This window comes from Macaca nemestrina, chromosome 2, assembly GCF_043159975.1.
Source record: "Macaca nemestrina isolate mMacNem1 chromosome 2, mMacNem.hap1, whole genome shotgun sequence".
Classification (NCBI taxonomy): domain Eukaryota; kingdom Metazoa; phylum Chordata; class Mammalia; order Primates; family Cercopithecidae; genus Macaca; species Macaca nemestrina.
The window spans coordinates 135,109,626-135,181,714 of NC_092126.1; the positions used below are offsets into that span (position 1 = coordinate 135,109,626).

At 43.2% G+C, this 72,089-nt stretch overlaps 1 long non-coding RNA gene across 1 annotated transcript; it reads left to right on the top strand.

Moving 5' to 3' along the window:
* The first annotated feature begins 29,812 nt into the window (after positions 1-29,812).
* LOC139360862 (uncharacterized) lies at positions 29,813-48,137 on the top strand. The gene is made up of 3 exons (XR_011618413.1): positions 29,813-29,878; positions 47,182-47,319; positions 47,580-48,137. It is a non-coding gene; the product is annotated as an uncharacterized lncRNA (long non-coding RNA).
* Positions 48,138-72,089: the final 23,952 nt, after the last annotated feature.

Genomic DNA, 72,089 nt, shown 5'->3' on the forward strand with positions numbered 1-72,089 from the left:
CATACAAAAAATATTTGTAACTTAATGCCACTGAACTTTACAGTTAAAAATGGTTAACTTTTATGTTATATAAATTTTACTTGAATAAAATAGAAAAAAAAAACCACACCTCTGCTTTCTGAGAGAAAAAAAAAAAATGTTTATATCACACTATTTATAATTGCCCAAAACTGAAAACAACCCAAATGTCCTTGAACAGTGAACGGATAAACCACCTATGGTACATCCATACCACAGGATGCTACTTAGTGATGAAAAACAACTATTAATGCACCTAACAACTGGGATGAATTTTAAAGGCACCATTTGAGTGAAGACAGGCAACTGGAAAACGTTACATAATATGTGATTTTATTTATGTGACATTTTGCAGAAGACAAAATTATGGGGATTGAAAACAGCTCATTAATTGCTAGAAGTGGGGCCAGTTTTTACCACAAAGGGGTAGCACAAGAAAGTTTCTGGGGGTGATGACACTGTTCTGTATCCTGATTGTAGTGTTGCCTACATGAAGCTATGCATGTGATAAAACTCATAAAACTTTACACCAGAAAAGGTCAAATTTATGGTACGTTAATCTAAAATTAATAATTAATAAAATGGAAATAATTATCAAACCCATCATCTTTTTACCAATAGCCACTCCTACCACCAAATACACAAACAAAAACCAGAGACACACCATTCCCCTGTCCCTGCATTCTGTAATGATTAATGGAGGCCACGTTGATAGCCACCTCTTAGTCCTCATTCTTCCCTACCATTTTGGCTTAAGTGCATCAGGTTCTGTTGATAGTAGCATCTGAAATGTCTCTTGAGTGCGTTCTCTCCTTGCTAATCCTAACATGACTTCTCCAGTTCTATACTCTAAGAGTTCTGGTTTGGATTATTTTTGTAGCCTCCAAAATGGTTTCCCCAATCTGTTTCAATTCGTCCTTTGAATTTTCACCAGATCTCTACATGACCATCTTTTGCTTAAAACAAAAAGAAATCCTCCAACGATCTGCCATCATCTCCAAGATAAAGTGTAAACTTTACCTCCATTTTTCTCCACATCGATCTTTTTATACCTCCTGAAGTAGGCTGCCCTTTCTCACGTCCCTGCCTTTAATTAAGTTGTTCCCTCCTCTTAGCTTTCCTTTTTCATTTGAAAACATCCTTTGAAGCCTCATCCAAATATTCCTAGGCAGCATTTTTCACACCCCTCAACTCCTCTCCCTTTAGTCCGCTAGCGCTTTTTCCATTCTTCTGGTGGAGAACTCAGCAGGTTTGGGGGCTGCAATGTTCCAGTCCATTTCCCCACAAAATGGTCAGCTGCTCGAGGACAGGGACTGTGTCTCATCTATTTCCAATGCCAAACACAGTGCCTGGCACTGAGTGGGGGTGCTCAGATCACATTTGTTGAAATAAGATTAGAATAACTGCTATCAACTTAATAAAACATCACCTGGACTTTCAATTTTTCACTCCACAGTCCTGGTGTCCTGGAGAAACAGCTTCAGTCATTAGTGCATTTTTACTCATTTGTTAAGAAGTTCTTACTGGTAGTTTACTCTGTGCAGGGCACCAAAGGTTGGGAATGGGAGTGGGGGCGGGTATAGAAGAGTGGGAAAGGACAGATGCATATACACTGAAGGAACCTAATGATGTTCAGACAAGATTAATGCCCCAGATCTGGACTCCTTTTAATATTTATTCTAATACCATTTTTCCTCTTTAATAGAATATGAGAGTCATTCCGATTTCAATAATTCAGAATATATCCCTGACTTGAATATGGGTTAGTCCTCTAACTACATTTACTGTCCTTCTGGAATAATTTCTTGCTTTCTGATTTGGGCCTTCATTAGTTGCCTTTTTTTTCTTTTTAATCAGTTCTTCTCCTCACCCACAATTTTTCTTTCACTACATTATTATATCTGTCTTCTTTAAAAATATTTTTGGATTTCAAGTATGAGATATAAGGTTTAATCTTGAAAGATTTTGTTTTTAATGCTGTCATTCAACTTTTTAGAAAAATCAAAAAAGAAAGAGTATTATCCCTGAAAGCCTAAATGATAGAATCTACCTATGCTCTCTACACCCGCTGTCAGGGGTTCAAGCAACGTATTACTGCAGGGCTTGGCAACTTTATAAGTATTTGGAGATAAAACTGCCTGATCACTTTTGTAAAAGGAGCTTTTAATTTGTAAAAGCAGTAATAAACTCTCATTTTAAGAAAGAGACTATGATCTTAGGCTTTGTTTTAAAAATGTATTATATTGAACGGTGGCCTAAGCTTTTATGATCCTGTACACCTAACAGTAAAATGTTTTGAGCCTGCACAAATAAATGTATTTTTACTCATTTATAAATTATATATGTATATGTAAACAACTATACTAATGTACTGATATGTATATGTATAACTGTGCTGATGTAAGCATTACAATGCATGCATTTAACATTAAATTTTAAAGAATGAGATTAAAGGTCAGGTATAGTGGCTTATGCCTGTAATCCCAACAATTTGGAAGGCCAAGGCGTGAGGATCACTTGAGGCTAGGAGTTCAAGACCAGCCCAGGCAACATAGTGAGACCCCCCATCTCTATTAAAAAATAAAAACTTAGCCAGACTATTTAGAGGACTATGGTGAGAGGATCACTTGAACCCAGGAGTTGTTTTTTGGAGGGTTTGGTTTTTTTTTCTTTTGAGACGGAGTCTCATTCCGTCACAGAGGCTGGAGTGCAATGGTGCCAGCTCGGCTCACCATAACCTCTGCCTCCTGGGTTCAAGTGATTCTCCTGCCTCAGTCTCCTGAGTAGATGGGATTGCAGGCTTGTGCCACCATGCCCAGCTAATTTTTGTATTTTTAGTAGAGAAAAGGCTTCACTATGTTGGCCAGGCTGGTCTTGAACTCTTGACCTCAGGTGATCCACCCGCCTCGGCCTCCCAAAGTGCTGGGATTACAGGCGTGAGCCACCGCGTCCAGCCAAGCCCAGGAGTTTGAGGTGACAGTGAGTATGACAGCACCACTGCACTCCAGCCTAGGCAACAGAGTGAGACTCTGTCTCAATCAATCAATCAGTATTTTTTAAAAAGAATGAAATTAAATATATATGTTAAAGAAGTTCTAATATTCTCTTTCTATATGCCAATAGATTATACCAGATACCCTGTGGGTGTACTCACCATGTTTTGGAGACCATACATACAGAGAATGTATCCTTCAGCCTGTTGCTGGAAGGCTTTGTGGGGTTGTTTTAGGAGGAACATGGACAAATTAGAACAAGTATGAAGAGAGTGACTGTGATCACAGGAGAAGTAACCAGCTTACAATTCCCCAGTGACCACATCTAGGCCACCTTTTCTTCTATTCTTCTGTTATCCAGGTCTAGCCTCCACACTTCTGTCTAGAGCTGGTCCTGGTCATAACACTTCAAGGTCAAATCGCCTAGTTGTCTACATCTTCCAATAGAAGTTATGCCAGATGCAAATTATCCTTCACTGTCTGATAATGGGCAAGTTGTTGTACTTAAAAATCAAGCATAATTTCTGGCCCAATTTTACCATTGTACCTTTACTTTCCAAGGACTATTTATGAAAAGATCTTTTTACTATCAATCAAATGTCTTTTCTTATCTTTTTCCATTGTGGCAGTGGTTGAAAATGCAAGTGTCCACAGCAACCAGGCCAAGGAGAGCAATGAGAAAATAGGATCATGTTAAAGATGATCAAAGGAACCAATAGAGAAGGGTAAGGACTGTGGTAGGCTGGACAAACCATGACCACATCAAGGAAGAGCTGCCCAGCTCCTTCCCATCATGAGATCCAAGGGCTTAAATACCAGACCTTCCAACTTTCCAGTGGAACTGGAAACACCTTGCTCCTTGTATAAACTATCTTGATTTTTAAATGTTAATATTTAACTTTTTAAATAGCTGAATGTTGTACAAGGTGATCACATACATCTTCAGCCAAGTTTTGCCTATTGGCTGCCACATTGTTTTCTCTGCTTTAGGGCAGGGGCTGGCAAACTACAGTTTCCAGGTCAAATCCAGCCCACTGTCTGTTTTTGTAAATAAAGTTTTACTGGAACACAGCCACCCTCATTCATTTATGTACTGTCTTCTGTTGCTTTCGTGCAACAATAGCACAGTTGAATAACTGTGATAGAGACCATACGGCCCACAAAATCTAAAATATTTGCTGTCTGGTCCTTTACAGAAAAGGTTTGCTGATCCCTTGCTCTGGGGTCTTGAAATGATAAACTCTCCTGGGTTCTCTGTTTTTTCCAGCAGAAACTTTGGCTATAGTTTCCAAATGAGTGAAAAATGAAGAACCTGAAACAACCTTTATTGATCTGCTAGTGGTCATTTGGTACCATATACACACTGCTGAAAAATTTTAAATTGGTTGTTTTGTCATCACAAAATGGAATAATCGATTTGAATACTAAACAAGCCCTGGAATAACAGAATCATGGTTTTGTAAAAAGACTGGGCACCAGAAGCAGACACGCCTTTGTTAGAATCCCACTTCTGCCACCATTAGCTGTGAGGCCTTAGACTAAGTACTTGACAGTTCTGAGTTGCAGTTGTATCATCTGTAAAATGGTAACATTATTAAATGAATAATAATACCTACCTTACAGGCTTGGAGGTGAGGCTCAGAGGTAATATGTCAAGCATCTGGTACTTAGAAGCTCAGTAGGCCGGGCGCGGTGGCTCAAGCCTGTAATCCCAGCACTTTGGGAGGCCGAGACGGGCGGATCACTAGGTCAGGAGATCGAGACCATCCTGGCGAACACGGTGAAACCCCGTCTCTACTAAAAAATACAAAAAACTAGCCGGGCGAGGTGGCGGGCGCCTGTAGTCCCAGCTACTCGGGAGGCTGAGGCAGGAGAATGGCGTAAACCCGGGGGGCGGAGCTTGCAGTGAGCTGAGATCCGGCCACTGCACTCCAGCCCGGGCGACAGAGCCAGACTCCGTCTCAAAAAAAAAAAAAAAAAAAAAAAAAAGAAGCTCAGTAAAGATGAAGCCCATCTTAAGGGTGGCAGTAGTAACAGTATCAAACATGTAGATTCAAACTTTTCTGCCCAATACACTTTCTTATACCTTCTTTGATAAGAAAAATGAGTCTAGGGCTCTTGATATTTCAAAGGAAGTTTCAGGAGAAACAATGAAAAGTCCTTCCTTTAAGACCCAGTTACAGTGGCTGGAGAGTAAATCTCTCCAGTGTAGGTGCTCAGGAAATATGCAGAATAAGTGTTCAATCAATGTTGGTTGATTTGTTTGGATGAATGGATGTGTGACTGAAAGGATTAAAGACAGTATAAAGTCTAAAAGAGAAAAAGCTAAAGCACAATAGTCTTCCTTTGCACTGTTTCTAAAGAAATTGTCACCAAGTAGAATTACATAAATCCTGACTGTAAGACCATCTACAAAAAGATTAACCCTCTCTCTTCAACAGCCAATGCCATGAAATAAAGCAGCAGGATAGGGTGTGGTGGAGTGGAATGTTCTTGATTAAAAGAGGCTCAGGAGGCCGGGCGCAGTGGCTCACACCTGTAATCCCAGCACTTTGGGAGGCTGAGGTGGGTGGATCACGAGGTCAGGAGTTCAAGACCAGCCTGGCCAAGATGGTGAAACTCCATCTCTACTAAAAAACACAAAACTTAGCCAGGCGCAGCGGCAAGTGCCTGCAATCCCAGCTACTCGGGAGGCTGAGGCAGGAGAATCGCTTGAATCTGGGGGACAGAGGATGCCGTGAGTCGAGATCACACCACTGCACTCAAGTACCTGGGTGACAGAGTGAGACACCGTCTCAAAAAAACAAAACAAAACAAAAGCCTCAGGAGACACCATGACCCTAATGCAATGCACAGTCCTTGACTGGATTCTGACTTGAACAAGTCAGCTATAAAAAAACTTTTGGCGGCATTTAAGAAATTTAAATATGAATTGGGTATTAGATAATATCAGGGAATCAATAGTAATTCTATTAGTCTTGATAATAATATTGTGGTTATGTCATTTTATGGACACATAATCAAGTATTTATGGTTAAGATGTAATAGTGACTACAATTTATCTTAAAACACTTCAACCAAAAATAAACAAAGAAACAATGAGAAAGAAAAAGGAAGTAACAAATATGGGAGAAAGTTAATTGTTAAATCCAGGTGATGAATATTCTAGTCTTTCTACATTTCTGATGAGTATAACTTTGTAATTTTACATGATAAAGTAAAAAAAATAAAAATTATTTCTTTCTGAAGTTTTTAAGGATGCTGAATTATATTTATTATATGTAAAATCATTTATAATACTAGGTTGCCCTTTCAAGAATACTAAAGTCACCTTTTCCATTGAACTCTAGGCATTTTATTAATGAATAAGCCGAAAAAGCTGGGCATGGTTGCTCACGCCTGTAATCCCAGCACTTTGGGAGGCCAAGACAGGCAGATCACCTGATGTCAGGAGTTCAAGACCAGCCTGGCCAACGTCGCAAAACCAGGTCTCTACTAAAAATACAAAAATTAGCCAGGCATGGTGGTGTGTGCCTGTAGTCCCAGCTACTCAGGAGGCTGAGGCACGAGAATTGCTTGAACCCGGCAGGCAGAGGTTGTAGTGAGCCAAGATCACGCCACTTCATTCCAGCCTGGGTAAAAGAGTGAGACTGTTTCAAAAAAATAAAATAAAATAAAATAAAGCCAAAAAAAGTAATATTACTAATAGTATTAGTTTCAGTGTACTGGTTTGTTATCACAGCTGTAACAAATTACCACAAATTTAAAACAACACAAAATTATTGTCTTATCGTTCTCCAGGTTAGAAGTCCAACGCAGGTTTTACTGGGCCAAAATCATGCTGTTGGCACCTGGAGGCTCTCAGGGAGAACACTTTTCCTTGATTCTAGACGCTGTCTGCATTATCTGGCTCATGGCCACCTTCCTCAATCTCCAAAACTAACAACCTCGAGTCTATGTCTTCGCATGCTTTTCTCTGTCCTCACATCTTTCTCTGACCACAGCTAGGAACATGTTCCTGGTTCTTGAGGAGCCATGTGATTAGATCAGGCCTGCCTGGATAATCTAGAACACTCTCCCCACCTCAAGGCTCATAGCCTTAATTGCATCTGCAAGGTCCTTCTTGCAGGGTAAAGTAGAATATTCACAGGTTCTGGGGTTAGGGTGTGGGCATTTTGGTGGGGGAGGAGACATTCTGCCTGTAACAGATAGTATTAAATATAGTAACACATGATATCACAAGTAGCAGAATTGTATATTTCTTTTCTTTTCTTTTTTTTGAGACAGAGTTTCATTCTTTTTGCCCAGGCTGGAGTGCAATGGCGCGATCTCAGCTCACTGCAACCTCTGCCTCCTGGGTTCAAGCGATTCTCCTGCCTCAGCCTCCCGAGCAGCTGGGATTACAGGCATGTGCCACCACGTCCAGCTAATTTTGTATTTTTAGTAGAGACGGGGTTTCTCCATGTTGGTCAGGCTGGTCTTGAACCCCCGACCTCACGTGATCCGCTCGCCTCGGCCTCCCAAAGTGCTGGGAGTACACACACGAGCCACCGCACCTGGCCCAGAATTGTATATTTCAAATAACTGTAACAGCAGCAGTAGCAGCAGCAGCAGCTCCCATTCCTTGAGTATCTACAATATGCCAAGCACCTGCTACAGGGTTTCACATGCATGTTCCCATTTAACCCACACACCACCATGAGGTTCATTCTATTATCATCCCTATTCTGCAGATGAGGAAACTATGTTCTGAGAGGCTGTGAGACTGTAAGTAAAGGCCAATCTAATTATGAGGGTCACAAGATGACTTCCATGCCTCCCAACTCTTTTCCTGTTTCTAATTTCCTAAGCACCTTCCTAACCCTATAATATACACGGCACTTAAACTGATGGGTGCTGCTCACTCGCTAACTGGCCAAATTTCAGTTACTCATCTTATTTCATCTCTGTCAATTCTTTTATTTTTTTCTCACTTCTTTTTAAAAGAAAAATCTGTACTTTCTATTAGATTTCTTCAGGAGAAAGCGTCCCAAATACTTAAGCAAATGTAGTCACCAGCCTGGACAAGTCGTTTGCTTGTGCAAACTGATCAGGACAGATGTCACTTACAAAAATATTTGACTTGGAACTCATTTGCTTGTTGGCCCAGACACCTTCAAAACTGGGGTTTTATTAGGAAATGCTGGTCAAAAGAACTCATAGAAAGAAAACGTTAAAAAAAAAAGAAGAAGAAGAAGAGCCAGTGCTGGCCGGGCACAGTGGCTTACGCCTGTAATCCCAGCACTTTGGGAGGCCAAGGCGGGTGGATCACAAGGTCAAGAGATCGAGACCATTCTGGCCAACATGGTGAAACCCTGTCCCTACTAAAACTACAAAAATTAGCTAGGCATGGTGGCATGTGTCTGTAGTCCCAGCTACTCGGGAGACTGATGCAGGAGAATTGCTTAAACATGGGAGGTGGAGGTTGTAGTGAGCTGAGATCATGCCACTGCACTCCAGCCTGGCAACAGAATAAGACTCGGTCTAGGAAAAAAAAAAAACAAAAAACCCTAGTGCCTCCTGAAATGGGCTGATGGAGCTTGGTGCCATTATGGTTTGTCAGGGAGGAGAGCAAGAGCATAGGAATCTTAACGTGCTTGGTTGCTCTAGGTAAATGGATAAGTTAGGATTACCGCTCATTCATCTTGAATAATCTTAGCATCTAGGGGCTTTGGTGTCTCTAGGCAAACTCCTTCTTTCCCTCCTCCATGAAGGCGAAGCAAAGTTACTCTAAGATGTCTTTTGACACACCTTCAGTGATTGTACTAGACCCCAAAACCCATAAAACCGTTTCTCACTCATATACCTTGATTTCAAAATGGTTTATAGCAATTATATTCCTTCTAGCATTCTTCAGATTTTTTATAATTATTTTATCTAACAAGCTCTCCATAGATAAACTTGATTTAGCATACTACTTCTTGTTAGAAAAGCTTACAAAATTTTTTTGAATAGTCACAAAGAGGCTAAAATTCCAACATGCTTCTATTTGTCCATTAAAGAAAACACCTTTACTTCATATACTCTCTCCAAAGCACATGTAAACAAAATTGCAATATCATTGTCTCTTTTACAGATACAATTCTGTAAAGTCACAGACTGAGAGATGAAGCATTCACAGATCCAGCCCTCTGTATCATCCTATGATTGATTTTCCCCTTCCTCCCTTTTCCAGCCACACACAGACCTTGTCAAACCAAACTCCAGTTAAGTGATACATTAACATTTCATCATCTGGGAAAAACTTCAACGGAACACATAGTTTGGTAATTCAAGCACCCTCCTTCCACATGTACTTTGTGTTCATCTCATAAATGCCTCAACCCTCCAGTTGGCCAATTGGCTCTGAAAAATTACATTTAAATCTCCAACTCCCAAATGCTGCTAAGCACCTCTTAATTTAATTTTTCTCCCTTTATGAAATAGGAATAGTATAAACACAAGATGCGAGCACTTAATGCTTCTTTTAGCATCATCGTTCTGGAGCTGAGAGGACTGCCCAGGGCCCTCACACACCACCGCCTCTTTGGTCTCCAACTCAGTTCCTCTCAAGACATTTTTAGGGCCTCCTCCAGAGGCTCAGGCCCAAACAGATGTCCCTCTCGCCCCCACTTTGAAATGGTGTGGCGTGAGGGAACACAAGAGAGAAGAAGGGGGAAAAAAAGCTTTGGTAACCATGTGTCACAGTAAAGAAAGTGGTTCATACATTAAGGGAAAGTGAAAATGAAAAATCAGAAAATATACAGAGAGTTCATGGGCATTCTGGAAAACAACTTCTAGCAGATCCCCAGCTGAACCAAGCAGGTGCAAGCTTTAGATGATTAAAGTGGTGATAACGTGTCAAACCAGCCGGGGTTTTGATAGGGGAGGTCAAACCTGAACACCCAGAGGCAAGGTTTCTCAGCCTCTGCACTAATGACATTTCGAGCTGGATAATTCTTGGTTTAGGGGGCTGTACCATGCATCCTAGGATACTTGGCCACATCTCTGGTCTCTAACAATTAGACACCAACAGCAGAGTATTTGCAATAATCAAAAAAGTCTCTAGATATTGTCAAGTGTCACCTGGGGGTAAAAGCACTCCCAAGTGAGAACTATAGACCTAAATGCATGAGTTTGGAGTCTATATTATGATCAAGTGATGGTTTCATTAGTTCAAACAAACTGGCTTCTTGGGATCCTGCAAATGGTTTGGCTACATTTTAGAAATTCAGTTTTCAAGAAGCTTACACCTAGAGAGGACCAAGCAGAATTATAGAGTGTAGGCCCATCAATTTTGCAGGTCAGGAAACTGAGGCTCAGGACTGTTTGAGGGACTGCCTAACCAAAGCACTTAATTTAATGATAGCCAAAGAAAGAATGACGTGTGAGGGAAAGAGACAAAAAGGTAGGGACAGAAGAAAAGAGGGAACAAGCGAGTAATTTGTGTTGAGATACGGTTCAGGGGAACAAACACACAAACTCTGAGTTCTTTTCTATTTTTGAGATGGAGTCTCACTCTGTCGCCCAGACTGGAGTGCAGTGGTGCGATCTCAGCTCACTGCAACCTCCGCCTCCCTGGTCCAAACAAGTCTCCTACCTCAGCCTCCCAAGTAGCTGGGATTACAGGCTCCTGCCACCACACCCAGCTAATTTTTATATTTTTAATAGAGATGTTGCCCAGGCTGGTCTCGAACTTCTGACTTCAAGTAATTCGCCAGCCTGGGCCTCCCAAAGTGCTGGGATTGCAGGTATGAGCCACTGCGCCTGGCCTGTGTTCTAATGAGAACGGTAGTAGTTCTCAAGCCTACAGAACTAGAACCACTTAAGAAGCTTTTAAAAAGAAAACAAAACTGAAGCCCGGGCTCCACCTAATACTAACAGATTCAGAACCTCTGGAGGGGAGGTCTAGGCTTTGGCACTTAAAACAAACAAACAAACAAAAAACAAAGTCTTGCTCTGTCACCCAGGCTGCAGTGAACCAGTGCGATCAGAGCTCACTGCAGCCTCGAGCTCCTGGGCTCAAGCAATTCTCCCATCTCAGCCTCCCAGAGTAGCTGGGACTACGGGTGCACCACATCCACTACACCTGGCTAATTAAAAACTTTTTATAGAGACAGCCTCCCTATGATGCCCAGGCTGGCCTCAAACTCCTGGGCTCAAGCAATCCTTCTACCTCCTGAGTAGTTTTGGCATTTGACAACAGCAACAACAACCAACTCTCCAGATGTATCTATAAGCAGCCAGAGTTGGCCTAGAGATGGATCTCAAGGAAGGCACTCCAGACTAGAGTGCCCTGAAGACCTGCTGGTGGTTCCAAACCTGTGTGGATGGCTTGTAGAAGTCAACCTTTGGGAACCACTGCTTGCCACGATCCATCTGTTTGACTAGAGGGCCACTTCCTTTCCCTCAAAGGTAAAAGTGGAGATCATTATCACAAAGCAGGTTCCTGGCTCTCAAAGATACCTTGGATCAAGCAAGGAAGCCTGATCCTTCCCTCATCAACGCACCCTTTAGAAGGACTGGCTGTTACTTGACACCCAAGAACAGCAGACCAGCTAAAATATGGGACTTATTCATAAGTTGGGCAGATGTGTGTTTGCAGCAACTCTATCTGCATGAGAACATTTTGCATGGAAAACTGGGCATGCAAATTTAACCCTGATTTGGCAACTGCAGGCCTAATGCAGCAGAAATGAATACATCAGCTGCTTCCTCTGGCTTTCAGCTCCTAAACCCAGAGAGAAACCAGAACTCCTACTTCCTGCAATACGCTTTGCACTACCCCAGCCCACTCAGCGACCTGCGTTCTCTCTTTCCGAAGACTCCTCTTAGCAACCACAAAACCCACCGCCCGCATTGCCACTTTACAGAAAGCAGACATTAGGGACCAGGGAGGCCGCCTCTGATCCTTGCGTCTTGGAGAGCTTACCACCATCACCATGCATCCCCAATCGTCCTTCTGCCGTTTTCTCAAAGGTGTTGCAGTGGACATCTGTTGTTTTTGCCCACCAGGCCCACATTCCTCCTCCTTCTGATAACAACACCCTAGTTTTTTGTTTTGTTTTTCTCTCTAAGGAATCACTGCTTGCCACTCTCAATCCTCAAGGCCAGTTGGCGCCCCCCACCCCAACCTCAGGTGTGGAACTGGAGCTCAGGCATAGCTCAGCAGGGCCCGGTATCCTTCTGGTCATGGTGACTGGTTCAAAGATGTATGAATGAGCTAATGAGGGCCAAAGAAGCTGGATTCTGGGGGGATTGGCATATTTGTTGAAAGTGATGGACTCCCACATGGATGTTGCTGAGAGGATGGCACCCAGACTGGGGAACACCTGAGAAAGAAGCCTGCAGAGGGAGGGAGAGGCCCGGAGATGGAAAGAGAAGGACCAAGATCCCACAGCCTGGCTTAACCTTCAAGATCCAGCCCTGTCTTAACCCACCACCCCTACTCAGGACTCTTGACTTATTGTAACCAGCTAATCCCTTTGTACTTAAGCCAACGTGGGGTAAGCTTTTGTCACTGGCAATTGAAGCAGTTCCAAGAAGTATAGGAGATAGGGAACTTCCTCTGATAATCATTTGCAGTGCACCAAATTCGCTGCACATTTCCAGACACCCTTTCCTTTGTATTCCTAAAAATATGGCTGCAGAGTTCCATAGCTTCACACTGCCTATTAAGTTCAATCTCCTTAGACTGGCTTTTTTTTTTTTTTTTTTTTTTTTTTGAGGCAGGGTCTCACTCTGTCACCCAGGCTGGAGTGCAGTGGCACAATCTTGGCTCACTGCAGCCTCCACCTCCCAGGTTCAGGTGATTCTCCCCCTCAGCCTCCTGAATAGCTGAGACTACAGGTGCACACCATCACACCTGGCTAATTTTTCATAGAGATGGGTTTTCACCACATTGCCTAGGCTGGTCTTGAACTCCTGGTTAGCCTGGCATTTCAAGCTGGCTGCAATCTAACTTGAGTCACCTTGGCCAAACTTTCCCCTAATGCTTCCTTTCTGGTGTCATAATCTCATCTACAAATGCCTCCAAATCCCCTCACCCCTCCCCGCAGTGGCCTTGTCCATCCTCTCCTCCATCCTCGGGCCTCGCCAGCCTTCCATCAAGTCTTCCGTGCTTCCACTGGCTAAAAGCCATGGTTCCCTCATCTGAACTCCCGCAGCTCGTTGCCTAGAGACCTCTCTGCATAGGAAAGCATGACAAACCAGGGAGGCACCCAGCAGGCGTCCAGGAACATATACCTGTTATTACCGGTACAGTGACACATGACTTTGTTGTTTATGCCTGGCTCCGCCTGCTTAGGCCAGCTACTAAACTGTAACTCTCTTGAGGGTCCATGTCCCATTCATCCTTATGTACTAAAAAGATGCATTGTTGAGTGAATAAGTACACATATGGATATTTTGGTATTACCTTGATAATAGGATCCATTTTTATGTTGCCATTAGGAAAGTCATGAGACAGAGGCCCAGTGTCAGTTATAAGGAACCACCTTGCCTGTATCTGAGATTAAATGGGATACCAATATAATGTGGAGATTAGGGCACAGGCTTTGAGGATTACCTGGTCTGGGTTCAGATCCTGTCTTTGCCACTGTTATGTTGATCTTGGGCCAGTTTCTCAGCCTCCCAAATCTTTGTTTCCTCATTGGTGAAATGGGGTTTGCAGAACCCATCCCCCAGGGTGCTCAGGACACATCTGCATCCTAACATAGCGAAGTATTTCACTCATTCCCTGACATGGGGCATGTGTCTGGGAAGCAGTGGCCAAAGGAGAGTCTCTGAGCCCCCACGGCCGGTTTACAATGATTCCTTCTTGCCCGTCCCACTTTCTCGGTCCTCCCAGTCTGGAGGATTATATGACCAGGTGCTTAATTGTTTTTTTCCTTTCCTAGATCCTGCAATTACAGTTTCCCATCTCAGGCGAGCTATATTGTTCCCTTGTTTCTCTCTGAAAATTAATATTGAAAAAATGTCTCTACCATCCTTTTACCTCCTTCTCCCCATAAGGCTCCCCCTAAGCATGCTATCCTGGGGCACCCAACTCTCCTCTTTTTATTATTTCCCTCTTGCCAACCTTGGTCATTTTTTAAATGTATCCGACTCTGCAGGGTTTTGATGAAAGTTCAAGAGGACAATATTTGTGATAACCCTTTCCATGGTGCTTAGAGGGAAGACGACCTCTGTCCTTCCCTCTCCTGCTGTCCATCAGTCAACGAATATTTATCAAGTGTCCTCTAAGTACCAGGGGCCACACTGAGCATGGGGTACCAAAGAGAACCAAAGAGGCACATGTTTCTGTTCTCATCCTCTTCAAGTATGCAAGAGTTCCTCTTGTGCAAATGGAAGGGAAAATAAAGACGAACTTAACTAGCACTCTACTTACTCCGCTGTCTCCTCCTTTATTCAAACTGCAACACAAAGGAAAAAGAAAACAACAACTCTTCCTTCAAGAAAGATCTCTTAATTACCTGCCCCATTCTCTGGGAGGTGAATATGTCCGCTGCTTTTTAATTATATTGGCCTTATTGTTTCATAAGAAAATAAAAAACAGTCTCAACCGGGAGACGGCATGGAGCGGAGGAAGCCAAACATAACTTATGCACCTTATTAAAAACAATTAGGGATTGTTTGATGAGGCAGATTCGGCTCCAGATGGCCAGCCTCCATATAGCCATGGTTCAGATTTCTTCTCACCTTCCCCCAGCTTCTTCCCAAGTTTTGCATCATCAGTTTTCTTAAAATACAAGGATGGGATTGTAAGGGATGCTGTTCCCACGTTTGTTACTTTTCTCTTCTCGGTGGCAACCAAGTCGTTGCTGCACTAACATTTGTTGGCTCTGGGTCCTCAGGGCTTCTCCTCTGTCACCATCTTGATCCCAGCGTCAGGCTGCCAAGCGCCTACACCGGGCTGTGCTGATAGCTCCTCGTGTTGATTGATATTGCAACACTCTGTTCAAGAGTGTTTTTCCCCAAGAGACCACAGGCTCCTGAAGGGCAAGGATTGAACATTATTCATCTCCATATTCCCGACACTTAGCACAGTAAAAGGCACACATTCTGGTGGCACTCAATCCTAGTTATCTCTGAAGTTTATTTAAAATATATCTCCCAGGACCACACCTCCTTGAGAAATGGTTTGGGGTGGGCCCCAAATCTGTATTTTCAAGTAGCTCCTCAAGTGGTGCTGATGTACAGCAAAGGTTGAAACTATTATAGTCATGACTCAGTAAATGTTTGTGAAGCTAGACTCATCCATCCTGGGAAACAAAAGATATTTCTGGATGATCTAGAAAAGGTGCTCACAGATCATTCCTGACTCTAAGGAATCTAGTCATATGAATATATGGGGAGCGATTTCTTTTCCCATGTTGTTTGATTATTCTGTAAAAATGAAAAAAGAGAACAACTCAAAATCCATATGAAATCACAGAAAGTTGGTAAAGCCTCAATATCCATCAACAGAGAGAGGCTGGTTAAATAATTATAGGAAGTCTATACACTGGACCCTTACACAGTCACTGAAAGGACAGTTCTCTATGTATAAATGTGGACTAGTACCCAAGACATATTGATAGGTGAAAAAATACAAAGCAACGTTTGGTGGCTGTCATGGGTTGAATTGTGTAACACAAAAAGATACATTGGAGTCCTTACCCCGGTACCTTGGAATGTGACCTTATTTGGAAATAACGTCTCCGCAGAAGTAGCCAAGCTATGAGGTCAGGCCCTCATCCACTGACTGGTGTCTTTATAAGATGAGGGCAAGGTGGACACTGACACACAGGGAGAAGGCCACGTCAGGACGGAGGCAGAGATGGAGCCATGCGGCCATAAGCCAAGGCGCTCCAAGGACTGCTGGCAATCCCTGGAAGCTGGAAGAGGAGGGACCAGGTTTCCCCTGAAAGCCTCCAGAAGAAACCAATCCTGCCAACGACTGGATTTTGAATTCTAGCCTCCAGAACTGAGAGAGAACCTGCTTCTGTTATTTTAAAGCCACCCAGTTTGGGGTAATTTGTTTTGACAGCCACAAGAAACTAACAGAGTAGCCTATCCTTCTGTGGAAATATCTATCTTTTAATACAGAGACTCTTCTGAAAGGATATCCAAGAAACTGAGAACAAGCATGGCCCCTGGGAAAAAGAGGGCGCTGGCTGGGAGTGAGGCGAGGAACAGAGATTTATTCTTCACTGCATACTCTTTTGTACTTTTTGACTTTTGTATACATTCGCATACTATCTATTTTAAAAGCCAAACAGTATTGCAATTATGGTGATTTTCTTTCCAGGTGCAGAAATGACCTAAGAGCTTAATCTCTCCGAGCCTCAGACTTCACATCCAGAAAACAGGGGTAACTGACAGTAACTACCTCACACACAGTGCATCATACACCCGGAACAGTACCTGACACAGAAAAGGTCTTGATGAGTGATCACATTGGCTACTGTTTTTATGGCTAATATGAAATGAAGCTGCTTCAACAACAGCCAAAACCCTAACAAGGAGTCATGAGCAGAACCCTGGGGAGACTAGACTGTGGTGGCAGCTAAGAAAGCTTGTGCCTCATCAATTGTATCACGTGCTGCCCAAATTAGGTGCTACACAGGGAGATATCTGTCAGCAGGGTTTCTGAACAGCAGCAGTGTTGACTGACATTTTGGGCTGGAAAATTCTATGTTGTGGGGGGCGGTCTACTGTACACAGTAGGATGTTTAGCAGCACTCTTGGCCTCTACCTACTAGTTGCCAGTCATACCTATTCTCCAGGTGTGATCATAAAAAAAAGTCTCCAGACATTGCCATATGTCCCCTAGAAGGGCGAAACTGACCCCAACAACCACTGGTCTGCAGGTCAGTGGTTCCTAATGTGTTTTCCCCAGAGCAGCAGCAGCAACATCACCCAGGAGCTTGTTAGAAAGAATCTGTGGCCGGGTGCGGTGGCTTCACACCTGTAATCCCAGCACTTTGGAAGGCCGAGGCGGCAGATCACTTGAGATCAGGAGTTTGCGACCAGCCTGGCCAAATGATGAAACCCCATCTCTACTAAAAATACAAAAATTAGCCAGGTGTGCTGGTGCGTGACTGTAGTCCCAGATACTTGGGAGGCTGAGGCACGAGAATTGCTGACATTCAGGCGGCAGAGGTTGCAGTGAGCTGAGATCGCACCACTGCACTCCACCTTGGGTGACAGAGTGAGACGCCATCTCAATAAAAAAGAAGGAAGGAAGGACAGACGGACAGACGGAAGGAAGGAAAGAAGGAAGGAAGGAAGGAAAGAAGGATCTGATCCCCGCCTCAGACCTACTGAATCAGAGCCTGCACTTTAACAAGATCCGCAAATTATTTGTATGCACGCTAAAATCTGAGAAGTGCTGGTTTGAATCAATGTCTCTTCCCCTCCTCTCCTAAACATAAGAATGCCCAGGGCCAGATGTAGTAATCTGTAATCCCTACACTTTGGGAGGCTGAGGCGGGAGGATCACCTGAGATCAGATGTTTGAGACCAGCTTGACCAACATGGAGAAACCCTGACTCTATTAAAAATACAAAATTAGCCGGGCATGGTGGCCTCTGCCTATAATCCCTGCTACTCGGGAGGCTTAGGTAGGAGAATCGCTTGAACCCAGGAGGCAGAGGCTGCAGTGAGTCGAGATGGTGCCATTGCACTCCAGCCTGGGCAACAAGAGCGAAACTCTATCTCAAAAAAAAAAAAAAAAAGAACACCCAGAGGCGGGTGTAGTGGCTCACGTGTGTAATCCCAGCACTTTAGAAGGCTGAGATGGACAGATCACGTAAGCCCAGAAGTTCAAGACCAGTCTGGGCAACATGCCAAAACCCTGTCTCTACTAAAAATACAAAAATTAGCCTGGCATGGTGGTGCATGCCTGTAGCCTGTAGTCTCAACCACCCAGGAGCCTGAGGTGGGAGGATCGCTTGAGCCCGGGAGGGAGAGGCTGCAGTGAGCCAAGATTGTGCCACTGCACTCTAGCCTGGGCAACAGAGCGAGACCCTGTCTCAAAAAAAGAATGACTAGACATTTGGTTAAAAACACGGAATTCTGGGTCCCACCAAACCTGCTACAGTGATTCTCCAGGAAAGAGAGCTAGAAATTGATATTTGAAAGTGATTCTTATGATCAGGAAGATTTGGGACTCTTTTTAGAGCTTCTTCAGGGGGATAAAATTTAGCAGTTACTTTTTAGCACTGACTGGAGAAAGAATGTCTTGGCTTAAGAACTTGCTTTCTAAACTATTCTACAAATCCTCCTTGAGCAATGACTTAGGAACAAGGGGCCATAGAGACAAATTCCTTACCAGCATAGAGCATCCATCCGTCAATGGACTGAATGGTAGAGAAGCAAAGTCTAGGTGATATTGTTTGAACTCCTGAGTCCAACTTTGCCAGAACCCATTTCTTCCCAGTCAAATGAGTAAATAATTTCTTTCTTTACTTAAATTTCAGTTTGATTTCTAATCATTTATCTCTGAGAGAGTCTCAATTAACACACTACCTTTTAAGGTCACTAGACTGATTTCCTTCCTACGACTATACTTACAAAGCAACTTCTAATCATAATGTGGCTTCCCATGAAGCTCTGTCCCTAGGCAGACAATGTAGAGTCCAGTGAGAATGAGAATATGGTGCCTTTTGTAGCTGCAGATAGCATTATAAATGAATTGCAGTCTGGCTTCATACATCAGTTTCTTGTGAGTTTGGTTCCCATGAGTCAGTGCCCAGATTTTAGTACCTCTGGGTATATTTAGCAACTGAAGTATCCAAACCAGCCCCTAGAAGGAAGTAATGCTACATCCCACACCCCACTGTTTTCAGGCAGGACTTTTTTAATACCAAAATTGTGAAACCCAGCTGGTCTGAAGGTATCCTTCCAACATATGCAATAGAAAACTAGTCCTCTCTTTTTTTCTCTTATTTATAATTTCATTTGTTTATATCAGGCTTACCTTTTCTTGTTCATTTTCCTCTATCTCATATGACCTATAAAATATCTACAATGTTTCATTTTCACAGTCTCTTTCCTAAACCTGTGTTTCTTTGTAAGATTTCACTTTAGGTTTCTTCCACAGGTCCCAAGTGCTCACACAAAAGTATGCTTTGAGTCCCTTATCTTCTCCTCTAGTGCTGTATTAGTTTGTCCTCATGCTGTTAATAAAGACATAGTCAAGACTGAGTAATGTATAAAGGAAAGAGGTTTAATTCACTCACAGTTCCACATGGCCAGGGAGGCCTTACAATCATGGTGGAAGGCAAGGAGGAGTAAAGCCACGTCTTACATGGCAGCAGGCAAGAGAGAATGAGAGCCAAAGAAAGGGGAAACACCTTATAAAATCATCAGATCTCGTGAGACTTGTTCACTAACACGAGAACAGTATGAGGGAAACCATACCCAAGATTCAATTATCTCCCACTAGTCCCTCCCACAACACATGGGAATTATGGGAGCTACAATTCAAGATGAGATTTGGGTGGGGACACACCCAAGCCATATCAATTGCGCTTTTTTCTACATACAACTTACTGAACTAATACCATTTCTTTCCAAAATTTTCTGTTTTGCCAAATTAATTGCTGTCATTGACAACCCATAGTCTAAATACACTTATCTTGGTGTTTATTCCTGAATTTATGCACTCAACAGCCTGCTTGCTTCTCTCCAGCTTTGCATTCATTACACAGAACAACAATAGGAGTAGCACTCACATTCCATGATGGCTGGAATGTAAACAGGTTCAAACTTTTTGGAGGAGCAAACACAATGTGTATGAAGAGCCTTAACCCAACAATGTCACATCTGGGGATTTGTCCTAAAAGAGCAGTAAGAAAGGTATGCAAAGCTGTCCAGTCAAAGATGCTTGCAATGTTACGTTGGCGAATTGCAAATAATATCAAGGACCAACTATAGAGGATTAATTTTTAAAATTATAGCACAGTAAATATCTATAATAATGCAAAGTCCTATATAATGCCATTGGTGATTGAACTCCTGTCCACAATCTTCCTTTTTCTTTTTCTTTTTGTTTGTTTGTTGGTTTTTTGTTTTTGTTTTTGTTTTTTCAAGACAGAGTCTCACTCTGTCACCCAGGCTGGAGTGCAATGGCAAGATCTCCACTCATTGTAAGCTCCGCCTCCTGGGTTCACACCATTCTCCTGCCTCAGCCTCCTAAGTAGCTACACGTGCCTGCTACCACACCCAGCTAATTTTTTTTTTTTTTTTTTTTTTGTATTTTTAGTAGAGACGGGGTTTCACCATGTTAGCCAGGAAGGTCTCGATCTCCTGACCTCGTGATCTGCCTGCCTCCCCAGCCTCCCGAAGTGCTGAGATTACAGGCATGAGCCCCCGCGCCTGGCCCATTTTTGTTTTTGAGACAGAGTCTCTCTCTGTCACCCAGGCTTGAGTGCAGTGGGGCAATCTTGGCTCACTGCAACCTCCGCCTCCTGGATTCAGGCTATTCTCCTGCCTCAACCTCCCGAGTAACTAGAATTACAGGCATGCACCACCACACCCAACTAATTTTTTGTATTTTCAGTAGAAACAGGGTTTCACCGTGTTGGCCAGAATGGTCATGAACTCCAGACCTCAGGCGATTTGCCTGCCTTGGCCTTCCAAAGTGCTGGGATTACATGCGTGAGCCACCATGCCCAGCCTCCTGTCCACAATCTAACTGTCAGACAAAGGTGAGCTAAAGTTCTTTCCCTGTATATTGAGGTGGAGGTTGGGGGGAGAAGGAAAGGTGAGGTCAGGTGGCAATATCCAACGATCCTGTTTTGGGAAAGAGGGTGGTGGGTGCCCACGTCATCAGAACTCTCCTGACTCATCTTCCTAGATGGGCTAATTAAATGGATGCCAACTAATTGGAAAACTTCTGGAACTGCCATCCCTGGAAATCCTGGCAAGACACAAGGCCCAGCATCCTCCCCATTAATATTGACACTGTAGTGGCCAGTTACCATTAAGAGGTGCCAGATAGCAACTGGAACTGGCAAGTAGTCAGGTCTTTCAGCGGCACCCCCAGAAATCCTGTCCTACAAATGGTACTTCACTCTAATGCAAACTTTGCTAAATGTTTTAACCTTGTTGTGTAACGTGGGGGTAAAAAGAGTACTGACTTCATAGGGTTAACACATATAATGCATTTAGAAGAGCAATTCGCAGGTGGTTAACATCTGTAGCATTTGCTATTATTATTATTGCTAGTAAAAGTTATCTAGCATCTGTAAACATTTGCTACTATTATTATTGATACTAAAGGTTATCTATGAGCTTTTTTTCTTCTTACTATGCAAAGTTGGGATTCTGAAGTGAACAGCTGCACGGTGTTATCAGCTTTCTACACATTCACACATAACAATCTTAATGATATATCACAATGAATAATTTGATGTTATTTAACTCTCCTTACTCTGAGCCATGGACTGCATGAAACCCAACTCGAATAACGTTCTTGCTCTTCAAATTTCGGCGGTGAAGCCGTTCATAAATAAAAAACAGCTTCTTGTTTTGTATGAATCAATTCACAAGATAAATATTTAAGTAAAATGTGGTTTCAATTGTGCTCTCTGATGATAATTGCTGGCTCACACTCTGCTTCTATATCAATGTGTTTTCTTTTATTTTTTTTCCCCCAAGCTGACTAATGAACAGAGCTGTCAGAAGCCCATTGCTCATGATCTAGCGAGCAACACATTAGCAGTTTCACATAAATATAAAAACCACATTCACTGCAGCTAGGGAAATATACACGTAGCACACAAAAACTCCAATATTCTCCAGTGCTATCAACAAATAAAGAATCCTGGGTGATAAATACGATTAGCTAAGTAACTGACACTCTCTTAACATAGGAAACAGCCTTGCATCACCCCAGCTGTCAATAAATAAAAGATAATTCAAAGAACAAACTCCTTTGTGTATAGAGCATCCTCTACTTTGAAGAGCCCACAAAATTCTATATCTGACATTGTAAAGAAAAAAAGGCATACTTATGTAATTTGGGGATATTTACAATCCCTACGCTGCACAAAATCACATGCTCTTAAATTTATACTCTGCTCAAAGTGGGGAGAATCCAGGATGCTCTCTACCTTTAAGACTCAAAATTGTTTTAAATGTCATTTCATTCATATCCTTCATCTCTCCATGGGCTGTTCTGTTCCAATTTTACAGTTTATTCATTTCATAAAAACGTATCGAGTCATTACCATGCGACAGGCACTGCTGGGGAGGATGGAGTCCAGGAAGAAAACTTCCAGGCTCCTACAGTCATCAAAAGAGCCAGAAATGAGAGGTCACTGGCTCCCAAACCGCTGCACTCGCTAGAAGCACTGTAAACTCTCAAACAGCAGTTCTCTAAGATAAATATTTAAATAAAATGTGTTTTCAATTGTACTCTTCGATGATAATTACTGGCTCACCCCCTGTGATTGCATCAATGTGTTTTTATCTCCTTGTCTCGTGCTGATTAAGGAACTTAAGATTCAGAAGATACAAAATTGTGAACCTCAGTGATAAAAGGGGAGATACAACTGTTCAAAGTCATTGATTCTCCATATTTCTCTACCTTCCGATAACTTCTCTCTCAACTCTTCAGCCATGCCGAGCAGGGGACAATAAGCAGAAATGGCAAGGCCTCCTCACATCACGTGATGCTGGCAGAAGGCTCAGTGCTCAAAGCAAATGTCCTCTCAGGGGTGGGTCCCTTGGCAATTTCTGAAGTTCCCTATCTGGATTCTGCTGAAGAGGAAGCAGCCAGCCCCTGTTACTAGTTCTTTCTATTCTGCTGACACCAGTGACCTCAACCAAGTCAACAGCACCCTTGCTAGGGCTTGGAAATTTCAAGAATAGGAAAACAATAATGCAATAACTCAAGAAGGAAGTTAGACAGGGTCTCCCTAATTTCTTTTCTCTCTGAAACCTGGATTCTAATCTACTCCTATGATAGATTAGATTATGGTTTAGATCACTCCCTACTCCCATTACCTCCATGATAGGAATGCACTTTCCCTTCTCTTGACTTTGAGTTTGGCCACATGACTTGCTTTGACCAATGGAATGTTAACCTTTGTTTGGTCTTTGGGATGATAGGACCAAAGGCTGAAAAAGCATTTATGAGATTGGGTGTGCTCTCTTGTGTTTCTGGCACTGACCTGAGAAAAAATTGCCTTGGCTAGCCCACTAGTCCCAGGAGAAGGATGAGGGACAAGTTGGGCAGAGTCACCTGGCCAAACCATCCAAACCAGTCCTGGCCTTGGTCATCTAACCCCTAGCCATCCTGCAGTTGTGTGAGCTAAATAGATGCTTTTAAAATATGCCACTGAAACGCTGTTGCTGGTTGTCCTGTGGCAATGGCTTATGACAACTTATTTTGGACTAACCAATCCTGCTTTTCTTTGCTCCTTTTTTTCTGTTTGTTTGTTTCTTTGATACAGGGTCTTGCTCTGTTGCCTGGGCTAGTGTGCAGTGGTACAATCACGGCTCACTGCAGCCTCTTTTCTGGGCCTAAGCAATCCTAGCTCAGCCTCCCCAGTAGCTGGAACAACAGGTATGCACCACCATGCCCAGCTAATTTTTAAAAATTTTTTTGTAATTGCGGAGTTTTGCTATGTTGCCCAGACTAGTGTCAAACTCCTAGGCTCAAGCAATCCTCCTGCCTTGGCCTCCCAAAGTGCTGGGATTACAGGCACGAGGCACTTTGCTCCTTTCTTAAAGGAAGATATATTCCTGTTACTTTTCAGGGCATTTTAGGTACTTTGAAACATAGTAAAAAATACTTGCTTACTGGCTGAAGAGAAACCTCTGAACCCAAATTCTTGAATTTTCCCCAGCACTTTGGCCTGTCATTTCCCTCTTGTGATTTGTCGCTCCAAGATTAGCTTCCTCCACTCTCATCTATATCCCTAATCACTTCCCCTCAGCCTCTGGCACAGGCTCTTTGACCTGCCCTTCCTCATCCCTCTTCCCATTAATTCCATAAATACTACCAATTGCTGGAAAGATGAGAGGAAAATTAGAATGTGGCAGGGTCATGGAGAACACATAAAAAGGCTGCTTCAAGACACGAAATGCCCAACTGTGGCACACACTGCCACATGGCTCGGCAAACAAGGGCAATCTCATCCAACCCCATGGCTACAGCGCACCTGCATCTGCCGGTGATTGTCAAATACACCTCCTCTCTACTCCTTTGCAGTCACCTCCTCTCTCCTAAGCTCTGTACCCATATTTGCAACTGCCTGTTGGACATCTTCACCTGGATATCCTGCAGGTGAGCCTGCAGGGGATACTCAAGTTCCCCAAGCCTGATTCATTCATCCCCAACCTGCCATCTGGATGCCCCCTTTCTGTGGGCTTTGCTTTGGTTATGGACATGGGCAGTTGCTGCTGGTGGTGTCTTGTCCATATTTCCTTGGGCCTTACCATTATAGCATTCTGCAGACTTCCAGCTGCCTGCAGCCTTACTGTGAGAGTTGAATCCAGCCTACCCCATGGGCCAGAAGCACAGGAGAATTAACTCCCCTCAAGTCACAACCCTTAACCAATGACTATAAAAGATTTGGTAGGCTGGGTGTGGTGGCTCCCACCTATAATCCCAATGCTTTGGGAGGCTGAAGTGGGAAGACTGCTTCAGCCCAGGAGTTTGAGACCAGCCTGGGCCACATGGCAATAACCCATTTCTACAAAAAAATAAATAATCGGCTAGGCATGGTAGTGCATGCCTGTAGTCCCAGCTACTCAGGAGGCTTAGGTGGGAGGATCACTTGAGCCTGGGAGGTTGAGCTGCAGTGAGCCATGGTTGTGCCATTGCACTCCAGCCTGGGCAACAGAGCGAGACTCCATCTGAACAACAACAACAACAAAAAGATTTGGTAGATATGTACTCCAGCTCCCCCGGCCCCCAGGGTACAGGGGAATCACAAGGGTTGGGGGAGTCACTCTGAAGCACACATTCTATTCTGCTTCTCAGGGTTCCTAAGTGGTCTTCCCAGTTGTCCACAAGGTAGCGAGCTTGATAACTCATTGACCTCCTTAGCCTGACTCACTTTTCCACTACCCTACCAGTGTTTCCTGGTGTCACCTCCCAAATGCAGGAATCCTTCTACCAAGGTCTGCTTATGTGGGACAAAATGACGAAATTAGAAATCCCTGACTCCCTCTCTTTCACCATCCATGTCTAATTGATCACACACACACACACACACACACACACAAGTACCTTATTCATTCATTCACCAATATTACCAAGAACCTAGATATTTTAGATACAAGGGATGCAGAAGTGAACAAGATAGGCATGGTCACAACCCTCAAGAAGTTTATACTCTAAAGGGGAAAGGTAGGCAAATACATCAACAGTATCATAACCTGTAGAGATGAATTTTATGAGAGAAATAAACAGGGTGATGAGATAAAGAAATTGAGAAAGGCCATTTTAGGTAAAGTAGTCAGGAAGGGACTCTGAGGAGGTGACATCTGAGCTGGAAACTGGAAAATAAGTCAAACATATGAGGATTTGAGGGTGGAGGAAAAGTGTTCCAGGCAGAGGGAACAGCATAGGCAAAGGCTTGCTTGTACATCCAAGGATGGGAAAGGAGATCAGAGTGGGTGAAGCAGAGAGGACAATGAAGACAGTGGTATAAGATAAAGGAGAAAGATGTGCAAAGGCCAGGCCATGGAAAGCTGTCTGGGCTAGGATCAGGGGCTTGGATTTTATTCTAAGAACCATGAGAAGCCACTGAAAGTATCTAAATAAGGATGTAACATGACATGCTTCGGATTTGTTAAAATCACTCTGACTATGGTATGAAGTCAATTTTGGAGGCTGCAAGAGTAGAAGCCTACAGGTTCCTGTAATCCGTCCCACTGTCCACTCAGTGATGGTTCTGACTCTCATCATGGCCTAACCATACAGGAGGGTATCCAGTTCTGCCTTTGAAGGTATGCACACTGCAGGCATAACACAAGAAATAGAACCTGTGCCCTTACTGAGCTTTTGAACGAATCCCAGATACAGCAGAGTACTGATACTTTAGGTAATGATAAAACGGTGCATTGATGGTGGAGGGTGATAGACGCAGAGTGGAGACATAGGGAACTCAGACTCAGTGAGCCTCAGGGAGGACTCTCTAAGGCAGAAACATCTAAGCTGAGGCCTGAGGCGGGAGGAGGGATTAGCCAGGGTTTTGTTTTTTGAGTTTTGTTTTGTTTTGTTTGAGACAGAGTCTTGTTCCCTCCCCCAGGCTGGAGTGCAGTAGCGCAATCTTGGTTCATTGTAACCTCCTCCATCTCCAGGATTCTCCCACCTCAGCCTCCCAAGTAGCTGGGATCACAGGCGCTCACCACCACGCCCAGCTAATTAGTGTATTTTTAGAAGAGATGAGATTTCGCCATGTTGGACAGGCTGGTCTCAAACACCTGACCCTCCTCGGCCTCTCAAAGTGTAGGCATTATGGGCATGAGCCACCACGCCAGTCTAGCCAGGTTTATAAGTTCATATGCAAAGCGCATGGTGTGCATGATGGGGAGGGGGGCATGGGGACTGAAATGCTGCATCTCTCCAAAGTATAGAGGATGAGAAGGGAGGTGATGACCAATGACCCTGAAGTCATCTATTCATTCTTAGTGAATGAATAAGTGAGTGGCAAGACACACGAGCTAAGATCAAGAGAATTTCATTCTAACTTTTCTAGTTCTTTAATTGCCATTCAAGAGTTTAAACCATACGGCAGATGACAACCTGATACATGAGTCAAAGTCAGCTCAGGAAACATTTAGCAGGGGTCCTGACATAAAATGCCTAAAATATACAGAATTTTGAAAGTTATGACAACTGAGGCAATAATGAAGTCATGTTAAGGGCTGAGTATATTAATTTTAAATAAGAAAAAAGGGTGTTATGGGCCTGGTCTGGTATGTTAAGTTTGTTGTTGACTTTTCTTTTTTTAAGAATAAGGATCTGGCTTGCTCTGTTGCCCAGGCAGGAGTGCAGTGGCACAGTGATAGCTCACTGCAGTCTCAAATTCCCAGGCTCAAGCAATCGTCTTGCCTCAGCCTCCCAAGTAGTTGAGATTACAGGCATGGGCCATCATGCCCAGCTAATTAAAAAAAATTTTTTTTTAGAGACAGGGTCTTGTTATGTTGCCAAGCCTGGACTTGAACTCCTGGACTCAAGTAATCCTCCCGCTCCACCCTCCCAAAGCATTACGATTACAGGCATGAGCCACCATTCCCGGCCTCTTTTTTTTTTTTTTCTTTTTGGCTTGGTGATGAGACTTTGGTCAATTTATTGAGTACCTACTGCATGCCAAGCATGTATTAATTAAACATCATGGGTGAAGAGATCTGTAGACATAGTTCTTGCCCTGGAGAAATTCACAAAGTTGACTGACATTTGTATGACCAGCAAAGACTGTGCTTTCACACTTGAATTACTATGATAAAAAATGAGGTATAAATGAGGTGGATTTGTTTTGTGGATTAAGCATAGGAATCTGTTTTCTGAACATAGTCTCAGTCTCTCTCTCTCTAATATATAAATATATAGATATATGGATGGATCTGGAGTATAGACCTAATTGCTATCTTTTGGCAACAGAAGGAGGGAGATCCTGCACCCTACAGTGAATTTCCACTTTCCACTGCTGATTTATTTATTTATTTATTTATTTTTATTTTTTTGAGACGGAGTCTCGCGCTGTCGCCTGGGCTGGAGTGCAGTGGCCGGATCTCAGCTCACTGCAAGCTCCACCTCCCGGGTTTGCGTCATTCTCCTGCCTCAGCCTCCTGAGTAGCTGGGACTACAGGCGCCCGCCACCTCGCCCGGCTAGTTTTTTGTATTTTTTAGTAGAGACGGGGTTTCACTGTGTTAGCCAAGATGGTCTCGATCTCCTGACCTCATGATCTGCCCGTCTCGGCCTCCCAAAGTGCTGGGATTACAGGCTTGAGCCACCTCACCCGGCCTTCACTGCTGATTTATATTTTGTATCTGTAACCTCCCTGTCCAAAGTACAGAGATTCTTACTCTCTGTACCTTTGCTGTCAGTACATGAGGCATATGTGGTCACAGAGCCCTTAAAATGTGACTAGTCTGAATTGAGATACACTGTAAGTACAAAATACATACACAGTTTCAAAGACCTAGTATAGAAAAACATTTCATTAATTTTTTTAATATTGATTGCATGTTGAAATGACACCATGTTGAATACATTGGGGTAAATGAAATGTATCATTATTATTTTTTTTTTCTTTTCTTTTTTTTTTTTTTTGAGACGGAGTCTCGCTCTGTCGCCCAGGCTGGAATGCAGTGGCCGAATCTCAGCTCACTGCAAGCTCCGCCTCCCGGGTTTATGCCATTCTCCTGCCTCAGCCTCCTGAGTAGCTGGGATTACAGGTGCCCGCCACCTCGCCCGGCTAGTTTTTTGTATTTTTTAGTAGAGACGGGGTTTCACCGTGTTCGCCAGGATGGTCTCGATCTCCTGACCTCGTGATCCGCCCGTCTCGGCCTCCCAAAGTGCTGGGATTACAGGCTTGAGCCACCGCGCCCGGCCGAAATGTATTATTAAAATTAATTTCATCTGTTTCTTTTTACTTTTTAAAATATGGCTATTAAAGAAATGTAAAATTAATATGGGGTTTCATTGATGGCTTGTATGATACAGTCAGCTCTACTACAATGCTTATTTTGAAAATGGAAATTTGTTCCAACACGACTGACATATTGAGAATATGATTTGAATATAACACAAATACTGTGTTTGCTTACATCTGCAAGAAACGCTAGGTGAACACTTCAGAAAACTACACCCGCCTGAACTGAGCTGTGTGGAAATATACAAAATGCTCACACACCTCGAAATCCAAACCTCAGTTTACTATACATGTTCAATAGCACACCTGCCTACATCTGGGGTGCAACTTTTCACCCAGTTTAGGACAGCCCTCCTCCCACTGCTTCCCAATCACTAGTAAGCAGCAACCCTTCCAAGGCCACTTCCACAGGCAAAGCCAAGGTCTTTCACAAGGTAAACTGCCATATTTATTGTAGTATTTATGTATTTCTTAGCCATTTAAAATATGTAAAACCAGGCTACTGTTTTTACTAGGTTCCTGTCTTTTTTATTAAGGGTCGCTGACAAAGTTTTTGAATATTATGTCCCTAACCCCACTCCCTTCATAAGCCCTGTAGTTTTGTTGTGAGATTTTGCATATCATGGTATTTTTCCGAAATGCCTCTGGCTGTATTTCTACTAGACAGGGCCGAGCTACAGAACCTCAGTTCCCAAAGCACATTCTGGCATCTCAATAATATTTTTCAGCCACCTGCTTAACAGAAGCCTAGACCTCTCTTTAAAATAATTTTTAAAGCTATATTTCTAAGGAACTGTAGGGCCACACGCCATATAATCTATATTTATATGGCTAATGATGACTTTGATTTAATAACGTTCCTGCTAACATAGCTGTAAACCTGAAAACAACTGTTATGCGTTTATGAGCAATGCTGGGGGGAGTGAAATAAATAAGCGGTCTGGCTGCTTTGAGGAAAACATGCTTCGTTTCTGAATAAGATGGACAGCATGACTATTTAGGAGGGGTCTTCCTTCAAATCCCAGGAGCCACAATTACTATGACATCACTGGAGAAGTACTGGAGCCTGGGATTCCTGCTTCTGAGATGATGATGCTTTATTATTATTATTTTTTTTTTCTGAAGCCAGGCTTCATCCCAGCACTGTCAGAGTGGACCCTGGAGGCTTGATTGGAAAACCCATGTAGAATATGGACTCACTTAAACATAGACACTTCCTTAAAAGCTTTCGGTTCGATGTGAATGTAAGTCATTTTGATTACTCAATTTCTATATTTATTAGGAATGATAAACCAAAGTACTTGAAAATAATTTCAGTGGCGATGAACCGTGGCGCTCGATCGATGGGGGACACGGCAGTCAATTACACTTTCACTTTATTTTGGTCCTCGGCAATCAGCTGGGATCAATACTCTCAATCTCGATTGATAGCAGAGTGCAAATCACAAATAATTTTTGTAAGTGGCCTGTCACAGTGTGTGCAGGCAGCTCCGACAGGTCCTGAGCCGTCCCCTGCACTTGCACGTGGGCAATCAGGACCAGGTATGTGCTGTTGCGGTAAAAGCACCTGTCATTTCAGCTTGAGTGGCTGCTGACGGCCTCTTCAGCCTGAGCGGATGTTTAGCATCATAGCTGCATCTCCCTACAGCCTAGTCTGTCATATTCAAATTTTAGCTGCCTGAAATCATCTCAAGTCGGAAACTTGGTAAAATCAATCAATTGAGCAAAAGGAAGGAACTGGAAGGCAAATCATGCAAAACTCAACAAGGAAAAAGAAGGGAAGAATTATAATCTGGGGATTAATACGCATACATTCTAAATATGCTTTTTTTTTTTTTTTAGACGGAATCTCGCTCTGTCGCCCAGGCTGGAATGCAGTGGCGCAATCACCAAATCCTCTGCCTCCCAGGTTCAAGTGATTCTCCTGCCTCAGCCTCCCGAGTAGCTGGGATTACAGGCACCCGCCAACATGCCTGGCTAAGTTTTGTATTTTTAGTAGAGACGGGGTTTCACCATGTTGGCCAGGCTGGTCTTGAACTCTTGAACTCCTGACCTCAAATGATCCGCCCACCTCAGCCTCCCAAACTGCTGGGATTACAGGCGTGAGCTACCGCACCCAGCCCTAAATGTGCTTTAAAAAGGGAAAGGAGGAGCACTTTTCCTAAATGGGCAGCCCCTGGAGGAGGACTTATCTAACTCATCCCCTCACATCTTCTCTGGGGTAGCAGAAAGACCCTTGAGTTGCAGGTAAGATCCCTTCAGCTCTGCCATGCAGAAGCTGAGTGACCCAGGATAAAAACCTGCCACCATTTCCCCTCTAGAAGGTAACGTAAACTTTCATGAAATGATCAGGTTGGATTAGGTTGACGGTTTGCAAACTGTGTTCCCTGGGGTACTCTGCACTTTACAGAAAGGAGAAAGAGGGAGAGGAGGGGTAAGAGGGAGAAGGAAGGAAGGAAGGAAGGAAGGAAGGAAGGAAGGAAGGAAGGAAGGAAGGAAGGAAGGAAGGAAGGAAGGAAGGAAGGAAAGGAGGGAGGGAGGGAGGGAGGGAAGAGTTGAGAGGAAAGCCAAAATACACCTCACTCCATATAAACAAGAGCTGCTCTGTTTATTTTTGTTTGGTCATATGGCTTTATGTAAGATTTTGTTAGAAGGGGCAGCCTAATTAGCGTCTAAGATCCTGAAGACTGGAAACAGTTTGCCTGTGTATGTATCCTGGCTTCCCCTTTCTAGCTGGGTGACCCTGGACAAGTGACCTAACTGCTCTGTGCCTCAGTTTCCACACATGAGATATTGCCATAACCTATTCTAGTGAGGTGGTTATGACGACTAAATACATTCATATTTGCAGTGTACCTGGAGCAGTGCCTGGAATGCAGCAAGCACTATAGAAAAGTTTATTAAGTAAATAGAGCTGTGTGCTGCCTTTTTAAAAGTTTTATAACTACAGCTCTAAAATAGGAGTCCCTAAACTATTTTGACCTCATATTTTTGTTGGAAAAGAAATTCTGAACATACAATTCCCATGTGTGTACACTTGTATACATACACGTCCTATTGTTCTCCTGTATTGTGCATTTGAAGGCATGCAAACAATTCTGGGGTGGGCATAAGGTGGGGACATGAATAGAGAGTGAAATTAGACCTATTGCCTTGATTCTCCTGTAGTGTTCTGGGTTCCGAATGCTTTGCACCTGAACCTCGTCTCAGGCCTTCAGAGAAAAGAGTTGTGAGTTCTGATTGAGCATACTTTGCAAAGTCACGGCAAAAAGCCACTTGCTTGTCTTCGTTTCCATTCAAGATGGGATGCTCTGAGCATCACCAAGCATGAAGTGAGCACCTTCTGAGTGCCTTGGAGGCAGAAATACACACACACACACACACACACACACACACACACACACGCTGAGTTATCTGGTCCTACACAACAGGTGAGCAATGTTATGAACCACAAATACTAAAAAACCTGGCCAGAGACCTTACACTTCAGGATCTCTCACAGAAGGTCCATTCTAGCGTGTAAATGTCACAAGGGAAAGAAGAGACTCTCATGAAGACAGAAATTGTCTTTTACATGGGTATTCTAAGATTCAAAGCAATCTCTGAAATGTCCAGGTTGGGAGTCCAGGTTGGGAGTCCAGGTCCTTGTAGTCTGTGTCCAAGAGCATTTCCAAAAAGACCATGCTCAGTTGTAAAGAGCCATGGAGGTGCCATGGGACTCCCATATTTGGACTTTCTTGTTCTGGGCAGGTTTACCACTCAATCCTGTGGCCAGCTTGGGGTGCATGAATTTTCCAGACTTAATGTTTGATCAGAGAAAGCCTATTAGAAGTCTGCCACCTGCTATACGGTAGGAAAGAGAGAATCCAGGAACTATTAAGAAAGCATCACGTAGATATGAAACATTTCATTTATACCACGATAAATGTCCAAGTCACTCTCCTCTATGGATGTTCTTAAGAGCTACTGTTTCTCTCCAGAAGTAGCCTCCAGAGCTGAGCATATGTGTGTTACTGCAGTAGAACCATTCGGAGCTATCTGCTCAGCTGCCATCAACCTGTAAGTGCCCACCTCATACACAGAGTGGCGGTCGGGCAGCTCTGTTGTTTCCACAGCTCTAACGTGCATACTTATGACCTGGGGATCTTGTGAAAATTGATATTCTGATTCAGTAGCTTGAGGGGTGGCCTGAGAAGTCAATATTTCCAACAAGCTCCCAGATGAGGTCGCTGTCACTGGTCCAGGGACCAGTTTGAGTGACCCAGCTGTTTGTAACTCTACACCCTGGCCCCAGTTGATTGGACTTGGAATAAATACCTGCAAACTGAGCCAATCAGCCTCACTCCCTGAATTTAGAATTGGGTCAAAGAGGTTCTTTTCCTGCCAGGATGGTCTCCCAAATGTAGAGAGATGTAAAAACTCAGGAGCTGTGGGGGTGACCATGTTCTGCTCTGTGGATTGAGAAAACGGGAAACCAGGAAGCAGAGAGGAAAAGCCGGGAAGGCGTGTGAGATAAATGACACAAGGGAACTGCTTGGGCCCCAGCTTTTAATTCCTGGATCCAGATCTTGCAGTTCTGTCCTCTGGGCTCCACAGGACACCACTTCATCATTATAATAATTTTCTCTTTTTTATTTTATTTTATTTTAGAGACAGTCTCACTTTGTGGCCCAGGCTGAAGTGCAGTCGGGTGATCACTGCTCAGTGCAGTCTTGAACTCCTGGGCTCAAAGGAGATCCTCCTGCCTCAGCTGAGTAGCTGGGAATTAGTGCATGCCGCCATGCCCAGTTAATGTTTTTAAAAATTGCTGTAGAGTTGGGGTCTTGCTATGTTGCCCAGGCTGGTCTTGAACTCCTGGCTTCCAGCCTTCACCCTCCTCGGCTTCCCAAAGTCCTGTGGGAACAGGAATGAGCCACTGTGCCCAGGCTTTTTCTCTTTTTTACTTAAGCTTGTTGTAAACTGCCTTCTGTTACTTGCAACCACAGGGTCTTAACTATACAATTTTATAGACTATAAACTGTTACTGAGGATAAACCCTGATTCTTTTCATCTCAGACTTCAGCAAGAGCACATCAGAGTTGCTTGTTAGATAATTGATGATTGAATGAATGAACGTGATGCCGCAGGCGTGATGTTCTCTACAGCTTCTCTGTGCCCAGATTTAGAGAAACTCTTTTAATTCCTGTCTCACTGTCAATCCTAGAAATCCAATCGTGAACACAACACATTGACTGCTGATTTTTCTATTTATGCCTTCTATCCCCTCGACACTCTAATTTCATTCTTCATATCTGGCAAGGGAAAAAGGGACTTGGGGAAGGTGTATTTCCCCTTTAAATACCATGAAAGTTATGAATATATCTTTCCCAAACTGCCAAAATAATTGTTTCATTTACAGAACTGAAATTCTCCAGGGAGCGTCCCAGCGATGTTCGAAACTGCTAACATCAGATATGCAGAAAACAAATATGGAGTGAACCATATGCTCCCAATCCTGAATTTAGCATCTCAGTGCAACAAAAACTTACATTTCAATCACTTTCCATCAGTTTTGTGTTATGAGTATGCACAGGGTTAAGGCTGGATGGAAGCCACCGGCCTGGAACCTTCTGTAGAGAAGGGCTCTGTCTGCACAGCCTGGGGCTCCAGCACAAGTTGCCATTTGGAGAGTTCACTTTAAATTAACACGTATAGGCTGCAGATCCCCAGTCAAAGGGGAAACCTGAGAAGGCACGGCTATGTGATTGCAGAAGGGGAAGTTGCCAAATTTCTCCCTCTTCTTTTTTATTACTACTCAAAAAGTCCTGTTGCTTGGGGGGGATTGGGGCATGGCCAGGAGTTTCCATTATGAAAACAATATGTAAGAAGGAACCATAGATCCGCAGCTTGACATGATGATGATGACGATAGCGAATATTTACAGATTCTAGGCACTATTCTCAGCACCTTACATGTGTTAACTCATTTAATCTTCAAAATAATCCTATCATTCATGTATCACTATTATTCCCACTTTACAGATGAGGAAGCTAAGGCTCAGAAAGATGGCGTAACATACTAATTAGGTGTGGTGGAACAGCTATTGCTTTTTCCTGCCAGCAGCCATTGCTCCTCTTCTGCTAATAGTGACTCAATTTTCCTTTGGAGAACCAACCCCACCCTTACCCTTTACACATTGTTCACATTGTATTTTGATTGTTTGTTTTGTTTTTTGAGACACAGTCTCACTGTCGCCCAGGCAGGAGGGCAGTAGTGCTATCTCGGCTCACTGCAACTTCTGCCTCTTGGGTTCAAGCAATTCTCCCACCTCAGTCTCCCAAGTAGCTGGGATTACAGGCATGCAACACTACGCCCGGCTAATTTTTCTATTTTTAGTAGAGACAGGGGTTTCACCATGTTGGCCAGGCTGGTCTCAAACTCCTGACCTCAAGTGATGTCACCCGCCTTGGCCTCCCAAAGTGCTGGGATTACAGGAGTGAGCCACTGTGCCCAGCCTCTGCACCTTGTTTTGATGAGACAACGGTCCCAATTTATACTCTAGGGCCAAAAGATCCTATCTAATTCAGTCATGGTTGGACTGTTAGGTACCAAGAATAGGCACTGGTCTTTTTCACCTCAGACCCTAGCACAGGGCACAATTTAGGTACCCAGTAAATATCTGAAGGGCAAACAAATGAAGGTACCATACCAGGTGTAATATACTGGTGTGATATTTTCTGCAATGGCTGTGTGCTTAAGAGGTGTCCTGATTGGTTGATTCTGGGTCACATGTTTACCCTAGACCAATCAGGAGCTGCCCTAGGATGTGACTGGAAATGACACACGGATAGAAGTTTTCTTGAGCTGATTCATCCTGACCCTTGTGCCCTAGAGGGGTTGTCATATCTATCGTGGACCTCACTCTGGCTGCTGTGCTTTCCGGGCCCAATGTTCGGCTTTTCCTTCTGTTTTCTGAAATATCCCTTAGCTCACACAAAATTCCCTTTTTGCTTAACTAAGTCAGAGTTGGTTTCTATTACTTGCAACTGAATCGCCCTGCATTCTGGCTGGAATATTTGTACCGTTCACGACATGACTAGACCCAGAAAATTTAACTACAGGGGCACATGGCAGGGCTGAAGGCCCAGGACCTAAAATTAGGTAAAGCCACTGGCATAGTTTACTCATTTATTCAACAAACATCATTCACTGAGTGCCTCCATGAGCCTGGAACTGAATTAGGCCTCTTCTCTAGCTTTTGCCTCTCAATCATCACAATACAATGACGTAGATATTACCATGCCCACTTTTCAGTGAGGAAACTGAGGCTTGAACACAAACATAGTGACATAGCCAGGACTGGAATCATGTCTTCTTGAGACCAAAGCAAGTGCTCATACCATGATACTGCACAGTCTTTGAGGGACTGGGAGCTGGGCTCACTGGCAGGGCTGAGAAATCCAGTTCCTAGGTCTTGGGCAAAAGGGCAGAGAAGAAGTGAATGGAGGCTGAATTCTGTGCAGGTTAACCTAGTTCGAAGGATGGGGACCTTAGACCAAGTAAGTTACTATACACTCAATTATTCAATGACATTTCCTTTCCCTCCTTCCTTCCTTCCCTCCCTCCCTCCCTCCCTCCCTCCCTTCCTTCCTTCCCTTCTGAGACAAGGTCTCTCTCTGTCACCCAGGCTGGAGTGCAGTGGCACAATCATGGCTCACTGCAGCTTCAACCCCCCAGGCTCAGGTTCCACCTGAGGTTCCCTTCCACCTCAGCCTCCTGGGTAGCTGGGATTACAGGCACGTGCCACCAGGCCAGGCTAATATTTTTGTATTTTTTTGTAGAGATGGGGCTTGGCCATGTTGCCCAGGCAGGTCTCAAACTCCTAGGCTCAAGGGATCTGCCGGCCTTGGCCTCCCGAAGTTTTGGGATTACAAGTGTGAGCCACCATACCCAGCCTCAATGACTTTTTCGCTTAAATATAATACTGTCTCATTTAAGTAGAAATCTTGTCGGAGCCAATAAGGGCCCTAGGAATTTGCTGAATGTCCCAAATCTCCCTTACCTCCATGCTCCAAGTACTCCAAATCTCCTACCATCATGGTCTAACATGCATATACAATCTCTTCTGTAAGACTCTGCTCACAATCGACTTAAAACTCATTACAACTCATTAAGGATAGTTGAAAAAATTTAAGCTGAAGAGCAAGAAATGACATCACACAGCCAAGTAGAATCTTATTTCCTTGAAAGAGTGAACAGTGGATGTTTTTGCCCTCACCGCATCCATTTCACCTTCTTTTGATTTCCCTTTGAGTAAACCTGGCATTTGCTCCACAGGGCTTAGTGGGGCTGACCTTAATTCCTCCTCTCTCCTTAGGTGCAGGATGGGCATGTGATTTAGATCTGCCAAACAAATGCCTTCTATGCCCCGAGCTACAACATTTGGTTCATCTGCTGGTCTTATGTGACTCAGTCCTGGAAATTTTGCTGGGCTACTGACAAAAAGAAACTCTCTTTTCCCTGAGATTATCAGTTATAACAGCTATACGGAAGGCACAATCCTAGAGCTGCCCAGGAACAAAGCCAACACAGGAGGTGGCAGAGTTGCTGAGAAGTGGAGAGGAGAATAAAAACTCTTTGCATCTTTTGAGTGACTGAATACGGTCATACCTAAAGTCCATGCCTTGAACATGGTAGTTTCAAAGAAAGCCAGAAGTTTCCTTCTATTCTTACGTAAGCTGAGTTGGGTCTCCGAATCTCATTCTCAAAAGAGCTCATAGTAATACCATAAATTCAACCACATGTTTTGGAATTGCATTGACCTAGCCTGACTTGCTCCTATATTTTCCCAAATCTTACTCAAGTTGCCTAAGATTTACTAATTTGAATGGATAGAACTGGAGATCATTATGTTAAGTGAAATAAGTCAGGCACAGAAAGACAAACATCGCATGTTCTCACTTATTTGTGGGATCTAAAAATGAAAACAATCGAATTTGTGGACACAGAGAATAGAAGTATGGTTACTGGAGGCGGGGAAGGATAGTGGGGCATGGGAGGGTAGGGAAGATAGGGATGGTTAATGGGTACAGAAAAATAGAATGAATAAAACCTACTATTTGACAGCAAAATAGGGTGACTATAGTCAAAAATAACTATACATTTAAAAATAAAGGGTGTTATTGAATTGTTTGTAACTCAGAGGATAAATGCTTGAGGTGACAGATACCCCATTCTCCATGATGTGCTTATTTCACATTGCATGCCTATATAAAAACATCTCATTTACCCCATAAATTCTATATATCTACTATGTACACCCCAAGAAAATTTCAAAAATTAAAAAAATAGGTTGGGCATGGTAGCTCATGTCTATAATCCCAGCACTTTGGAAGGCTGAGGTGGGCAGATCACTTGAGGTCAGGAGTTCGAGACCAGCCTGGACAACATAGTGAAACCCAGTCTCTACTAAAAAATACAAAAATTAGACAGGCACGGTGGTGCACACCTTTAGTCCCAGCTACTTGGGAGGCTGAGGCACAAGAATCACTTGAACCTCAAGTTGCAGGGAGCCAAGATCGCATCACTGTACTTCAGCCTGGGTGACAAAGCAAGACTCCCACTAAAACTAATAATAATAATAATAATTTAAAAAGTAAAAAACCCAAGGTTCACTAATTTGCTAATCTTGCTTGTTTTTACTTCATGTGCTTAACTTCATGTGCCTGGGAGTTAAATGTTTCAACATAAGAAAGGGAAAAACACAATTCATTCCAAATGGGAATTCATTAGATAACTCGATTCTCTGTAGTAAGCCCAATTAATGATGTTTAGAAAAAAATAATTATGTGCCTTGCACATTATGCAATATTTGCTAAAAACCTACTAAGCTCCAGGCTGCTGCAAATAAGGCAGTGAATAAAGCCAGGAAAATAATTCCTGCTGTCATGGAACTCAGATCCTAGTAGAGGAGAAACTGATGATAAACAAACATATAAATAAGCAAAGAAGGGCAAAGTGAGAGAAAATGGTGCAGGAGGTGATGTGATTTTAGACAGATGGCCAGGCTCTCAGATAAGGTGACATTTTTGCAGACACTGACGCGGACTGGAGAAGAGCATCCTAGGCAAAGAGAATAGCGACTTTAGAAGCCAGAGCAGGAGTGTGCTTGGCATGGAGGAGGCCAGTGTGGCTGGAATAAAGGAAGTGAGGAGAACAGTGAGCTCAGCAAGTTAGCCAGGAGCCAGATCATCTGCGGCTTTCTGGTCCTGGAAGGACTTTGGGTTTCATTTTGCTGTGATGGGAAATCATTGGTAGGTGGGGCAGAAGAATGGCCTGTGTTTATATGACAAAAGGATCACTCTAGTACCATGTGGAGAAGGAACCACAGAAGTGCAAGAGTGAAAGCAGAGAGACCAGTTAGGAGGTCTCTGTGGTCCAGGCAAGAGAGAAATGGGCCTGGGAGGTTGAGGTGGAGGTGATGAGAAGGAGCTGGATTGCAAATTTTTTTATTTTTTATTTTTTGAGATGGAGCCTCACTCTGTCGCCTAGGCTGGAGTGCAGTGGCATGATCTCAGATCACTGCAACCGCCGCCTTTCGGGTTCCAGCAATTCTCCTACCTCAGCCTCCTGAGTAGCTGGGATTACAGGCTTGCACTACTACGCCCAGCTAATTTTTGTATTTTTGGTAGAGACAGGGTTTCACTCTGTTGGTCAGGCTGGTCTTGAACTCCTGACCTCAGGTGATCTACCCGCCTTGGCCTCCCAAAGTGCTGGGATTACAAGCATGAGCTACTGCACCTGGCTGTGAATATATTTTGAACGTGGAGCTACCTAGGTTGAGGGATGGATTGGATGTTCCATGTGAGCAAAGACAAGAATCAAGTGTGAGACTCCAAGTTTTTAACATGTGTCTAAAGGTGAATGGAGGTGCCATTTCCTAAGATAAGGAAGATGGCAGGAAGAACCAGTTTGGGGGTGAGACTTAAGAATTTCATTTTGGACATATTTTTTTTTTATTGTGGTAAAATTTATACTACATAAAATTACCATATTTACCATCTTCAAGTGGACCGTTCAGTAACATTATATACATTGACAGTGTTGTCACCATCGCCATCATCCATCTCCAGAACTCTTTCATCATTCCAAGCAGAAATTCTGTACTTAAACTCTAACTCCCCCTCCTCCACTCCCTGCAGACCCTGGTAACCTCTATTTCACCTCCATCTTTATTGCACGTAGAAGTTCAAGATGCCTGCTGGACATCCAAGTGAAGATGTTGAAAGGCAGTTGGTATACTGATTCCAGGGCTGAAGGGAGAGATGAGAGCTAGAGACATCGATCTGGGAATCATGAGCAGATGGAACAGTGTGCATACAATTCCCATTGATTCCATCGGATGTTTGACTTAGCTCCTCTCACTCCAGTGCAGCCCAGAAAATGAACATGGTGCAAGACACAGTACCCAGCATAGAGTAATGCTTCAGTCAATATTTATTAGGCTGAGCAACGAAACCTTTTGCCCTATAGTTTGTAGGAACCTTCACTCATCGAACACGAATTTTTAAAACTACAAGCCTTTAAAATAAATAATTTTCTTTCTTGAAAATAAAAAGTCTCAATGAATTTTAAATACACTGGCACTTCTTTTGCAATTTTCAGAAATAATGTTTGATTTGTGATCTCTTTGGCTGATGGTTGCGCCAAAATCCAGCACCACCTGATACCATGCTGTGCTACATAAACAGAATGGGAGTGACACGACCAGATGTGTTGTGTCAAGATGAGGACCAATCAGCTTGAGAAACAAGAGAAGAGCTTCTGTCTAAACCCAGGCATACAAAGTGTGTTTCAAAATTGCCAACCTCGATTCAAATTACCCTGGCGGCATTTAAAGAAAAATGTGGTCATGCAAAGAGGTAAAATTATGGCTACCAAGATGAGACTCAGACAGCAATTTATCTTCAGTCGACAAATGTTTTCTACACAGAATAATCTTCAAGTGCCAGATCCTGATCATCTCAGTTACATGCAAGTATTTAGGAACTGCTGAGCCTAAGTGGGCAGCAGCCCTTTGGCATGTCTACGTGTGTAATGCATAACTGGGGTGTGGGAGATATTGGAATTTATCTTTGGGTGATAACATTGGAATCAGCTTCTCCAGCCATGCAGCCACAAGTATGGAAATGAGGGGATATGTACTTGGTATGGGAAGATTTCAAAAGCCTCAGCTGTGTATTGCATTCCCTTGGCATCTGTCTCCTGTCACCTCTATAATTAACCATAGGTTATTAATCCACTAGTGCCATGGCTACAGACTTGAAGTTGAATGGAAACAGTCTCTTCGCCGTAAGTAGAGGCTGTGAAATTCAAAGTCGAGAGGTACAAGATGGGCAAGACTTCATATACTCCAGCTTCGGTGTTTCATTGAAAAGTGAAACCTGTTCACACTAAAATCATTAAATGTTTTCTCTCAGTCCTCATACCTTCTCAATTCACACTGGCTGTGTTGGTGGATGCAAAAGTATCTGAATTTGGCATTAATAATACTTCAAGAAACCAAACGGTTTCTGGAAGGCATATAAGAATCTTCAATTACTTGAGTTGGAATTTGAACTTTGAAAGCTAGGATGTATTTGCCTACTTTGAAAAAAGATAACCTATCAGCTTAAAAGGCTGGTACTCCAACTCAAATTGTGAGGGAAACATTTAATTTCCCTCCTCCCCTAATTGTCATCACTGAGTTTGTTCATTTCTCATTAAGTCAGAGGAGGAAGGAACCAGTATTTCCCCATATTCTTTTTTTTTAACAGTGGAAAAATATATTCAGGATGGATTCCACAAAATACTTCCTTAACCTGGTACTATGCTGACTCACCACCCACCTCCAGATGTGAATTTCCTTGTGGTATGTGGGCCTCCACCTATCTTCAATGATGATAGGAAAAAATTATTTTAATTGCTATTGTATCATGAAAGGACTTACGAACCAAAATAAATGCGAAAATTTCTGCTTTTGAATGTTGGCAAAACACAAACTAGTCAATGAAGGAAACTAGCATGTCCTTAGTGATGCACCAACAGCATTTTCTAACAAATTCCACTGCAAAACTGAAAGCCAGAAATCTTTTCCAACACACAGAATAATTTCAATTGCCCTAGGGTTTTTGAATGAACCATATATTTGATGTAAAACCATAGTTCAGTGATGTGTTCCATTCTTTAAACTATTTTTAAGTTCTCATAGCTCCATTAGACAATGCTGATGACCACTATTAGAAGAAAATTTAACCTTGACTTTCCTGCTACCTTGGCGTGGTATATGTCATAATCCATTATCAGTTGGTGGCTCTCACCTACAAGCTTATTTAGCCAAATGCACAGCTTTTTAGCATTTGCTCAGGAAATAATTAATGCAATAAAAAGGCTTTATATCTATTTAAAGGCCATGAACTCCTCCTCTTCCATTTTATCATTGGGAATGCATTATAAGACACAACATATTCTAGGAAGTCCAAGTGGAGATTTAAAAAATCTACATGGCATAACGCTATCCATAAATTGGTCAAACTACAGCAACCGCATCTTAGCCTCTGAGTATTTAAGCAAGCCTTCAATTCAGTTAAGAAGGAATAACCTTTGGCCGGGTGCAGTGGCTCAAGCCTGTAATCCCAGCACTTTGGGAGGCCGAGACGGGCGGATCACGAGGTCACAAGATCGAGACCATCCTGGCTAACACTGTGAAACCCCGTCTCTACTAAAAAATACAAAAACTAGCCGGGTGTGGTGGCGGGCGCCTGCAGTCCCAGCTACTCCGGAGGCTGAGGCAGGAGAATGGCGTAAACCCGGGAGGCGGAGCTTGCAGTGAGCTGAGATCGCGCCACTGCACTTCAGCCTGGGCAACACAGCGAGACTCCGTCTCAAAAAAAAAAAAAAAAAAAAAAAAGAAGGAATAACCTATTTCCTGCCAGAAGATACGAAGTGGTCTCAACACATAGTCTAGGTTTATTAAACCTATAGTGTACACAAATATTTAAGAATCATGGTGGCTAAGATTGAAAATATGGTAGGTTAAGGTTCTTGATAGCTTTAAAGCTGGGTAAGGAGAATATGGAAGGCAGTGAGAAGTCATGGGACAACCTGGCACCAGCATGGTTGTTGCTGGGTTTTAGAAACTATACGTTCTTGTTGGATAGACTTGAGGGAACAGCAGTGGTAAGAGTGGGGGAGGTGCTGTCAGCAGGGGTGAAAAGGAACCATAAGTGAGATGGACCCTCATGTGCTGAGTCACGAACAACTGGTTTCAATTCACTTATCTGAAAAAGGAGGCTGGGAAAAGGAGCTGGCATTGATTAGAGAAGGGTGTAGCGGGTTGTATTTTGAAGAGCTTTAGTTTGAGGGGCCTGTGGAATATCCGGCTGGAGGCTCGGTCTAGATTGTGAAAGGGCTGCGATAGAGGCGCTAATTAGGTTCTGGGAGAGAATTAAGAAGTTGAGTCTAGAGAAAAAGAAAGCTGGGCTGGGCGCGGTGGCTCACGCCTGTAATCCCAGCACTTTGGGAGGCCGAGGCGGGCGGATCACGAGGTCAGGAGATCGAGACCATCCTGGCTAACACGGTGAAACCGTCTCTACTAAAAATACAAAAAATTAGCCGGGCGAGGTGGCGGGCGCCTGTAGTCCCAGCTACTCGGGAGGCTGAGGCAGGAGAATGGCGTGAACCCGGGAGGCAGAGCTTGCAGTGAGCCGAGATAGCCCCACTGCACTCTAGCCTGGGCAGCAGAGTGAGACTCAGTCTCAAAAAAAAAAAAAAAAAGAAAAAGAAAGCCGAGGCCAGAATCCAGCAGGAGGCAAATGGAGTGGGAAGGGGAAACATGGAGGGACCCCAGCACATGTTGGGGCGTGGACACCAGGGAGGAGGGCATTTCAAAAGCTCCAAATGATTTGGGTTAGTTCATGAAGAAGAACCCGGAAAGGGCGCATAGGATTTGTTAGTTAGGGGATTGGTTTATTCTGTTGAGTCAAATTAAAAGTGAATAAGGAGAGGGGTCAATATCCGGAGGCATGATTAGTTGTGGCTCTTCAGAAAGACGGGCAGGTGAAAGAAAGGAGAAGATAGGAAGACAGCATGAAGGCTTCCTGGGACTGGAGACTTCAACAGCTAAGAAGACCTATTTCTTGCCAGAAGAGGGTCTCACTCTGTTGCCTAAGCTGGAGTACAGTGGCATGATCTCAGCTCACTGCAACCTCTGCCTCTCAAGCAATCCTCTCCACAGTAGCTTGGACCACAGGCAGGCACCACCACACCCAGCTAAGTTTTTTGTATTTTTGGTAAAATACATGTTGCTCAGGCTGGTCTTGAACTCCTGGGCTCAGGCAATCTGCCTGCCTCAGCCTCCCAAGGCGCTGGGATTACAGGCGTGACCCATGGCACCTGGCCTAGTTGCTAACATTTAAAAATTGGGAATACTTCCTGTAAAAGATATTTTTTTTTCTGACTTATCTTGATAAATGAAATGACCTGGGGTACTTTCCTCCTTGGCAGCCCTCGTCAGGAGCTGCTGGTGGTGGCACCTGCCTTGGATGGTGCAGGTGCTCTCCTCTGCCCTGGTCCTCACAAGTCCCTGTCGTCTACCCCAACCCACTCCATTCACATGATCTTCTCGGCCCCTTTTAACACATGAGTTTGCAACCCGTGGGCTGGAAGTTCTAGTCAGTGAGAAGAAAAAAGTCAAATGCTAATGAGCCATGGAAGGGGTTACGATTAGACTCAAGTTTAGAGCCAAATCTCAAAGGCTATTTTCAGTAATCCATAGATTTTGAATGTAACTTCTTTATTGCATTTCTTCAAAAATATAAACCTATGTATACAATATAAATACAGATTCACAGTCCCTTATTCACAATTTTGAAATTCACAGGTTCCAAGGCACAAAGTTTTATTTTTAAAAACTAACTCAACGTTGGCAAGACCTGAGCTGATGTGGGGCTCTTTATAGAGTTTAGTTAGCCCACTTAGTGTGAATATTCACACATTTAGCTGCAGAAATATTAACGCATAGGTTATGGCATACATAATACACAGTCTATGCACCAAAGTACCTTTAGAAAATTCTAAATTCTGGCCCCAAGGCTTTCAGGTAAGAGTCTGGGGCTCTTAAACAGCAACTTTCACATACTTATAAACGCAGAGATCACTTTCGCCATTTGAGGGGGGAGAAAAAGGACCCTCTTGGGAAACAAAGGAGAAGTCCAAAACAGTATTTTCAAAACAACATCTATGAAGACAATAAGCAATACTTGGTGGGGGGTGTAATTCAGTATTCTCAAACCACTAGCTGGAGGAACAAAGCATGCATGTGATTTCACAAGGGTTTTTTTTTTTTTTTTTTCCAACAGAAAGCAGAGAACACAAACAAGTTTATTAAGAAGCAAGTCACTTCTCTTTTCCCTGTCCCCAGACAAACCTCCTCTTAATGTTCCTTACATACCAAGAAACAGACATCTCTACACCACAGTGATCTCACAAGGGGAGGTGAGAAGCTGCAACCATCCTCAAGTCTACTTGCTACAGTAAGACTGTTAAGAGACTCCGGCCTGTGGCTTGCCCAAAACACTAACCAAGCCCGCAAATTGAGGCTTAACCCACTCTGGAGATAACCTGCCTGTGTTTGTGTCAACTAGAAGTCAGGCTCTGCAGGCTTCCAACACCACGTTACCCTTGCATGGGCCTTCCAGACTACCACACCTCCAGGCCCATTTCTGATTGGACTTTGACCAGTATTCTCAGTTGCCTGATGTTCTATTTTCTTTACTAGGGTGATGGCGAGAAACATCATCCAGAAAAGGAGGCTGATGTTACTGCAGAAAGGCAGGCTCCCCAGCGTCCTCCTCTTAGCCAAGGGTAGTCATTCCGTTTGCAGGGATGCTAAGCATTTCAGAAAACCATCTCATGGATGTGCCAGCAGCATCCTCTACCTCTCCCCTGAGTGTACGCTACTGAACAGGGCCTGGACACCTGCTTGCTAAGCAGAGAAAAGCATGTACCTGGTTCTATGCCAAGCCCAAGAGAGGACCCACTTGGTATGACAATAACCTAAGATCTCCGAGAAACTGTGATATTTTAAAACGCTTTTCTATAAAGCCAGAGAATATGCTGGCGAGTTAGCTGTTTTCAACTGCACCTGAAGGTATGGAGCCCCTACAAAGGAATTTGGATGAAGTTTTCCTTCCTACTTTCCTCTTTAATCTCTAAGGAATTGCCACTAAACCAAGGCCACGTCGGCAGAGGCAGCACCAACTGAGACTTTCTCAAAAACGGTGTAGAAACAAACAAACAAAAAATGCCCTGGTGCCTCAATATCCTAGAATACATTTTTCCCCCAATGCCCCTCTGTAAAAGGCAATGCTCACTTTGTGACAAACAAGGAGATAGATGTGCTGGCACTGAAATTCAGACTCCACAGCCAGGCCCTGTGGGGTTGGCCACTTTACTGAGAATATCTACAGCCCCCCTCCTGTAATAACGGGAAAGCAGGGAAGGAGAGGAGAATGGGTCCACAAGGTTTTCATTTTGTCTGTAGTTATTCTACACCTGAAACAGAACCAAGAGTGGCAAACACCTTTCCATGTTTTGCACTTGCGGTTTTGGTCTGATCTCTCTTTCTCTTAGTATTTTTTTAAACCTTTTCTTTCAGGTTAGATTTGAGTTTGTTTTCTCTGAAAATGCAAAAGGGCCTGTCCACATTGAACTCCTGGATCACCTCTCACGCATGAAAGTCCAGTGAGAATGTAACAGGCAAGTAACATGTTTCCTAGTGAATGTATCTCTCTGGGAATCATTCCTGTGTGCTCAGCCTGCAAGCCTGGCAACCTACTGGCAACGTACTGAATCTGTTCAGTCCTTATACTGGATAGCTGACTCTTTCCATAATTTATGTTACAGTGCCATCTTATGGTAGTTTATCACCACCATTTTTAAAAAACTGGGCTGTCTCTTCCGCCTTTTAAAGAAATACATGGGTTTAAAAATCGTCTTTAATTAATCACACCAGATAATGTGTCAATAAGGTGGTCTGTAAATAAGAAGGCTGTTTCCACGTGGGGTCTTCTAAGATGAGATACTACAGAGAGAATTTTGAGCAGCCCTACACACCTTAAAGACAGCTGATTAATTTTTTAAAGACATTTATGTTCTCATTCAGTGACTATTACTGCATAATCCGACATTTCAGAAGCAGTGTTCTTTGTGAATGCCATGACATATTTGGGAAGAATATCAGAGGGAAAGTCTGTTCTAAGTAAATGATGTGTGGTCCAGAATTTTCGGCTCTGCATTCTCATTGTGCATCATCTCTCCCTCCTCACCTCCAAAAAAACCCACAAACCTCTCTGGGCCCATACCGGCGTGACACAAGGAAACCCAACCCCACTTTTAAGCCCAATCATTTGCAAATGTATTTCAGTCCTAGGTTTAATTCTAGGAGAAGATTCCTTGGAGAAGCCTCGTTCCGGAAGTCTGCCTGCCAATTTTTGGAGGCTTTAAGGCTTGTTTCCTCTCTCTCCTCCAGGTTTCTTTCCACCCACAAAGTTAACGTGCATCGTGAATGGGCCTGAATATAATTCCTCCAACAGAACTTGCCAGTTCTGTGGCTGCACTGCCAGTCACTCTCAGGAACACACAAGGAAAAAGATGATTTCAAGTCCAGGTTTGTTTGGGGGGTTCTGGGGAAATCAAATGAGTTTATGAGATAGAGATCTAGGAAGACCTGGGGTGTCAGGGAAGGTTTTTTTTATTTTAGTTTTTTATTTTTTTACTGAAGTAAATGCTCTAGCCTCCTCTTCAAAGATGAAACAGTCTAATAGCTAGCAGAGTGATTGACTTCTAACTCCTACACTCAAAAGTCTTCAGTTCACATTCCATCCCCTTTTCCAGATTACCCCATTTAATGTCTCATCACTCCTATAGGATCCAGATGAAAAGTTTGAGCTGAAGGAGCAAGGCAGGGAAGACACCCCTTTCCTCTTCATAAAGAAGACACAGAACACACAGTGATTCATTAGGAAGGAAGAGAAATTAATATGCATTTAACCAGATGCAAAATAGGAACTTTGGAACAAAGGCGGTTTTAAAAAAGGCATTTGAATGTCAGATATTTCTCAGGTTCTTCCTGCCCTGTCACAATCGAAATGCCTTCCTTTCTAACTGCTCCATTTTCAATAATTGTAGGGATCACAATTTCAAATTAAACACTGCTGATAAGTCATAGTGGGTTTTGTTTACTTGGTTTTGCTTCTTTTATTCTCTCCTGTACTCCCCCCCACCTCCCCGCCCCTTTGTTTTGCTTATAAACTTACCTTTGCTGACCCTTCTTTCCTGTTTTGGGGGGCTATTCTTGCTTCCTTCCCTGCACTTAAAATGTTCTTGTCTCTTCAACTGTCATCCCCAAATCAGCAGGAGCGTGCCTGGTGCTCACATTTCCCCCATCTTTGGTTGAGTGTGTGTTTTTGTGTGTCTGTTATTGTTCCCCCCCCCCATCCCCCTTTAACTAGAAGAACATTATCAGAGACTCCAACACATTCAGCTGGGTCTGAACTGACTGTACCCATTAGGAATTCTTAAAGTGCAAATCGACTCTCCAAAATGACTCTTTACAGATGCAAAACTGACTTCATGGGTTGCCTCACCCCCACTCCATCTCCCGACGTGTATGGTTTTTCATCGCTGTTCCAATTTAAATTTCTCAGTCTACCACTCAAAAGAGATGATTTTTTTTCTAATATCCATCCTGCAAACTCCATCTGGGATCCCCCAAACAAGCTGTGTTCTTCTGTTTCTCTCACAGGCAGGAATTATAAAAAGTCTGCAATAGGAGCAGGAAGGAGGTCAGACCTTCTTGGTCCTGAACCACAAGCGTTTTAATGCCTGGAAATACACAGGGTAATTGAACAGGGAAGATAAAATAAATGTCCACTTAGAGGCGATTGCCCCACCCCCTCAATCCAGCCTGCGGATCTGGTGCACATCACCTTGGGAAAGCCCTAGTTACAGTCCTCAAAAAACCAGAAGCAAGGAGCATCTACTATAATCACAATTATCCTACGATCTTCATGCCTCGCAGGATTACTATCCTTCCAAGCTTTGGGCCTAGTGTCTTGTGTGAACAGAGAACCAGATGGGAGTTTTGGGGGCTAAAATGGATCCACCAATTATTTATAGATTCGGACTAAAAATCATGTGAACCGCCTTCTGTGGAGTTCCATCTTCCGAGAACAGACTTGAAATAGACATAGTTGTGGAAAGTCTCAGAATCATTTAGAATAATCCTGAACGTGGTATTGCAAGTAGGGAATGGTGGAGTTAAGCCTAAAGAATGTTAGAAGCCCCTTCAAAAAGAAGGGCAGAGTTTTAGAACAATCTTTTGGAGATCTCTAGAATCAGACCATGTGGTTCAATTTTATATCCTGTTGGTTTTAGTAGCATTGACCCTAGACATTTTTTTTCCCCTGCTGAAAAAACCTTTAAAGTTTGACATGACTGCTTTGCATAGCTAAGTGTGACCAGCTTTGGAGAAGAAGAAAATTGTTCTTAGTGCCTTGCATACGATAGAAAACCAACATTTATTGAAAGGATGAAACTAAAAACAGACCTTTTATCGTGCTAAGTATATGACCACGTATTGTATGAGGAAGTTTCCTTAAGCTTTTTTTTGTTTGTTTGTTTTTTGTTTTTTGTTTTTTGTTTTTTTTTTTTTTGAGACGGAGTCTCGCTCTGTCACCCAGGCTGGAGTGCAGTGGCCGGATTTCAGCTCACTGCAAGCTCCGCCTCCCGGGTTCACGCCATTCTCCTGCCTCAGCCTCCCGAGTAGCTGGGACTACAGGTGCCCGCCACCTCGCCCGGCTAGTTTTTTGTATTTTTTAGTAGAGACGGGGTTTCACCGGGTTAGCCAGGATGGTCTCGATCTCCTGACCTTGTGATCCGCCCGTCTCGGCCTCCCAAAGTGCTGGGATTACAGGCTTGAGCCACCGCGCCCGGCCGCTATTTTATTTTTTTAACTTTGAGATATATATATATAAAATTCTTTTTTTTCTGGAGAGGTGGGAGTGAGGAGGCAACATTTCTTAATTCCTTTGTGCTAGCTACCATACTAAATACTTTTTGTTTTTGTTTTTTGTTTTGTTTTGTTTTGTTTTTTTGAGACAGGGTCTCGATCTGTTGCCCAGGATGGAGTGCAGTAGCATGATCACAGCTCACTGCAGCCACAGCCTCAACTTTCCAGGCTCAAGCAAGCGATCCTCCCAGCTCAGCCCCCCAAGCACCTGGGATTCCAGGCACGCACCAGCAAGCCCGACTAATTTTTGTATTTTTAGTAGAGCAGGGGTTTCACCATATTGCCCAGGCTGGTCTCTTACTCCTTGGCCTCCCAAAGTGCTGGGATTACAGGTGTGAGCCACCACACCCGGCCTAAATATTTTAACCTATGTTGCTTCATTTCAACCTCACGACAACCAAAAATCTTTTACATTTTACTGTGGAATAATCATCTGGTTATTATTGGTTGAAAAAGGTTAACCAGCTTGTCCAGGGTCACCCAGCCAAGTAGAGCCCAAGCCCCAAATGCCCTATAGATGCTGCTGGGTCTGCTGTGATTCCGATTAAGAAATGCTGCCTTCCTTATTACTCATTTATCTCAATACCAAGATGGAGGGAATGTTTTGAGAACGGCTAAGGCCATAAGCATTTTTCAGGGATGGTTACATTTTCATAGCCAAAATACCATTTAAAGGAATCAGAAAAAAAGCTTTTGCCTTCACATTTAAAAATATTTCTTTTCTTTTTTCTTTTTCTTGTTTGAGGCAGAGTCTTGCTCTGTCACCCAGGCTGGAGGGCAGTGGTGCAATCTCAGCTCACTGTAGCCTCGACCTCTCGGGCTCAGGTGATCTTCCCACCTCAGCCTCGTGGGTAGCTGGGACTACCCAGTTATAGGCGCACACCATCACACTTGGCTAATTTTTGTAGTTTTTATAGAGACAAGGTCTCCCCATGTTGCCTAAACTGTTCTTGAACTCCTGGGCTCAAGTCATCCTCCCACCTCAGCCTCCCAAAGTGCTGGGATTATAGGCATGAGCCACTGCACCCAACCTTAAATTTCTTAAATAACTCTCTTCAGTCTCCTGGAAGGCATGGCCAAGGGTCAGATGCTTAGTTCCAAGCTGCTCTCCACAGGCTCTCCTGTTAACAGACTCATTTGGTCTACACGCTACCTAAAATGCTTACAAGGAAAATTTAGAAATGAACTTAGTATTTGGTGACATCCATACCTGAGTTATAATACTAATTTTAAAATAAGCTGTTTATACTGATTTACTTTTCATTGATATCCATTTAAATATACATAATATCCCTAAACATACAGGAAATTAGTAACTTTAATTAGCACGTATTCTCTACTTGGAAGAAATCTTCATTCATCAGTGAATGAGTATTTTGCCACTCTTGAACTTGCTTGGAATCAAAACAAACTTTTGCATTTTCCTGATTACCTTTAATTCTCAGGAAATTCAGACTTTCCCAGCTAAAAGAAAACCCTGGTATTCCAGGGTACTCCCCACCACATACACACACACAGAGGTGTTAACTGGGCCTGGCATAAAGATCTTGAAAACTGATACAATTCCAGGCTCTCTGCTCCATGTGGTTTGAATGTCAGTTGAAAGAAATCAGTTTTCTAAAAGTTACGACAAAGCATGCATTGAGTGATCAATATTCACTTTCTATGGGGTCATTTTCAAGTTAATCACCTAACATTTTTAAAGCCCCCACTTTATGATGCTCAGAAAGCTGCAAAGGTAGAAACATGTCTTTCCCCTTAGTTTCACATCCTTTTGTGCCATTTTTTTCCCCACTGTCATGCCATGGAGTGTCGTGGGAGTGTGAGTGTGTATGTGTGTTCTCCGCTTATTCTTTGTACTTCAATTGAACACCACCTTAGATCATCCTTGACAAGAGAGTAAAGGTTATCATTAGCATGTTGAATAATGGATGGGGTCCATTGTATTTTCTTGTTTAGGAAAATAAATCATCCTGAAAACGTGTATTATGTTCTATGTGAAATGGAAGCACATCAGCACTTGTTATGTTTTCCTCTCCTGAGTCGGTTTGGCAGGGCGCCTGAGGCTGGAAAGAACAGCCAGGGGTTGCCAAGCAAGGGCTGGCTTGATTCCGTGCCCGTTCCTCTAGGGGATGTAAACATCCTGCCCTGGAATACTTCACCAACCTGTAGCTAGAAAACTCCCGTGTACAACGGGGCAGCTGGGAGAACTGGAAACTGTGAGTCACAGCACCCACGAGGCCCTGCTGGGTAACGAGGAGGTCAGGCGTTGAAGCTCCATCCGCCCCACCCCAGCCCCCAGCATGAGGATGGCACTCAACTCAGTGGAGAAACATACAGGCATCAAGTGTAGGGGAAGGGCAGAGGAGTCTAGGATTTCCTGAAGACCTACCGTCCACATGCCGGATACTGTGCTGGGCAGCTTCATGCACACTCACTCGTGTCAAATGGAGCAGGGCTGCCCAGCGGTTAAGGCCACATGTGTCTAGAGTGGGACACACCTGGGCCCCACCACTCACTGATTGGGCCGTGTTGGGCAATTTGCTTAATCTGTCTAATCCTCAATATATGATCAGCCAAATGGAGATGGACCAGTTAAAATACTGAAATCCTTTCACACCACAAGGGCAGGAGCAGTTGCACCGAGTCCTGAGAGCACACACACTCTCAGTGCCCTGGCAGAACCAGCCCGTTCCTGGAAACCCCCCAATTATGCAGGAGAGTAAGGGAGACTCAAGCCCAAAAGAGGCTTGAAGGCCTGTCTAGAGGCAAGGGCTGGTTCGCTGTCATTGACTGGTACCCATGTCATACCAGTCGCTAGCCAGCTTTACAGGGCTGTCACAGTCACAGAGGTGGAGTCTACAAAGACTATCATGTGACAGGCCTGAAATACATGATAATCATAGTCATGCCCATTATATAGACAGGGAAAGCTAGGCTAAACGAGGTTAAACAACAGGGTTAAAGCCATGTATGGAATGAAGATATGAATCTAGGTGAGTTGGACTCGCCACCTTGCGCCTCTCAACCCTGATGTATGATTGGAAAATGGTAAGTGCCCATGTAATGACAGCGTAAAAGAGCTTCCCTCCTGGAAAGAGCCATTGCATCAAGTGGATTTCAGAGGTCCATGCTCATCTAAATGTCGCCCTTGAGGATTCGTGTAAAAGGCAAGCATGGACCCATTTGCTAAATGTTTTAATTATGGCATCAGACTTATTACATGGAAACTGCTTTTCTCAAATCTGCATAGAACATACTGGTCTCAGCCATGGCATCAACTGTGACAGGGACACAGATCGTCTTCTTGACAGGATGTGATTCTTATGTTTGGGCACTCTGAATGGGCCATGAGTTGAGCCTCTGTGGTTCTGCATGAACTCTGAGGATAGGGGTGGAAGAAGAAAGTGTGTCAAGATCTAATTCCATAGTGAGAATAACATATTACTTTAAAACTTTTATCAGGGTAGAATACTGCCGGGATATGTTAAAAACAATAAAGGTTCACCGATTAGAAATGCAGTTCTCACATTGTGGTCACAACACAGTTCCTATACCCACAGTCTTCTGATTCTACATCCTGCTTCTCCGTCAGGTATTAATATTTGAGTACGAAATAGTCACCTGGGGGCAGGAGAATGCTTTCATGAGAACAGAACATAAGGCAGTTAAGTTTTGTTAAGAAAGTGAGGAAGAGGCAAGTATATCATTGGGAGGAGGCCCAAGTGTAGATTATTCTAGATGTAATCTAGAACTTTGCTATTCAGCCTGTGGTTCACAGACCAACGGCATCGGTGTTGCCTGGGAGCCTGACAGATGTCAGAATCTGAGGCCCACTCCTGGCCTAAGGATCAGAGTCTGTATTTTAATCAAATGCCCAGGTAGTATGTATGCTCACTGCTGCTGGAGAAGCTCTGCTCTAAGGGGCCCAGCCTCTGCTCACACTCAGTGGGTAGGAGTTGGTGGGGGTGGTGTGAGCAGAAAATGAAGCTGTAAGAGATGGGAAGGTACCCAAGTGTTTGCCTAAGAGGTTATCCTGTCTGAATCGGCTGAAGGGGAAAAAAAATCTGTTCTCCAATGATGAGCAGGCTGCGGCTGCAGTTGCACACAGCGTGATGACCATCTGTGTATAAAAAGTGAAGTTGAAAAAAAAAAAGAAAGCAAGCAAGCCAAGAAAAGAAACACTGTGCAGGAGTGCAGAATTGCTACAGAGGCTGAGCGTGGCCAGGTGTTTAAGCGGGAAAGCCAGTCTTGAAGATCAAAGGCAAGTCGATTGTAAAAGAGAACATCTTGCCTACCAAACCTGGGCCCTCTGAATGGAGAGAGGGCGACATCTGAATAGACCAGATGTTAACAGCCGAGGGATCCTTAGAGCCTAGAATAAACTCACCTAAATAGCTCTGTGGCATCAAAACCTCATTATCTGCCAGGCCCACCGCTAAATACAAACACAGGTTCTATCAGCAGATGTGAAAGAAATCCTTCCAGGCACCCAGCTGAGGCAGTAGGAATTTTCAGTCTCTGTGGTAAATGGGCAGTAATTAATTACAGGAGAGACGCTGAAGCCCCAAAAAATAAGTTCTGCTTTGCGGATGACAAGGAGATGTCGTTTTTGGAAAGAGCTGTGTGAGCACTTCGTGGTAACCAGTCTGGAGCCATCACAGGTGCTATCTCCTACAGGCCTGACATGGGGCAGGCTGGTTATTTTTGTGAAGGATGAGGGGCTGGGGCTCTGAAGCTTCCATCCCCTCATGCCTGCACTTCAGTTCCAGTACCCCAAACCATCCTTCCACCAGCAGCCCAGCAGAATCGGGGGGCACTGGCAGGGATACGAGTGTTTCATCAACTTGTGAATTTTCCACAAGTACAAGCTGGTCTCCTTTTAATTGCCCCCACAGAGATTCTCATAAATACGTTTAAATATAATAATTATTATTGTTATTTTACTTTGTTCTTCTAGATGGCATTTTTCCTTCAAGCAACTCAAAAGAACGATTCTGAAGTTATCCAATTAATCTTTGCAACATTCCTGTGAGGAAGAGGGTTGGGAGGGCGGCAGTTTCTCTACGTTTCTGGAGGAGAGGGAAGGCACGGCAAGGTTAAAGGGACAGAGTGAAATAAAGATGACCCTGAAATGGAAACTGGGAAGCCCCGTGCTCCCAAAGGGTCCTCAATTTCCAAGTTTATCATCATCCAAAGTGTGCAACTGCTTAGGCCAGTACCCTAAGTGAAAAGCATTAGTATTCAGATCTTGCTGTCACCTCTCAGGAAGTCATGACTTTGTGCAAGTCATTTAGCCTCCTTGAGCGTCCGTTTCCCATCCGTCAAATAAAGAGGATACCTGAATGGAATGTGGCATAGAAAAGATCCAAGCCCTCTCCTTCAGGGTAGCAAACCCTCTGGAATCCAACTCCAATGGGCTCCTTTGCAGTTTTATGCATGAGGCTGTTTTAGGCTTCACAGTAGAAATGGCACATTTTGGCAGGACATGGAGCAAGAGAGTCCAAGGACAGGCGTGATAGCCTGATTCAGATCTTAGCTCCAGCATTTTTTAAGTCCTATCACTTTCAACAGGTCACTTAACCACCCTGAGCCTCTGTTTCCTCATCTGTCAAATGGGGGATGGTGAGATAATGCTTAACACGAGTCTGGCAATGAGTACGTCCTCAGTAAGTATATAGAAAGTGGTTAAGAGGAGGAGCCTGGGGTCAAAGTGTCCGTATTTGAATCCTGGCTCACCACTTTCCAGCTAAGTCACCTTGGACAGTCACTTTGCCTCGGTGGATAACAAAAGTTCCTAGAGGATTAAGCAAGTGAGTACATGTAATTTGTAACAGAGTCTGGCACAGGGTCTATGCTTGATAAATGTTATCATTAATCATATTATAATTATTGCTTAATTTCTTGTTTCCATTTTGTCTTAAGAAACCACAGACACTGGCCTCCACCTCCAAGGAAGGAGATTACTCCATAGTGTAAGGGCAAGGTGGAGGGGCGAGTGTCCCAGTATAGAACCACTTTCCATCAGTAAATTGAAAGAAGCATCTCTTAGCTGGAAGTATTCCCTCTGGAATCACAGGGCTGTGGTCTGCCACTCACCAGCTAAGCGAGTGCTGGGCAAGTCCCTGCACCTTTCTCTCGGCCAACTCATATGCAAACCAGTGGTAACCAGCTCACTGCCTTGATTTGTTAGAAAGATTACATGAGCTAATGCACACAAACACACTTTGTAAACTCTTAAATGCCTCATATAATCGAAGTGCTATAAATTCTGAAAGACACACTTACACTCGAAAAGCATATAAAGCTCTGAATTTTCATTAGAACGTGGGGAAAACTCAACATGTGTGCTTCTGTGTTGCATTCTCTCGAATTACAAAATGCAATGTTAAAAATCTCTTGTCTCAGGTAGGAGAAGAAAGAAGGCACTTTAATTTCCGGTGGTGCCAGCACATGGGGTTTGGGCTTCACCACCAGCTGCTATAAAACCAAACCAAACAAACAATATATCCACCCACGAAAAGTAACTCAAAGTAACTGGATTTCTCTTTGCTGAGTTTCCTGTGAATACTTCAAAGCCTGGAGACTTTGCAGATGTCTTGGTGGTGATTTCCCTTTAGCAAACACGTGGGAAATACTCCAATAAGAGAGAAGCCAGTTCCATGAAAGAAGACTTGGGGGCAGAAACCGAGGGAAGACGGTTTGCAAGCTGAGCATGATGAGTGCAGTAGCCTGAGCTTCATTTCTCACATGCTTAGCACACATTTGCAGCTGGGGCTAATTCTGCAGCTTACCTCCAGTGTTTACAGCAAGGAAGCATTTCTTGGGTTCTAGCCCGTGAAGAGTCAAAACTGAACTTGATTAGAAAGCATTATATTAAATACTTCACTATTGCCAAGCCTCTCCTTGCAAGCCACCATCCCCATCAGAAGAGAAGAACAGGTGGCCTCCTGCTCCTGCTTGGAGGTGCAGGAGGGGATTGGGACACTGGGCAAAGGATGGGTCTCCTCGCCTGTTGTGTTATTTTCAAATTTGTGTTTCCTTTACATTTTTGATTCTCCTTCCAAAGCAAATTTCCCTAAACATGTAGTTGGGGAAATTTTTTACCTTGAGCATCTCTAAAGCTGTAACACAGAAAGTAAATATTTGCTTTCAGGAAAGTTTGTTTGTGGATTAAAATCTGCTTCTTTGAATCAAGAATCAGCTTATCCTTTCAAAATAAGAATTTATTACAAAACTACAACGCTGTCTACAAACCTACAAAGAGTGGTAACAGTCCATGCCGTCGGCAAAATGACTGCTCCCAGGCCCTAAGGCAGGGCCCTCGGGCTTTTCCCATGGGTGAAGACGGTGCCCAGCATGGTCTCCACAGGCATCAGCAGGATGCTTTGCAAGGCAGTGGCCTAGATATTGGGGTGAGGACCCCCAGCTGCAGAACACAGTGAAGTTTCTTCCTCCACTGGATCACCACACTCTCATGGCCAACCAGGCCTTTACCAGGAGACGTCTCGCCTGCCTGACTGTGGTTCACCGCTCATACCTCACTGTTTTATGCAACAAAGGTCCTCGGAACACTTACTAGGAGCCAGCCATGGACGCCACCTGAGTGAACATCATGGTCTCCGCCGTCATCTAGTCTAGTGTGAGGGACAGGCAAACAGCGTGCCACCTGCTATACCTGAAGTGGTGCAGGGCTGCAAGTGACAAAGGAGGGGTAGCCCCTGAGGTAGGGAGGGGCTTTCCTGAGGAAGATTGGGCAGGTAACTGGGCAGGGAGAGGAAGAGAGAAGGAGAGTGCTACAGCAGACAGGGCAGCCTGTTTGACAGCACCTGGAAAGGCCCCTCCCCTGCAGGGAGGAGCGGCAGGAGGGTAATGGGAGTGGATCCAGAAAAGGTTGCCGACTCAGCTCCTTGTGGGCTAATGGAAGATCAGGACTTTAGCTACAGGGCAGTGGGGAGCCACTGCATCACCAAGTCCCAGTCCACTGGCTTCTTGTTTTATGTTAATTACTCAACTTGATAGAGCCTGACTGCATACAAAACTTAGGATACTACACAAAACCAGGGCAGAATCATCATCTTTACTCTCCAGTTAAAAAAAATGGAGGCTTTGGATTTAGGCAGCATGACTAAGGTCACCTAGCTATTGGAACCTGATGCTATAGTGGATTTTTTGGGGTTTTGTCACCCAGAATCAGTGCCCTTTTTTTTTTTTGGTGGTGGGAGAATCATCTTCATGATTTCACCCCAGCTGTAGGGATGGGTGACTTAATCCTGGCCTGGCACAGCATTTCCATCCTTTGGCCACAGTGACTGGCTCAAACAAACAAACTAGAGGTAGAACCAATGGTACACAACCTTGGGGCTTATTGGGACTGTTGAGAGAGAGAGAGAGGCCCACTCTGTCTCTTTTGGAGTTAAAACTGTGGGCTCATGCCTGTAATCCCAGCACTCTGAGAGGCCAAGGCGGATCACTTGAGGTCAGGAGTCCGAGACCAGCCTGGCCAACATGGTGAAATCCCATCTCTATTAAAAATACAAAAAAGTAGCTGGGTGTGGTGGTGCATGCCTGTAATCCCAGCTACTCGGGAGGCTGAGGCACGAGAATTGCTTGAGCCTGGGAGGCAGAGGTTGCAGCGAGCCAAGATCACACCACTGCACTCCAGCCTGGGCGACAGAACGAGACTCCATCTCAAAAAAACAAACAAACAAAAAAACTAGAGGATGTACATCTATAGCTGGAGCATGAAGATGACACAAAAAAGAACTAAGAGGTTGTCTCCTGGATCAAGCTGTGCCTGAAGCCACTACTCTACAACTTTTCAATTACATCAGACATAATTTTATTTTTCCTTCTAAGAATCTTAGCTGGTTTCTCTCACTTGCAATGAGGGAGCCCTGATGCATGGTGGCCCTGATGCAATGGTGCTCATGGTGACCCTCTCCCACTTTACCTCTCATGTTATAAGCTACTAAAATTGATTTGGCGTTTTGCTATATTCTTATTTTAAAAACTTATCCCAGTGAAAATTCAAACATGGAATAAATTGGGCTCTGAAAATAAAAGCAGAGTACAAAATATAGGAAAGTGTGATTTAAACACTGATAAAATTTTAGCTGTGTAGGAAGAAGGAAAGTGGATGTAGAGTGAGGGGACTGGAGTGCAGCTCTTGCTCTGGGGCTCACCTGCTCTGTGACCTTGTGCAAGGGGCCTTTCCTCTCTAAGCCACAGCACCCTCAACTGTAAAACAAGGGAGTGTCGCTTGATGGGACCCTGACTCAGGCTCCATGACCTTTTTCTAGGCTGCTTTAGAATCAAAAGTTGGCTAATACAGCTGGGCACGGGGTAACAGTCCCAGTTACTTGGGAGGCTGAGGCAGGAGGAATGCTTGGCCCCATGAGTTCAAGGCTGCAGTGACCTATGATTGAGCCACTGTACTCCAGCCTGGGCAAAAGAGCAAGACTCTCTCTCTAAAAACAAACAAACAAATAAAACCCCAATTTTGGCTAATACAGATTTAGAAAGCCCTTTCATATTCAAACATAAATGGGGGTGTATCTCCCGTCTAAGAAAGTCCACACCTAATTGTATGTGGCAGGTGCTGCTGAAAAAGGCTCACCAGTGGGCTTGTGTTCAGTGAAGTGGAATTATGTAACTGACAAACTCCAGAGGACCCAACTTGTACTGGGTCTTGAAATCTCAATGGCAGCCCTGTGAGTGGGTGGCAGAGGGGCCCATGGGTCTCCAGCCTGGCTTGAGCCCTAGTATGCTCAAGCTAACACTTTACGACCAAGTCAACAGAGAGAGAGGACATTCCCCAAGTGCACTCTTTGTTTTGTTTTTTGTTGTTGTTGTTGTTGTTGTTGTTTTGAGATGGAGTCTCGCTCTGTCGCCCAGGCTGGAGAGCAGTGGCCCGATCTCGGCTCACTGTAAGCTCCGCCTTCCCGGTTCACACCATTCTCCTGCGTCAGCTTCCCAAGTAGCTGGGACTACAGGCACCTGCCACCACGCCTGGCTAATTTTGTTTTTGTATTTTTAGTAGAGACGGGGGTGTCTCCATGTTAGCCAGGATGGTCTCGATCTCCTGACCTCATGATCTGCCTGACTCAGCCTCCCAAAGTGCTGGGATTACTGGCGTGAGCCACTGCACCCAGCCCCCCAGGTGCACTCTTAACCACCACAGAACGGCTCTATAGCAAACCTTTAGTACAAGTTTCCAAGGCTCAGCTGGTCTTGGTTTTCTCTTGATGACTCCAGCCAGTGAGCTGGATGGCAGTCCACAGTGATCCCATGAAAGCCACGCTGGTTAGTTTACAAATGTTGACACTGACAGGTTGCAGATGGGTAGTGACTTTAAAAGAATCTAATGGGCTGAGTGCTTTATTTAATTATTCTACTAAAAATTAGAGAATTTCTACAACCAACTTTTAAAAAGAGATACTTTTCCCCTATTTTGAATGTCTTGCAATGAAGACACCTTAAGAATCAGAGACATGAAAGTCTGTCACTGTAACATACTTTCAACGGGAGCTGCCTTCTGGACCAAGCAGACCTAGTAGACAACTACAGAACTCTCCACCCAAAATCAACAGAATATACATTCTTCTCAGCACCACATAACACTTATTCTAAAATTGACCACATAATTGGAAGTAAAACACTCCTCAGCAAATGTAAAGGAACGGAAATCATAACAGTCTCTTGGACCACAGTGCAATCAAATTAGATCTCAGGATTAAGAAACTCACTGAAAACCACACAACTACATGGAAACTGAACAACCTGCTCCTGAATGACTACTGGGTAAACAACGAAATGAAGGCAGAAATAAGTAAGCTCTTTGAAACCAATGAGAACAAAGACACAATGTACCAGAATCTCTGGGACACAGCTAAAGCAGTGTTTAGAGGGAAATTTATAGCACTAAATGCCCACAGGAGAAAGTGGGAAAGATCTGAAATCGACACGCTAACATCACAAAAGAACTAGAGAAGCAAGAGCAAACAAATTCAAAAGCTAGCAGAAGACAAGAAATAACTAATATCAGACCTGAACTGAAGGAGATAGAGACGGGAAAAACGCTTTAAAAAATTCAATGACTCCAGAAGCTGGTTTTTTGAAAAGATTAACAAAATAGATAGTCCACTAGCCAGACTAATAAAGAAGAAAAGAGAGAAGAATCAAATAGACATAATAAAAAATGGTAAAGGGGATATCAGCACTGATCCCACACAAATACAAACTACCATCAGAGAATACTATAAACATCTCTATGCAAATAAACTAGAAAATCTAGAAGAAATGGCTAAATTCCTGGATACATACACCCTCCCAAGACTAAATCAGGAAGAAGTCAAATATCTGAATACACCAATAATAAGTTCTGAAATCAAGGCAGTAATTAATAGCCTACCACCCAAAAAAAGCCCAGGACCAGACGATTCACAGTCGAATTCTACCAGCTACAAAAAGGAGCTGGTACCATTCCTTCTGAATCTATTACAAACAATAGAAAAAGAGGGACTCCTCCCTAACTCATTTTATGAGGCCAGTATCATCCTGATACCAAAACTTGGCAGAGACACAACAAAAAAAAGAAAATTTCAGCCCGGCATGGTGGCTCACGCCTATAATCCCAGCACTTTGGGAGGCCGAGGTGGGCGGATTGCCTGAGGTCAGAAATTCAACACCAGCCTGGCTAACATGGTGAAACCCTGTCTCTACTAAAAATACAAAAAAATTAGCTGGGCATGGTGGTGCACACCTGTAGTCCCAACTGCTCAGGAGGCTGAGGCAGGAGAACAGCATCAACTTGGGAGGTGGAGGTTGCAGTGAGCCGAGGACACACCACTGCACTCCAGCCTGCATGACAGAGTGAGACTTGGTCTCAAAAAAAAAAAAAGAAAGAAAGAAAGAAAAAGAAAATTTCAGGCCAATATCCCTGATGAACATCAATGTGAAAATCCTCAATAAAATACTGGCAAACCAAATCCAGCAGCACATTTAAAAGCTTACCCAACACAATCAAGTAGGCTTCATTTCTGGGATGCAAGGCTGGTTCAACATACACAAATCAGTAAATGTAATCCATCACATAAACAGAACCAATGACAAAAACCACATGATTATCTCAATAGACGCAGAAAAGGCCTTCGATAAAATTCAACGCCCCTTCCTGCTAAAAACACTCAATAAACTAGGTATTGATGGAACATATCTCAAAATAATAAGAGCTATTTATGACAGACCCATAGCCAATATCATACTGAAGGGGCAAAAGCTGGAAGCATTCCCATTAAAAACTGGCACAAGACAAGGATGCCCTCTCTCACCACTCCTATTCAGCACAGTATTGGAAGCTCTGGCCAGGGCAATTAGGCAAGAGAAGGAAATAAAGGTATTTAAACAGGAAAAGAAGAAATCAAATTATCTCTGTTTGCAGATGGCATGATTGTATAGTTAGAAAACCCCATCGTCTCAGCCCAAAAAAATCCTTTAGCTGATAAGCAACTTCAGCAAAGTCTCAGGATAGAAAATCAATGTGCAAAAACCACAAGCATTCCTGTACACCAATAATAGACAAACAGAGAGCCAATCCCATTCACAACTGCCACAAAGAGAATAAAATACCTAGAAATCCAACTTACAAGGGATGTGAAGGGCCTCTTCAAGGAGAACTACAAACCACTGCTCAAGGAAATAAGAGAGGACACAAACAAATGGAAAAACATTCCATGCTCATGAATAGGAAGAATCAATATAGTGAAAATGGCTATACTGCCCAATGTAATTTATAGATTCAATGCTATTCCCATCAAGCTACCATTGACTTTCTTCACAGAATTAGAAAAAACTACTTCCTATTTCATATGGAACCAAAAAAGAGCCTGTATAGCCAAGACAATCCTAAACAAAAAGAACAAAGCTGGAGGCATCATGCTACCTGACTTCAAACTATACTACAAGTCTACAGTAACCAAAACAGCATGGTACTAGTACCAAAACAGATATATAGACCAATGGAACAGAACAGAGGCCTCAGAAATAACACCACACATCTACAGCTATCTGATCTTTGACAAACCTGACAAAAACAAGCAATGGGGAAATGATTCTTTACTTAATAAATGGTGTTGCGAAAACTGGCTAGCCATATGCAGAAAACTGAAACTGGACCCCTTCCTTATACCTTATACAGAAATTACCTCAAGATGGATTAAAGATTTACATGTAAGACCTAAAACCACAAAAACCCTAGAAGAAAATCTAGGCAATACCATTCAGGACATAAGCATGGGCAAAGACTTCATGACTAAAACACCAAAAGCAATTGCAATAAAAGCCAAAATGGGATCTAATCAAACTAAAGAGCTTCTGCATAGCGAAAGAAACTATCATCAGAGTGAACAGGCAACCTACAGAATGGGGGGACATTTTAAAATCTATCCATCTGACAAAGGGCTGATATCCAGAATCTACAAGGAACTTAAACAAATTTACAAGAAAAAAAAAATCTCATCAAAAAATGGGCAAAGGATATGAACAGGCACTTCTCAAAAGAAGACTTTTATGCAGCCAACAAACATATGAAAAAAAGCTCATCATCACCGGTCATTAGAGAAATGCAAATCAAAACCATAATGAGATACCATCTCATGCCAATTAGAATGGTGATCATTAAAAGGTCAGGAAACAACAGATGCTGGAGAGGGTGTGGAGAAATAGAAATGCTTTTACACTGTTGGTGGGAGTGTAAATTAGTTCAACCATTGTGGAAGACAGTGTGGCGATTCCTCAAAGATCTAGAACTAGAAATACCATTTGACCCAGCAATCCCATTACTGGGTATATACCCAAAGGATTATAAATCACTCTGCTATAAAGACACATGCACATGTATGTTTATTGCAGCACTGTTCACAATAGCAAAGACTTGGTACCAACCCAAATGCCCATCAGTGACAGACTGGATTAAGAAAATGTGGCACATATGCACCATGGAATACTATGCAGCCATAAAAAAAAGAATTAGTTCATGTCCTTTGCAGGGACATGGATGAAGCTGGAAACCATCATTCTCAGCAAACTAACACAGGAACAGAAAACCAAACACCACATGTTCTCACTTATAAGTGGGAGTTGAACAATGAGAACATATGGGCACAGGGAGGGACTATCACACAATGGGGCCTGTTGGGGGCTGGAGGGCAAGGAGAGGGATAGCATTAGGAGAAATACCTAATGTGGATGACGGGTTGATGGGTGTAGCAAACCACCATGGCACATATATACGTATGTAACAAACCTGCATGTTCTGCACATGTATCCCAGAACTTGAAGTATAATATTAATAAGAGCAGGAGCTGCTTTTAAAACCTGTATTGTTATGGATAAATAAATACATTTTGTCCCCCAACAACTGAATTTTTGAACTAAGTATTTTTGTCTGCAACATATGAGATTTTAAAATTGTGTTTAGAATGAAATATACAAATGGATATGTTAAATGGCTATTGAGATTTGTTAGAAGTGGGGGCATGTTATAATCACAAGTCACTGATGCGTTTTTACGGGCAGAAGTCTTCTTCCCAGCCTCTGGTAACACAAGGGAACACTCTCAACTACTCGACATCCCGATGAAGGCCTAAACATGACTTCAACCTTTGCTGTTTTATTTTGAATGACATTCTAGGGCTGCTCTGTCTGAAGTCTCCACATGGGCAAAGAGACATAGATTATTTAGCAGAACAAAAAAAGGGGAAGATCAAAGTAATCAACTTTCATGTTTGAACTCTTAGAATCTGACACATACATTGTAGCAAAATGTCCAGTAGAAACTATTCATAGTGCACAGCTCCTGTCCTGGAGACTGTAATTCTGCTACATAAACACAAGAGGTATAAACCATCCTTGAGGACAAGACACAACACTGACAAGAACAACTGGATTTAAAACCACAAACCTTCAATGAAGTTTCTACAGGCCCACCTGTTTCTGCTTTATTGTGTGAAGATAAGGAGTCTATCAGCGTGACTAGTGACTTACTTAACTACCTATAGGTGGGTTTCTAAACTGTAGAACGTCAGGGGGCTCTTGAAGATTTTACCTGTCCTCAAACCTCACCTCCTGGTACAGTCTTCCAGGTGTTGGAGATACTCACACGAATGAAACATGGTGGCTACATTTCCTTCAGACAATTTCCTAAACATGGGAAGGAGACAGCTTTTGCAAGTAAGTATCTGTTGTGCCACTTGAGGTAAGACAGGTGCCTCTTCACAAGGTTCCCTGCATTTCTTTTGCCCCTCCTTTTCCTATTTAGTATCCTTCCTTCCTAAATCTCATCCATTGCACCCCCCCCCCCGCAGCCCCCGTGGCCCCAGCCACGGCCCTGGGCTCAGCCCCAAGCAGCCCAACTTTCTTCCATGTCTTTAGATATCTGTAAGCACTGTATTTCCTGCAAGTATGACTTAGGAACAAAAAAAAAAGTTTTTGGTGGGGAGAGGAAGCTTGCTATTGGTATTGTTTTTGTTAAAATGAGCAGGTATTACTTTTATCCTTAACAATGGGGGGCTCTGTGGAAATTGAAAGGTTTCTGGATTCTACTGTAGAATGTAATTTTAAAACAACTGGCCATGTATCTGAAGAACAGGCCCACCTTGGTCAGATCACTGTGGTACCATGAAGCATCAATATCAAGATCTACCCATGAGAAACACTGAATAGCATGGAAAGAGGCTTCGCGTGCATTTTCCCATTTAATCTTCACACTCTGTGATGGGAGAATTCATTATTCCCGTGACTCAGATGAAGAAACTGAGACTCAGAAGTCAGGTGGCTCACTTAAGGTCACAAGACTAGCAAGTTGGGGTGTAAGGCCGAGGAAGCCAGTCTTCTTACTTAGCAAAGCAAAACAGCAATCCCCCAAGAGTGGAGAATGGGTTTCCTAAGATGGGATCGTGGATGAGCTGGTGGAGATGTTTCTCCTTCATGTCATCCAACAGCTGAGCCTCTGTGTGCAGAGCTCTGTATGACGTAGAGGTGGGAGAAGGCCTGGGAACCCTCAACCTAGTGTCACACTTACAATGGCCACACACAGTATATGTGGAATGAGTCGAAGGCCACAGAGGAGCCTAAAAGAAAACTCATGTGCCCTCTATGTTGCAGGAAAGGAGGCTCTTCTCTGCTGGAGAGCTGAGAACAGGCTTTGTGGAGGAGGGGGCCTTGGCTCACCCTCAGAGCATCCCTAAGGGGTGAACAGGAGGGGGCCCAGCAGAGGGCTGCAGAGAGACAAGGGGCTTGGCTGGCCGCGGCTTGGTGCACACATGTTGGAGAAGAGTGAGACAGCATGGCAGCATCTGGAGCCGCTCGTGGGGGTATTGTGCTCATTGCTGGAATCTAAAATACAGCTTTAAATTATTAAGCGTCCTGGAATGCCACAAACATTTAAAAATCTGCCTGTCAGGATCAGAAAGACACTTGAAGGAAGGATCTTCAAACTGAGTGTCAGAAATGAGAGATGGGCCCGTGTGACCCAACTTCACTCCGCATACTTAACCATCCGTCGCCTCACTCCCTACTCTCCGGGTGGCGGGGTGGCTGCGTGGAAGCAGATCCCACAAACTTACAAAATAAGATCCCACGGTATATAGATTTGTGCATTCTGCCCACATATTAAAGGAAACACTCATCAGGGCCTTCTTTTAAAAATTGTGCTATAAAGGTATAAACCCTCCATTTTTTTTTTGGAAGCCTTTTTGGGAAGGGCATGAAGCACCCCCAGAACAGTCAGGGGACCATATTTTGTGCAACAGTAATTCTTCTAAATATAGACCGTAGAGCAATCACAAGAAGGATGCAAGCGATGTCCTTGGATGCTCCGCAGAACAGGAGGATGACAAAGCTGCTAAGAGGGTTTTGCATTGAAATCCTGCGCTCCCCGATTTAGCAGAAGGCTTATTTCCCTCTCTCACATGAGTGGGCTGCCGGAGTGGCCCCACAGCAGTTGCACTTTGAAGTCATTCCTTTACCTTGTCCTAGTCCTGCCTTAACAGGTACATAAATTCCCTGGACTCGGGGAGTTTCATTTTTAACCCAGCAGAAGTAAATTTACTTAACCAAACGTGGGCTCTCTCTAACATTTGCCAGATATCACCGGGCGATTTCTTTTTTTTAACCTCATCTTCACAGCAGAAACATAAAAGGGGAGATCTATAAACATTTCAGATTCATAATATACTACTTCCTCTAGGTCCTTCTAAGTGGAAACTTTGCTCTCAAGAGAAGGTGAGCATCTACTAAAAAGTAATTTTCTCTTGTCAGGAGGGCTCGCCGTGCACTTGGTTGCAGCTGAAATGTGTTTTAATAAGGCCTTTCTCCTTTACAAGCCCGGCTTGCTTTTAGTTCCATCCCACAGCCTGGGCAGGGAGGAAGATGGCTCTCAGATATCCTTTTGTTACCCTAATCAGAGCCAGAAGGACTGTATTGACTTTCGGGCCTTGGGGAGTTGTAGTTCTTTTGTATCCATCTCATCCAAGAAATCAAGTTTGATTAATTTGTCATCAAGGAAAACGTGTGATCCACTCAGAGCCCGGCCTTTGAAGTGGAAGGATGAACTTGGGCTGCAAAGTCCAGGTCAGCGGGCGAAACAGCAGTGGTGCCGAATCGAACAAGTTCTTCTCCGCAGAGCTGCCTGTTCTCATTTAAAACACTTTTTTTTCTTTTTTCTTTTTTTTTTAAACCTTTTCCACACATGTCTTCTGGGTTGGACTGCTCCCTGGCTAGGGCCCTCTTTTGTTTACTTTAATTTAAAAAATAGAGTTATCAGGGCTACAAAGCAAGTAAGACCCAGAAAACATTTAGCCACTCCGCGAGGCATGGGGGTGGGAGGATTTGACCTCTCTACAATCTTAAAAGACCACTGTGAGTGAGAGAGCCACGAGGGCTAAACCTGGTGTCAGCACGTGCTTCTGGAATGAATAATCGGAAGGGGTCTCCAGCTGGGTCATGGGACAGATGCTCATTTATGATGCTCTGCGCTTGTTGACCTGCACTTAGTGGAGTTCCCAAACTGCTGAAAATGCATAAGGTAGTGGCCCCAAGATATTATTTAATCCTAGACTTAGTGTCATATTTCTTGTTCAGATGCTATATATGCTTTATAGTTACGGGGCTTTTAAAAATTACAGAGTAAGCAATCTTTATACATTCCACAGTGTAAGGATCCCCATATTTCACATGCTGGTGCATAGGCCTTTTGATGACTGCTACCCCTCAAGTATATACATAAAGACGCAGTGAATTATTGGCCAGAAGTCAAGGGCTTGTTTGGCTTTCAAAGATGTTTAAAAAGCACCAACAAATTATAAACAGCCTCTGTGGTTGCTAAATTCAGTGTCTAGGCTATTATTATTATTAGAGAATTTGAAAACAATAATGAGATTAGCAAAAACACTCAGCTTTAGAAATCTAAGGGGTTTTTGACTTTTAAAAAAACACTGCTTATGACAACATTCAAACATGTCTTCATTCAAACATGCATTGCATTCATACTTATAATGCAGGTATGTGCAACTCAAAAATGTCTAAGATATACTTCCTGCATTTCTTATGGTCTAGTAGTTCAGTTTTAATATTTAGCAATCCACTAAATTGTCAGCTCCATGAAATAGGAATGATGTCATATCTTGTTTTTGTATTCCTAGTGCTTAACACATCACTTGTTCAAGAAATATTTGCTGAATGAATAAGTCAATATTGTATATGGTCTATATCTCAGCTATACTAAGGCCTATTAACTTTCCTTTAAGGTAGGCAGGATTAAAATAATATATAATTATAATACATACATAAAACATAATATACACATCATACAGGGAACTCTCGGGAGCTTCTAATTGTCCCCTCAGTGACAAGTTTGAGTGTCTGCAAGTTTGAGATGGACAATAGATTTATGCTTCAGTGAGAATTTGTTCAGCCTCTAAAACATTTTCATCAACTGCACTTTTTTTTTTTTTTTGGAGGCAGGGCCTCACTGTGTCGCCCAGGCTGGAGTGCAGTGGCATAATCCCGACTCACTGCAACCTCTGCCTCCTAGGTTCAAGTGATTCTTATGCCTCAGCCTCCTGAGTAGCTGGAATTACAGGCATGCACCACCATGCCCAACTAATTTTTGTATTTTTAGTATTGATTGGGTTTCACCATGTTGGCCAGGCTGGTCTTGAACTTCTGGCCTCAGGTGATCCACCCACCTCAGCCTCCCAAAGTACTGAGATTATAGGCGTAAGCCACCGTGTCCGATCCTGAACTTCCTTCTTATGTTATGATGGCAATAATGCTCTTAGAAAATAATTGGAAAGTTCATTTAGGTTTTAAGTTGGTTTGTGGCAAATTAACTCAGAAGTCAAGTGCACAGAATTCAAGTAAATGGGGAAGATTTGTTTTTACCCAATATGGTACAATGAGGTAGAAAGATCATAAACAAGCAGTTAGAAGACGAATGGGTTTGGCCATAGTGTTGCCACCAAAGACTTGTAGGACCTCAAACAAGTTAAGCTGGGCCAACACCTGAAGAGGAAAGCGGGAAAGTTTCCTTGAAGCAGTTCATTCCCTTCACTGTATGGATAAATTGATACAGCCAACCAACGGAAATACCATTTACTAACTCTTTACCGCATCCAAAGGGCTGAGCTGGGTGCTTCATATGTTACTGGCTTTGAAGAAGCTCTACCTTGCCCTTCTAAAAAGGAGGAAACTGGGGCTCAGATAAGTTGAGGGACTTACTCAAGGCACAAGTGAATAGAATTTCAACCCAATAAAGCAAATTCCAAACTAAGCTCTTTCCATTGCATTAGTTTGCTTTCTTTCTGACTGTTCATATTTCAAGGCTAAATTGGGCATCCCAGACAAGTTCAAATCCAGAGAGAATCCTACGGTCTCCCTGTACTCTTAAGTGGCAAAACCACCAAACCTTTTACCAGGACACCTAACATTCTGGTCAAGAAACCAAATTCCATCTTCTCCGCTCTTCTCCTTTCCAATCCCTGGTAGAAGCATTTGCAAACACAAATAGTTAAAGGTCACCAGTAAGAAGTAGAAGAGGGATTTTGCATGATCCATCTGTGCTAGGATAATCCGGAATTGGCCGTGAATATGTTGAAGGGCCTACACGCTACATCAGTAATTCTTTTTCACCTGCCATCCACACCAGCAAATGTGTTATTCTTGTACATTCTTTGGAGAAGAGTGTTAGGCATGTGTGTCTGCAGATTGGGCACTCAATAAGTGAGACAGAAAAGCAAGCTTCAGATAGAAATTTTTTAATTCCCAGTTAAAACCTTGAGAAAATAAACAAGTAGATGGTGTGTTCTAGCTACAAACTGGTTTCAAGACAAATCTGCTTACATGGAGTTGATGCAAAGAAGCAGGTTAGAAAACATGCATATTTTTCTGCATAATGTATGGAATGAAGAAAAGATCATTGATTTTAACAGCCAGCAGATGTGGGATACAGCTGCAACTTTGCCACCAACTGCTTGTATGACCTTGAACAAATTCTTTATACTTTCTGGGTCACTTCTTCATCTGTAAAATGAAAAGTCTGAACTAGGCCAATGATTTTTCCATCTTTTTCTTAAAGCCGTAAAGCCTTTTCTTTGTAAATGAACTCTCATAAGGAATCTCAAAATTCTTGCACAACATAGCTTCAACTTCCATCAAGGCAGCCTCATCATAGAACAGGCTGGAGCCACAGTACCTTAGATGTATCGTGGTTCTGCAACCGACTACTGGTATGACCTTCGGCAAGTTATTTCACCTCTCTGAACCTCATGCATATGTTTCCACATACACAAACTGGGGACAACAATGACAGCATCTACATCATAGGGTGTTGGGGAAAACTAATCTCTATGTTTAGATGACATGGAACTCCATACATGCTATTGTTATTGTGGACATTATAGCTATGGACAGAGTCACACACTACAGCAAAAGCACATTAAATTCTGCCCAGTCACTAACTTACAGGGGTGTCAATTGCTTATAGTGTGTCACTTTGCACTTATCATTTAAAAGACTCACAAATAAGTTTTCTGAACCAACATTCATAGAGAAGATTCTATATGTAAAATGATGTTTATCACCTGTGATAAAACCAGAGAAAAATGCAAGTGCCTCCTGTAGGTCAGGATAATGGTTATTTTAGTGGAGAGGGCAGGGACATATGAAGAGCCCCTGGGGTGACTGGTAAAGTTCTATTTCTTGGCCTGCTGTTATAGGGTGTTCTCCTTGTAACAATTCAGTAAGTTACACATTGGCTTTGTGTGGTTTTCCGTACCTTTCTTTTATTTTACAATAAAAAGGTTTATTAAACCTTTGTTTTGTTTCATAAAACAAAATCAATGAGTACATAAGTTACGCTTACTGGTTTCCAAAATGTTAAAATTTGGCCATGTGATGCATGTCAGTGTTGTGTTATTGCTTTATTACACTTTTAAAAATACTTCTTAAAACATATTTTACAATGAAAACTTTGTTTGCCATATCCGAAAGTGTTTCTGTAGAACCACTCTTCTAGGGAACACTCTTTGAAAGCTGATGGACCTCTGTTAAAATGTGGATTCCAAGATGTTTGTTTAAAAAAAAAAAAAATTCTGAAAAACAGTTTTGTCCTTTATAACTTGACTATCTTCATGAAACACGAATTATTTTCCCCTTAAAAAGGGGACACGGCTTTAGTATTTAACCTTCACTTCCATCATTCTTTTCCAGTAAGAGTGAAATCACAAAACTCAAATGTTTCCTAAGATCTGAAACCTTTCTCTAGGTCTATACTTTATAGAATCCTCTATGTGCAAAAAACAAATGATTTAAGTTTCCTGAATTAAAGAGGAAGTTGGGGAGTAAGAGCCTGTCCACATCTTTAATGCTTAGAGGAGCACACACATTTAGCCCTGCCATCTGTACAAATGATACCAGAGTTCAAAATGCTTATGATTATAAAGAATTTATGATTTATGCTTGCTAGTTAAATATGCTTATGATTTAAACTTATTTTCTCTGGCAAGAAATAAGTTAGTCAGCACCACAGCCTAACCAGATGATGGGAAATAGAAACATATTTTAATGACATATATTTTAACTTGCTGGCCCTTGTAAATGCTACTGTTTTTTCTTTTCTTCATATAACAAAAGACCATCGTCCTGTAGGATTCCAGAGATTGTTTTATACATTCATTAATGAAAAGCAGTTAAAAGTTATTTAACAGCAGTTACTGCAGTAAAAGGATCACTGAGGAAGAAAAGGCATGCATGGTCATGGCTTCCAGGAAAACGACGTTAGGTGACAATGCAGAGGAACCTATGCTAAT